Raw genomic sequence first — 72,089 nt, forward strand, 5'->3', positions numbered from 1 at the left:
AACCCTAAACCCTAATATTTGGACGTGGGACCTTTTGGAGGTAAAAGGTTTAGATGAGCTCATGAGGGTGAAATCTTTATAATGGGATTTGTGTCCTTATAAGAGACCAGAGTTCCACCTCCTCCCCTCACCATTCGAGAAGGTAGCAATATGCAAACCACAAAGAAGACTTTTACCAGACACTGAATCTATGGGTATCTTGATCATGGACTCTTGGCCTCCAGAACTGTGACAAATAAATGTTTGTTGTTTGAGCCACCCATTCTATGGCATTCTGTTATAGCAGCCTGAACTGAATAAGACAGATGTCACTCACTTAATTGATATCACACAAGCAAGAAAGCCTAAGCTAGTATAAGCAGGTGCTTGCAAGTTAAAGCTCGTCATTCCTAAGAGGAAAATGGTCAACACTCCTTGATTTGTCACGCTAGGTATAGAGTTATTCAATCCACAATAAAAGAGAAAATGAACATTTACCACTGTCCTGTGCTTGCCTGTCAGTTATAGGAAGATTACTGAAGATAATACAACTAACATGTGAACTTTTGGTCTTTTGTGCTCATTTTCTAAATTTTATTTTTGTAGCATTTTCTGTTAGCAGTAATACATTTTTTCTAAAACTCTCCTATAATTGAAAATTGTATTGAGTAGAAAAAGCACTGCTATTCACAAGTGACTTTTGTTGTTGTTGTTGTTAATCCTCACCCAAGGATATTTTTCCATTGACTTTTTAGATAGAGTAGGAGGGAAGGGGAGAGAGAGAGAAACAGCGACGTGAGAGAGACACATTGATTGGTTGTCTCCTGCAGGACCCAAACTGGGGCTAGGGATCAAACCTGCAACCCAGGTACGTGCCCTTGACTGGAATCAAACCTGAGACTCTTCGGTCCACGGGCTGACACTCTAACTGCTGAGCCAAATGGGCCAGGGCCACCAGTGATTTTTAAATCTTGACTAGAAACAGATATTTAGCAGTGATAATGCATTGAAATCATCTTTCTTTAGACAAATCTACATAAAGTATGGTTAGCCAACTGGTAACAGTATCTAAACAATTTGTTACTAGTCCATCCTGCACTAGGATGTTTCCCCCAAAATAGAACTGAACACATTTCTTTCTTTATTGAGAATGTCATGTAATAAAAAATAATGTAGCTGAATCAAACAGTATCTTCTGATGAAGTTGATTTATATTCCCATGTAGGCACTTTGCGTAGGACTGCTATTGACCACTTTCAAACTACACTTTTACAATTTTCCTACTGGACTGTCTTTGCTAAAAGTATTCATCTATTGCCTTTATTAAGTTCACTTTGTCTCTATATTTCTCAGAACCTTGATAAGAACACGGAGCAAACCTCATCAATAATTCCTAATGTCCTCAAATTTTTTATTAAATAGTTGCAAATAGACCTAATATGTCTTAATTAGAAAACACATTACTAATTGTTGGTGTTTTAGGATGAAGAACTCTGAACTAGAAGTTCTAAGACATGTTTCTTCATTTGCTGAATAGCCATCTATTTACTCACTTAATCTCCTTATGAATGGATTTCTTAAAAAAAACACACAAAGAAAATCACTTTTCATTTAAAACATAAATCAAAGTATTTTAAAAAATATTCACATAAACTACCCTTTTTAAATTCAAAGACACTTCCATATTACTATTTCACAGAAACCCCCCACCCTCATTATTAAACAGGCATATTTCAAGGGCTGTATGATAAAGCAATGCCTTGAGTTTGCCCAAACTAAATGACTAAAGCCCATGACACTGAATTTCAATCATATAATTTTATGTACGTACATCTGTTAGTTGAAAAATTGAATATACACTGTCAAAAATTTTTAAACTCAAAGCTGTTTTGTAACATATTTTAAATGGAAAAATGGAATACAGTGTTATTCTCTTAGCTTGTTTCATTCTTGTTTGTTTTTTTTTTAGCTTCAGCAAAGAATTCCTGTCACAACATGAAAGAAATATGAATAGTTTTCAGTGATGAAATTGATAATGAACAAAATTGAAAGTAAAACCATGGTTAATCATAAAAGACATAGTGAGAAGAGCAAATTAGGGTTCAGAAGTAAGGAAAATACACAGAGTTGCTTAAGTATGAGCTAAGTAGTTGGAACAGTGTTGTCCTGTCCAACCTGTCAGCTGTTTAAGCAGTGACATACACAGGGCAAGTCTTGAGGATAATAATAGTGACTATTCTTTAGAATTGCATAAAGACATTTTTAGAGAAGAAGTGTTACCTGAAAGTGGTTTATTTGTATGTCAACTTATGCTATCATAGACTTGGCTAACTGTCTTTTGCTCTTGGGATTGTAGTCTGTTTACACTAAGGTAAAGACCATTATTAAAGGAATAAAAGTGTTATAAAGAAAAAAAGTAGCCCTGGCCAGTTTGGCTCAGCAGTTAGAGTGTCAGCCTGCAGACCAGTGAGTCGTGGGTTCAATTCTGGTCAAGGGCATGTATCTTGGTTTTGGTTCATCCCCAGCCCTGGTCAGGATTGTGTGGGAGGTAACCAGCTGATGTGTCTCTTTCACATGGATGTTTCTCTCCCTCTCTCCCTCCCCCCTACTCTATCTGAAGATAAATGAAAAAATATCCTTGGGTGAACATTTAAGAAAAAAAAAGAAAAGAAAAGAAAAGAAAAGAAAAGAAAAGAAAAGAAAAGAAAAGAGGAATTCAGAGTCAGGAAGGCTAATTTAAGAGTATCCATGGGGAGAGCCTGGCTAAGCCTCTCTGAGACATTTGCAGTTAAATGTCTACAAAACAGGATGATTAATTTCTACTTCATGAAATTTATTTTTATATTTGAAGAAAAAATGCTTTAAAGACAGCATAGTTTCTAAAAGCATTAAGCGATCAATTGATGCTTAAATATGTTTTTTTTCTAGATGTAGATACATTCTTTCATGTTTTATAAATGTAATTCTGACTTTCCATAACATAACTAAAATCATTCTAGATCCGGATACAAAGGCTGCACTTATTCATTCATTCATTCATCTTGCACATTTAGTTATATGTCTATGTACATACAAGTTTGTGTATGCACACCCAAACCACTTTTGCCTCTAAATTCGATGATTTGTGGACCCTCTGAAGCCCATTTAGTTTATTTCTCTATGTTCATGAATCCCAAGATAAGAAATTTCATTCTGAGTCTTTATCTCATGAAATTTGTTGGAATGATTAAACTGATATAGCAACCACTAATAATGCTATCTGCCAAATGATTCTGCATCCCTTTGTCTATGCCCTTGTAGGCTAAAGAATCAGAGAAGAAACTTCTAAAATTTGATTTTCCTTTGTAGAAGCTGGTTGGCTATATTCCAAGGGAGCAAAGCCAGATTGTCTTTGGAAATTGAAACTAAAACCCTGCATTTGTGATCAGAGAACTTAGTGCTACCATTTATTAATACTCTTTTGATATCCAGCACTTGAAAAATGATCTGTATGAACAATTGGGGAGTCTAGCAAAATAGTTTTGACATTTGCTAACATTAGTGCTTCAACACTGAACCATCTGCTGGAGAGTGCCGAGTCTGAATGAAAGGTGTAAACCTGGATTAGCATCGATATGGTTTTCTATCAAGTTTGGCTTATTCTCATCTCACTGGATGTGTTCCAGGTCCCTTTGGAAGCCAAGTTTGCCATTGTAGAGTGTAATGCCATATGTTGAGATTCACATGACATATTACCTAAAAGTCATGAATTATTATACCAAGTCTCTTTATGGAGCCGTGATTAGAAATGTTTATGTAAATGCATCTCCAAAGAAAAATGGTACCCACTGTTAGGCAACACTATGCATGGTAGCACTAAAGAGATTCCCTGACTCATATTATCTTAAAAACCGTCTAATCCTGGAATAATGCAAAATCAATGCCTTCTTCCAAGTGTAGATCTAAGAGCAGGGAGGACAGATCAGAGGAGTCATTAGGAATAAGCCAGTAACTTCCTTTCTAAAAACAATAAAATCAGCGAGAGAAATGACTCCAAAAGCTAACCAAAATGCTACATGTTTAAGGCCACGTCAAAAATGGCAGAAGAACATATTATGTTATTAAAAAAAACACAAAGATGAATGTTTCATTCTGGTGAATATTTTAAAGTATATACTCACACATTTATCTACACATACCAACACACATGGTATTCTCTGGTTGGTAAAGATTCTGCTTGGTTATAAGTGAAGCTTGACACTTTTCTCTAATATTATTTACAAAACGAATAAGCGGAGCTGATTTGAGATCTAAAAATATTACACAATATTTTGACTTTTGAAAGGCTTTGAAACTGCTAGCTTTGTTTTTCTTTATGCACAAATAAAAGGTATGTCGAGTTACTATTCTAGTAGAAGCAATAGCTACACTCTCTTATTCTAGTCCCTTGCTATATAACTTGTTAAGGAGTATTGCATAAGGATTAGACTAACTGTGGGCAGGTTGACTATTTATATAGATACTTACAGATATACATTAATACTTCTCTTAGAGTATCTGGAATAAGATAATTTTTTAATTAATGCCAAATGTTAAAAGAAAATACTAATCATTGTGAGAAACAAAGATAAATCTTTGAGAACAAAACTTCAGTGGGCTGGTTTAATCTTCCAGATATGTGACATTTATTTGTTCTATACATGAATTAGCAGTGACAGATTAATCAAGATTGGTAATTCAATAAATTATTTGTAGAAGACAGATACATTTCTATACTGAATAAATAATTGATTTTGTTAGAAACATTTTCTATGTATATTTTAATGCCCTAATAAATATGACATTCAAATGTAAGGATGTCCTCACATTTAACCTAGTCTAAAATATAAAGCTTTCCAAATCTTAAGAAATTATATGGAAGATGTTTTTATACATACATACATCTACATATGTGTACTTAATGTAGTTATAAAATAAGTGATTTCACCCAAACTTGCTGGCCCATATTTTCTTAGCTCCAATAGGTTTAGTGGGCACATACTCAGGGCTCAGTGTCACTGTGGGTTCAGCCGCACGTGATTATGCGTGGGATCAGCATGATCGGCTGTCACTGGTTTCACTGACATCTGTCCCCACAGTGAGACAAGCTGCAACATGAATTATTGAAGACATACACATGCAGATCTGTGTCATGATTACGCCAAATAATACATGTTGCCACACTCTTGAGAGCTGCAAGGAATCATGGCTGACATGTCTTTAACCCTTTTTGACAATCTGCTACTGTGTTATAGATTTCAGAAACACTATAACACTTTGTGATTGGCTGTTGTCTCAGGTAAAAAAAAAAAAAAAATCATCTCCCCCCTCCACCAAAGAGTTTTTATCTGCTTTTGTTAGCAGATATTTGCCAAATGATTTGAACATGTTCATTTTGTTAATCTTTCTGTTTCACCAGATGATTAATATCCTATAGTTAAATGATAAAATAGAATTAATCTCCTCATTTGTAAAGTGATTTCAATTTGACAGATTAGTGAATATTACTTAACTAAAAAAGTGTTTCTAATTGGGGGAGCTTGGAGCTGCTTACAAAAAACAATGAATGCTTGCATCCATAATCTTTTCAAAGTTAGTGCAGAATTTGAACAACCTGGTTGTTATTCTTATCAAACAGGAAGTATCCTCCAGAGTAACAACTCAAGGGTCCATCATTTGAATATTTTGAAGTGCTCTGAAGCAATGCTATTAACCCTATAACCTCACAAAAATGTAGCTAACACTCCATTTTATCTGTTATGTATTTTATACTTTTATGTGTATCTATGAAGAATTGAATGATATATACATATTTATTATTCTGGGAGAAATTACATTGCTATATTGCTAATGATGTTACAATTTAATTGAATGATTCAGTGTAACCCACAAGGTTTTTATGTGAATAAGTTGCTTAACATCTTTGTGTCTCAGTTTTATTCTGCTATTAAATAGCATAATAGTCACGTACTTGCCTGTTATACAGGGTTAGTTGTATAGTTAGAATAAACCAGTAGATGTAAAAATGCTTAACAGATTCAGAACATTAGCAAATAGCTGTTATAATGACATTCCTCCCAAGATTTGCATTTTAACAAAAAGATCTGGTAAATTTTTCAGTAATTCTAACTACCCTGTCTTATTTTCCACTTAATTCATATTTCTATTCCTAAGGTGATTGTCAAACACCTAGGGATTTGAATGGTGCCCGTGGCTCTTAGAAGCATGTTGAACTGTCCAGTATAAAGATTTGGGTTTTCCAGGACCAGAGTTCCTCTCTGTAATGCAACCAACTACAGGTGCAGGTATCATCTGGCCCTTTTTGGCATGGCCTATGTGAACCCCACTCAGCACAAATGCTGGTTCTCTGGCTATTGTTGTTGCTGTAAGCACTAGATTGTCCTTTGTCTTTGACCCAGCAGTCATGCCTTTTGCCAGCATTCATGGAATTACAGTGGACTAACTTGTCAGATTGCAAGTATAGTAAAACTTCAGACACTTCACAGTTCCAGATAGGTATTTCTAAGAAACACCGCCAACTGCATTCCTGTCCCAGAGCAGTTGTGTTTTCCAAGATGAGAGATTTGGGATTGGAATGGGAAGAGTGACTTTGAATTACAAGGTAATGAAGAACGAATGGAGAGGAATCTAAACTCAGTGCCAGCTGTCAATAAAAGATGGCTTCTATGTACTACAAACCTGATGGTATTGGTAATAGCAGTTTCTTGTGGACAGGTATAGGTCATAAATTCCTGATCTGTACTGTTAAGCTGTCTTCACCCACCACACAGCAAATTCCTTCTGCCTGTGAATCAAAGCAGCTCCAATACGGTTTGTAGTCATTGCCCAGAAGGTTCTTGTCTCCCTCCTGACCTGCTCCCATCTCCCATCCAGCTCCTAGATCTTGACATTATTATTTGGTTAATGCCCTGTTTCTTTATTGTAAACCTGGTCCTGGTGTTTCTCTCACTGTGAATATCAACACACTTTGGTTAAGAAGTGTTCTTTCATTTCTTTCTTGGGTAATATGGTAGAAAATCTTTGTTTGATTGCTAGTATATTTTTCTTCTTGTTTTTTTTTATTTTTATTTTTATTTTTGGTGAAAATACCACAGACTTCCTTTGGACAGATCATTCCTTCTCCTATATTCTCAGCCACTTACTTGGATCAGATAAATTTCATTCCAAGCTCCAGGGTCATGATTGGTTAGGCTTTATTAAAGCATAATTTACCCCCTTCTCTACAATGAGTCCAAGATAGACATGTAATTTAACCAATCCTGAATCTCAGATATTTTTTTGGTTATGCTAAGGCAGATCTGCTGTATCTGAACAAGGAGGCATAGTTCTCATTGTTGCAGCAGCATAAACAGACCCAAGGAGATAGAGGAGACAAATAGAGAAATAGAGAGAAACATGTTTCTGGTCACATTAATTTTTCGTACTGAATCAGGACATATTTACTGATGCTATTGATGGACTTTTCATTCAAACAATACCATAAACTTTCTTTCTTTTGTTGGGTTTTCTGTTACAAGCAAAGGAACGTACCCTAATTAATAGAGACAATATATACTGCTGTGGATTCAGTCCTTTAGGACTCATTACTTGGTACTGGCCCAGTTGTGTTCTGGTTGAACATATACAGAGCCTTCTGAAGTGGTGTTTACAATATTTTGGACAAAGAGTTTTTAAAAATGGATATTAGAAAAGAGTACATATGTGTCTTCTTTATCAGGATCTTGGGACCCTTGTCTTCTTATATCCTGCTTAGTTGCCAGGCACCTTACACTCTTTCTTTCCAGACCCCTGTCCAATCTAGTTCTCAAAAATGTCATTCACACTGAAACATTGGTTTTTAGTATGTGTGTATGTGTGTGTGTGTGTGTGTGTGTGTGTGTGTGTGTGAACTCCCTTGAGAATATATCACAATCTATAGGTTATTTTCCTCCAAATATTTACACAAATGCATGTAAACGACAATTTTCATATAGTTTAAGAAAGTATACTATTCCCCTAAATCTTGTCAATGGTTCATGGGTCCCAGGTTAAGAGTCCATTCATCAAGTTATAAATGACAGATAATACCTTTATTCATAGTGTTAGGCCCTCCTCAAAATATTTTTATTTAAACAACATAGAGAATCATAAATAAAAGATACAATTCTGTTGTGTAACTTTGTGCATCATCCAGTGGTATAAGGTAATTTGGGTGGAGGCATCTTTCTGTCTTCCCTGGAACCTCACTCACTGGTCAAGGCCTTACCTATTCGAATCTCACTGACCTAGTATATGAAACTGAGCATTAATAGGAATCAGAAAGCTAGTTTCTAGTCATTACATGAGAATGATAGTCTTCTGTGATAACACAGTAATGCATTCATGTATTCCATTAGTAATGTAATAACACTGATTCTGCAGCAAGCAGATTGGACAGCTGTCTCTCTGGAGTAATTTTCCATTGTATTCCATTGTTCTCCAGGCCAGTGTGAGACCAGAATAAACATGGAAGAAGGTAAGTTTCAAACTTAAAGAGTTGAAGGCACATGGTTAACTAAACAAAAAAATTATGATGTACTTCTTGGTACTTGACTGGGGTATCTAATTTACCCAGATTATATAAGTATAAAGTTGTGTGAAGGATAAGAGCAAAAGATATAAGGCCTACCTTACTCCATGTCTCAGTCTAGGGTATGAGTATGTTGCTATAAAATGTCATTTAGAATCTATTATATATGTCACACTTTAAATATTTGCACATACCTACATTATATTTTGCCTCTGAATATTGAAGCAATTTGAGTTACCTTTGGATTTCTGAGAACAGGGTAGGGAAAATTGGGAGGCAGAAATTTTTATAAAGAATTCATAGTCTCATTTAAAAGGTGATTGAGAGAAAATTATTTTTTCAAAAAATCTGTAGTTCTCTGTTCTAAGTCAATTATAAAAAGGATATACGGACAATACTTGCATTGTTTGCAGTTGATATACTCCCCCCCCATCAGTGTTAACTTATTTATGAGTATGCAAATTTTATGCAAAGTTAGGAGACTCCCCGGGGGTATAGCATTCTACTGTCAACAAGATATTTCAAAAACAGATGTTTTAATATAGTCTTTAGGATTTGATGAGGAAAATTATGAAGTGTTATGTGAAGTCAGTTTTTTGTAATTTGGAAAAATTTCAAAAGCATATTGATGCAGCCTTCCTTATAATAGATATTAAAAAATCCCCTTTTGCTGGTAGTCAGAACACAGAAATATTTAGTATGGCAAAAATATAATAATAAAGATGTGTCACCAGAATTCAGGTACTTTTTTCCTTTTTCAACTATGGTTATAATCCATACTTTTGGGTGTTCTGTATCAAAAGCCTGCACTAATCTCAGCTTTGTGAGAATGTGTTATTTATTCAAATATCTCCAAATGATAGTACAGCATCTATAAGGAAAGTTAAAACTATAAATTTTTCACCATTTTCAGGGATCAAGAGCCTTTACACAATTACTGTGAGTTTATGGAATAAAATAATTTCTCCACAATGGAACAGAAAAGCCCACTGATTTGATATCCCTACTTTTAGATCTCATTTAATTCTGAAAATAAACAAAAAGCTTTTCTCATTTTATCTCTCAGAAATGTGTGAATTAGTGGCCTGACATATGGCACCTCAGGTGTGAGAGACAGTAGCCACCTCACCTACCACCCATCCATCCTCTACGTCTCCACCTAATTTCTTAAAGCCACAGAAATGTGTTTGTTACATAAGGAGAAGTGGGTCAAATATACCAAAGTTGCTAACTTTGTGAACTTCTCTAATATTAAACATTGTTTAAATGTTGCATTCATATCATCTGTTGCCATAATCTTGATTAAACTGTGACTCTTCTAAACAGCTAAAGCTCAGTAGGCCTGTGAGAAGAATCTATTTTTCCAATGATATATTCCTCTGTGTGTGTGTGTGTGTGTGTGTGTGTGTTTAAAGGTGGGTTTTTGGCTCTCTATACCTATTTGCATACTGTTTTGCATATATTTACATATGGCATTCCTGAGCCTTTAATTCAAAATATGCAAAACAAAATAAAATTAATTAAATAAAATAAATGACTACAGTTGAATTTCAACTCAATGGGAAGGGCACAGTACACACAAAATACATAACAGATTTAAAAGCCAACCGTTCTGATTGCACCCCAGATGAAGAGCCAGTAACCCTGAAGCTGAAGATAGCTATGCATCAATTTTTCTAAACAGAGGGCGTGCCAGGGACTCCTTGGGCATATCTTGCCCTTCTGGCTCTCCGAATCCCATCTATTAGAGATAACATCATCATCGTCATCATAATTATCAGTCTACATTTTTACATTTGTACATCTTACATACATGATCTCATTTGAGTTTCACATTTGACCTCTGAGAGAAGCAAGAGGAAATTATTTTCTTTAATTCAGAAATGCAGAACCTGAGGGCAAAAGAGGTTAAATGTATTCCCCCCAATTACATTTATAGCAAGCAGTAGAGTTGTAGGGTGGGGGAAGCTGAGATAATTTACTCCACATTTAATGTGATTTCTTCAACTCCAAGGTGCTTCCCATATCTCCTTCACTCTACCTTTGTAAATAAGATTATAGCCGATCAGTTTTGTGTATTTAGCACCCCTGTCCCCAAGCTCTTCCGGGGCTCCCTTATGCAGCCTCTTTTTTCTATCATTTCAGATTCTTAATGTTTTAAATTTTTCTTCATGTCATTTCTTTTACTCGTTTTAAGAAAAATATCTTATAAACACATCTGTGCTGCAATTTTTGTGATTTAATGTATTACAAAATAATCATACTTCGGCAAGCCTAATGAAGACCCATTTATGAATATATTGCGAATCTATTATATGCCAAGCACTTCTCTCAATTATGGGTACAACAGCACAGACCAGAAGAGTTAAAAAAAATTGGCCCCATGGGACTTAAATAGTAGAGTTGGGGGAAGTGGAGGTAGCTGAGAAACAAATTGTAAAGTATCTAAAATATTTATAAATGCTATGGAAAAAATGGAAAGGAGAAAGAGGACAGGGAGCACCAGAGTTTGGTTGGGAAGGATTGATTCAATTTTAAATAAGTATTCAAGGAAGGCTTTAATGAGAAAGTGACTTTTGAATCATTAGGAGGTAGGAAGTGAGCTCCACAGACATCTGGGAGGATCAGCATTTCAGCCTGATGGAAGAGCAAGCACAGTCTCTGAGACGGGATTAGAGCTCGCATATGCCAAGAGCAGCAAGGAGGCCACTGTGCCCTTCGGAGGGCTTGGGTTTTTACTCTGAGTGAGATGGAAGTGAGAGTTGAGTCAAGAACATTGTGATTTGTCTCACTGTGTGTTGTAGATGGAAAAACCTGGCACAAAGTGTTGTAGATCTTTCTGGCAAGAGGTGGAATCATTTATAAGTGAGAATCCAGTTAGGAAACAGAAACCACACTGATTCCTTGAGTGAACTGTATATAAAGAAATGTTTACACTCAGATATAAAATTGTAAACTAGGTACTGAAAGGGTGACCTAGAGAATTCTAAGTTATCAATGAAAAAGGAGCAGCTGCATCCCATAGGACTGGGGGAAGGAAAGGTTGGATACACAGCCGGCTCTCCCTTCGGTTGGACTCCACATCTGATTTGTGTTTTCATTCCTTTTCTTGCCAATGGGATACGTAGATATACGAGTAGAAGAATGAATGGATGACTAGAAGGGTGGATGCTTGAATGAACAAATATCATGCCTTTGAACTGATTCACACCCTTTCCCCATGTTTTCCACATTCCTAAGGGACTGTTTTCTGTATAACCGCTTTTCTGATGTACTAAGAAAAATTAATGGAAAGGCTCTGACACATATCATAGAATTGTGTGGGTTGGAGGGATATGCCATCTTGTTTGGCCTGATTGCCTTTCTTTCTACAGTAACTACCTCATAATCATTCTCTTCCATCTCAGAATTGTCATTGCTAATCTTAGAAATATGTTTCTTTTATTAGTTCTTTTCGGTGCGTATTTGAGTGTCCATATATAAGGTACTATTTTACTGACTTGCTAGTTCTTTCTTAGTTCTAAACAAAGTCTATCAAAATATAAGCTTACTGATATAAGCTTATCAAAATATAAGTATATATCTGCCCTGGTTACTGAGACATTAAGACTTCATTGATGCACAGGTTAGTTCAGATAAGTGCATACATTAGAGGTATACAGCTTGATGAATCTTCACAAATTCAACACTCATAAGTAAGCACAAACAAACAAACAAACAAAAAACAGAAAATTATCCACATCTAGGATTTCTCTCATATTCTCTTTGGTAATTTACTTGCTGCCACCCCAAGATATTATCCTGACTTCTAACAGCATAGATTAATTTTGTATGTATTTATATACATGTAATAATATGGAATGTACTCTTTTATGTCCAGCTTTTATTCTTTCAAAATAACGTTTGTTGAGAATCACACCTATTGCGCTCTATTGTAGTTCACTCCTTCTCATTGCTGTATAGAATTGCATTGTGTGAATGCACCATAATTTTAAAATCTATTCCACTGTTTAAAATCTATTCCACTGGACGTCTTCAGTGTTTTGGGTATTACAAATAGTGCTGCTATGCAAAAATGGGGCTATGAACATTCTATAGTCTATTTTTGTGAATATATGTGTGAATCTATTTATACTGGTTATATACCTAGGAGTGAAATAGCTAAATCTTGAGTATGCATATGTTCAGCTTTAACGGAAACAATTTTTTAAAGTTGTTATACAAATTTGTACTCACCCCGCAGTGTATAGAATTCTGATCTGCCACATCCTTGCCAACACTTGATATTAAAGCCTTTTCTTCTGAGGCATTCTGGTGTGTGTGTAGTGGTATCACACGGTGGATTTAATGTTTATTTCCCTGATGAGTAATATAATTACATTCTTTTCCACATGTTTGTTGAGCTTTTGGATATCCTTTTTGTAAAGTGTGTATGTAAGACTTTCAACCATTTTTCTATTGGATTGCCTATATTTTCTTATGTATAACCTTATATATTCTTCATGTAGGTCCATGGCTGGGGATATGTGATAAAACTCTCTTCTTCCTGTCTCTAGGTTGCCTTTTCATTCTCTTAATGATGTTTTTGGAGGAACACTAGTTCATATTTAAAAAAAAATATCTCACCTGGCCGGTGTGGCTCAGTGGCTGAGTGTCGACCCATGCGCCAAGAGGTTCAGTTCCTGGTCAGGGCACATGCCCAGGTTGTGGGCTGGATTGCCAGTGGGGGGCATGGAGGAGGTGGCCAATCGACGTTCTTTCTCATCGATGTTTCCATCTCTCTCTCTCCCTTCCTCTCTCTCTCTATAATATAAATAAAGAACACTCCCCATATCTCTTAATGGAACATTATAGGGAAAAAGAATTTAAAGAAAAAAAAGATTATAAAATATGCATCACCATTTGTGAAAATGATACTAAATTGATAATGATGAAACTTAAGGTAATATAAATGAGCAGTAAAATAGCAAGAATAACAGTGATGACATAGTAAAAGCAAAATCAAAGAATTCTTCAGGAAAATTGTGGGAATTCCATCTGTGTATGTACACATAGTAGGGGCTTTGTGATATTGCCAAATACTGTGAGCAGCCAAACTTCCTAGTAGAATACTAAATGTTCAGTAAATTCTAATAAAACACTAATTTTAATTCATGAATACTTATGTTTAAGAACACTTCTTAATTAAGTAGATTATATTGGTATTTAGTATTTAGACCCTTTTCATACTTAAAATAAGAGTCTCTAACACAGGTCTGATCAACTCTGAATAATGAATAGTAAAAGCGAATTACTTTCTGGCTTTATTTATATTCAAATTTGTCTGTTGTCAGCTATAATTTTCAGACTTTTTCCTTTTATAAAAATTATGTTCAGGGATGCAAGGCTGGTACAATATTCGCAAACCAATAAATGTGATACACCACATACATAAAGTGAAGAAAAAAAACCACATGATCATATCAATAGATGCCAAGAAAGGCTTCAACAAAATCCAGCAACCATTTCTGATAAAAACGCTCAGCAATGTGGGAATAGAGGGATCATATCTCGACATGATAAAAACCATATATGAAAGACCTACAGCCAACATAATACTCAATGGGCAAAAATTAAAAGCATTTCACTTAAGAACAGGAACAAGGTAAGGATGCCCACTTTCACCACTCTTATTTAACATAGCACTGGAAGTCTTAGCCACAGCAATCAGACAGGAAGAAAAAATAAAAGGAATTCAAATGGGAAAGGAGGAAGTAAAACTGTCATTATTCGCAGATGACATGATACTATATGTAGAAAACCCCAAAGACTCCATCAAAAATTTACTAGACTTAATAAATGAATTTGGAAAAATAGCAGGATACAAAATTAACATCAAGAAATTGATGGCATTCTTATACACCACTGATTAACTCACAGAAAGAGAAACTAAGAAAACAATCCTATTTACCATTGCGGCAAAAAAATTAAGATACCTAGGGATAAACTTAACCAAAGAAATAAAGGATCTATTTGCAGAAAACTATAGGTCATTGAAAAAAGAAATAAAGGAAGATATAAAAAAGTGGAAGCACATACCTTGTTCATGGATTGAAAGAATTAACATCATTAAAATGTCCATACTACCCAAAGCAATCTATAGATCCAATGTAATCCCCATCAAAATACCAACGACATACTTTACAGAACTACAACAAATACTTCAAAAGTTCATATGGAACCAAAAAAGACCTCAAATAGCCACAGCAACCTTGAAAAAGAAGAACAAAGTAGGAGGGATCACATTACCAGATTTCAGGTGATACTACAAAGTCACAGTAATCAAAACAGCCTGGTACTGGCACAAGAACAGGCATATAGACCAGTGGAACAGAACAGAGAACCCAGAAATGGATCCAAGGCAATATGCTCAATTAATATTTGACAAAGGTGGCAAGAGCATACAGTGGAGTAAAGACAGCCTCTTCAATAAATGGCGTTGGGAAAATTGGACAGCTACATGCAAAAAAAATGAAACTAGACCATCAACTTACGCCCTACACAAGAATAAACTCAAAATGGATAAAAGACTTAAATATGACTCATGAATCCATAAAAATCCTAGAAGAAACTGTAGGCAACAAAATTTCAGACATCATATGCAGCAGAATTTTCACTGATACATCACCTAAGGCAATAGAAACAAAGGAGAAAATGAACACATGGGACTACATCAAACTCAAAAGCTTCTGCACAGCAAAAGATACAATCATCAAAATGGAAAGGCAACCCACTGTATGGGAGAGCATAATTGTCAATGATATATCAGATAAGGGGTTAATTTCCAATATATATATAGAGTGCTCATACAACTCAACAAAAGGAAGACAAAAAGAACCCAATTAAAAAATGGGCAGAGAAGCTGAATAGACACCTCTCCAAACAGGACATACAAATGGCTAAGAGACATATGAAGAAATGCTCAACATCAGTAATCATCAGAGAGATGCAAATTAAAACATCCATGAGGTATCACCTCACACCTGTCAGAATGGCACCATCAACAAATCATCAAACGACAAGTGTTGGCGAGGGTGTGGAGAAAAGGGGACTCTAGTACATTGCTGGTAGGAATGCAGACTGGTACAGCCACTATGGAAAACACTATCGTGTTACCTCAATGAATTAAAAATTGAACTTCCATTTGACCCAGTGATCCCACTTCTAGGAATATACCCTAAGAAACCTGAAACACCAATCAGAAAGAATATACCCCCATGTTCATAGCAGCACTATTTACAATAGCTAATATCTGGAAACAGCCCAAGTGTCCATCAGTAGATGAATAGATAAAAAAGCAGTGGTACATATACACAATGGAGTACTATGCAGCTGTAAGAAAGAAAGATCTCTTATCCTTTGAGACAACATAGAGGGACCTGGAAAGTGTCATCCTAAGCAAAACAAGCCAGAGAAAGACAAGTATTATATGATCTCACTTATTTGTGGAATATAATGAACATAACAGTCTGAGGAATGGGGTAGTCTCAGAGACATGGAAGTGGGGTACAGCCTGACAATCCCCATAAGACGGGGTGGTCGGGGAGAAATAAACCACAGAACTTATATGCATGTGTGCATGAACAACGGACATGGACAACAAAGTTGGGGACAGGGCGGGGATGGAGAGGGAGGGGCAATCAGTGGGAGGAAAAGGAGAAACGTCTGTAACAAAAATAAAATAATTAATTAAATAAAAATAAAATTATATTAACAAGGCCTTCCAAAATATATTTGTATTATTGCTCTTTGACCTCTAACATAACACAAAATCCCTTGTGGTATATCTTTCATAGTCATTTATATTTTGACATCAGTATATAATTTTGTTTGCTGCCTGTTTATATTCATGCATTTATTCATATATACACTCAGTAAATATTAATTGTGCATTTGTTAGACTCTAGGAAAACAGCACCAAACAGACAAAAATTCCTGCCTACATGAAGCTTACATTCCAGTGGAGAAGACAAATAATAAACAAGATATTTTAAAAAAATACATAAAATATCAGATGATGAAAAACTCCATGGAGAAAATTAATGCGGGGAATGTGGCTGGCTCGTAGGTGTCATTCGCAGTTTTAATCATTGTGGTCAGGAAGAGCCTCATTGCGAAGGTAGTATCTGAGCAGAGACGGAAGAGATGAGGAAAGGGCCCTGGTTCTGTGGCAGAGGACTCCAGGCAGGGGAACCAGAGAGCACAGAGCTGGGAGCAGGAGAGTGTTTGGATTGAGCTGACTTCAGTGTTGTTGTTTTTAATGACTGTAATTTGACACTTACTGAAATATAGTAACCTTGTAATCAAAGTCACAATTTGGCAATTAGCAGGCTTGACCCAGAAACTTTAGCTGGAAATAGATCTGAAGCAAAATTATTTACCTGAAAGATATATTGTGCAGCTCTGATAATTAGAAATTAGAAACACTACATTCATCAGACTTTGAGAAAGTTGTATGGTGATTTTGAGGCAATTTGAGATCACAGGCAAAGTTGTGACCTATAATTTTTATGATCAGGAAAGAGAGATAAATTGTTTCTAGTTTTTCACAGAAATAAAGTAAATAGAATTGGGGGATTACTTTATTTCTTGGGCAGTGAATTATTCATAGTTTAAAATTAAGACAGGGTAATTTTATCAGAGTATGTTAGGAACTCAATTAGTATTTCAAAGGTCACAAAGAATGAGGCAAAAAGTCACACACTGGTTATGGTGACCTAACCCCAGACTGATGGGGGATTGCCAGGCTCATTAGATCTCAGGATTATTCGCACTTTAGTGTTCTTTTCCACATCTTTGTTATTTGGGTAGAAGAATAAACTGTTAATAAAATTACTTATTTTTTTCAATTGATACAATTGTGTTAATAAATGTGCTCTTCATAAAGAAAGAAGTAGTGAGACTGTAGATCAGAGCTCTATAAACCACTTTTATCACCTTGACTATGACGTTGATTGTAATATAGCTCAGAGCAACTTTTCACTATCATTCTAAAAGAGTAATAATTTACTGTGAATTTCAATAAAAATATTTTCATAAACATTTGCAAGGAGTGGTTATGAAAAATATTGAAAGAACTGCAGTGATTAGTTAAAATATAGCATGATTAAAATCATTTAGCAAAAATTACTAGAATAGTTTTAAAAAATAACCCATATACCTAACCAGAAAGACAGTGCATCGGATTCATTGAAATCATAATAGTTTTCGTTGGATTCATTAAATATTGAGTTCTTAGTTAAGTAGTTCTCGACAAATTCTAAATGACATCATTTACCTGTGAATGTATTTTTCTTAGTGTGTCAATACATTTCCAGAGCCTGCCTCCCTCCCTCCCCCCTTCCTCCTCCCTCCCTCCCTCCCTCCCTCCCTCCCTCCTTCCCTCCCTCCCTCCTTCCTTCCCTCCCTCCCTCCCTCCCTCCCTCCCTTCCTTCCTCTCTCTCTCTCCTTTCTTCCTCTTTTTCGTTCTTTAATGTGTTTATATTTTTATCTGTGCAGCATACCTGATTTGTCTAACTTTCAGGAGGGCAGCTATATGAACAAAAATTTTATCACTGACATACACTCAGCATTGTGTACGTAGCGATATTACATGATGTTCCTAGGGCCACATCTAGTAGGCGGTGGCTAGGCAATCAGTACCCTTTAGCCAGCAGATAATTATATAAGCAATACGTTTTATTTTTTCATCCTAAGCAATAAGTTTACTTTTCTATTTGGTCAAATAAGACAGATTCTTTCCCCCCACTGTAAACTGCTCTAAACCTCCTCAGTGTTAAAATAGGTCTCTGTTTTGATGGTAAACTATCTTGTTAGTAGAACATGACAAAATATCTTGCCAACCAGAATAATACAGTATAGTGTATAATGGTAACATTTTCCAAAGTGATTTCCCTGTTAATGTTCATTATTTACATGAAATTTAATTATTTGAAGTTACTTTTAAAAATAAGATTACCTTTCCATTATGTTTATTTGGTAAAATTAGATTTGTTGTGCTATCTCTAACACGTTAGGTGGAAAGGAAAACAAGGATTTGGATCCATGTATATTAATGAAAAAGAGTAAATTTAATTAATTTGTGCAACAGTTTTTATTATGCCCCTATAGACAGGGTTCTTGTCCTCTTTGAGCTAATAGCATATGGAGAGACAGATTATTGTAGTATGAGCAAAGACACAAATATATAATCTCAAATTGTGACGTGTGGCATGAATGGAAAGAAATAGGTGCTGTGAGTGAGAATGAGCTGGGGAGAAGTTACGTTAAATCAGATGGCTTACAAAAATCTCTGCAGAGCTACCATTTAATCTGAGACCCGACACCAGTCATTCTGAAGAATATTCCAGGCAAAGGACCAGGATGTGGAAAAGCCCCAAGGCAAGGAGGTCTTAGAGCTTTCTGCTTCATTTCCAAGGAAGCTCACGTTTCCCTTTCTGTTTCACCCATGATATCTTGAGTAGCTAAAGGACTCATTTGCCTTTATTAATCCTTTTGTTCATGGCTTATCCCATTTAAAATGTCATCCTGGTCTTCAGTGTCAGTGATATGTGGTTTAGATATCTTCCATTATTGATATGAGGTTAAACTAAATTAAATCACTATATATATATATGTATATGTATTGATATGAGGTTAAACTAAATTAAATCACTATATATATGTATGTGTATATATATATATGTGTATATATGTATGTATGTATTTCTTTTTTTTGGAAAAAAAATAATTGCTGACAATCTCACTTGGTTCTGTCTGCATATTGCCATTTTTTCCCCTGTGGTTCCTGGAAGATCTCTAATACTAACTAGATCACTGAGATGTTTTTGGAGAACTGGGGAGCATAGACTTATTTTGAATGCTATTCACCATCTCATTTTCTGAAAGTATTGATATTGCAGAGAAAATCTGGCTCCATGAAAATACTTTAACCTAATTATAGATCATCAAATTGTGTAAGGGCATTATGCATATTTTTTATATTTCTGTTACACTATTACATCACAATTCCAATATTAAAACAGATTTTTTTTTTATCCTCCCCGAAGGACATTTTTGCATTTATCTTCAGATAGAGTGGGAGGAAGAGAAGGGGAAAGAGAGAGAGAAACATTGACATAAGAGAGACATCCAGTGGCTTCCACCCACACGACCCCAACCTGGGCGGGGAAAATCTGCAACTGAGGTATGTGCCCCTAGTGGGAACCGAACCCAGGACTCTCTGGTCCACAGGCCAACACTCTAACCGCTGAGCCAAACCGGCCAGGGCTAAAACAGATTTTAAAAGCATAAAATGTTTTGACATATTTTTAATACCTCAGGATGTTATATTTTTGGTATATAATGTAAAATATTTTTGATGTTCTATGGCATTGATTGGTTCGAAGTTATTATTTTTTCTCTATTTCTACCACTATTATTTTTATTATTACTCCTTTATTTATATCCTAGAAATTACATTTTTATGATTCTTCCATAATCATGTAGGGAGCTATTAAAATGTAGGTGACTGGGTTTCAGTGTATATCTGTTAATACCAACTAAACCAGAATCTTTGGGAATCTGCATTTTTAATAATCATCATAGGTAATTCTTATGTACCTTGAAGTTTGAGAAAAACTTCTCCAACCAAATAAATCATAGATAAATGTATTTTGGCCTTTTTTTGTTGTTGTTGTTCATTTTAAGTACTTCTGCTATGCAGGTAAGGATTAAATACAATAGCAGTTGTAGAGGACAGCAAAAAAGCTTGCTTTACCACGTCAAAGTGCAAAGATCTGTGTGTGTATGTTTGCACTTATAAAAATAAAAATCTGATGTAAATATTTCTAAAAAGTGCCTGAAAAGTTAAATTCTTAAAGACAGGAATAATTCATTGTTCCTTAACTTGGAGAAAGTCTCTGTGGTCAATTTTACTGTTATATAACAACAATAAAAAACCTGCAATACAATTCAGCAGTAACGAGTAGTTTGTAGTGCGTGCACTTTGCAAAGTGCTTTCACTTACATTATAGGGTTTCTTTCATTATTTGCATTCACTATAACTCCTTACTTGTATTTAGTTTAATTTTTGTAAAATCATTCTTGATTTTATTTTATTTGTGTATCTATCAAATCCCTTTGGGTAATTTAGTTAGGCCTTGGTCATCTATGACCAAATCATCACTGATACTATAAGCTTTGGACTAAAGTGGGTAAGGTTACCTTAATTTCTGCTTTTCACTATTTTGGAAACTTGACCTTTATTTGTGGTATCTGTTTGTCTGGAGAAAGCCATAAGGCCAATAAAAATATGCAGAAGTTGCCTAAAACGAATCCATAGAGAGCTGGTAAAGTGTACCTTAGGGCTGTGATGGCCACATGCTGCATTTCGTCAGCCAAGAACACACAATAGCCAAGCTCTCTGTAATGATTTTCAAAAATATAAACCCATGATTATATCTTCTTTTAGGAAGTCCTGGTGGCAATACATTAATCCTGGGTGATCCTCATTGATCCTCTAAAAACATACTAACAGGGGATTCACCTTCATCAACTTTTTCTTAAGACAGTATCTTTCCTTTCAGTCGGAGGTCTTTTCTAGTGATAGTTGAATCAGACCTGTAAGTCAGTGCTATGATTTAGTTGATTCTGCAGCACTGAGATTTTGTTGGAAAGATCCTCAGGTCTTTCATTGTCTTCTTCTTCTTTGACTTTCTCCCCTTGTGGGCTATCTTAATGAGAATATCTTTTCTTTGTAGTAGTTATTCACTTAAAAAGCCTTCAAAATTTCACTAGTCAGTGAAGGTTCTTTGAAGAAAAATATGACTGCTCGTGTAAACAATTAATGGTTGTTAAGCATGGCAGTGTATATTATGACAAACAACACATGCTACATTATGCCAGCTGGTGTAATGATGTGATAATGGCTGACTCATTAACTCTGGCACACAGTTTAGATGCCCTTCTATGACAGGATTAATTGATTCGCACATACATTAAAACAAAAATAACTACACTGAAATTCAGCTGGAAGCCTGTTTCCTCATTTGTCATAAACCCTGCTGTTGGTGATAACTGACAAAGACCCTAATACTGAATGGGCTTGAGGTTCCCTTACTAACCTCACCTTTGTTTGTGTCTGAGAACAAGAACCTTGGAAAACATACCAGAATGCTTTATGGTAAAGACTTCCCCTGGAGAAGAATTTATACAGAAACAAAATATATTCACACATACAATTTTAACAGTGACATGGTTCAATATATATATTTAAAAACACATCCAATAACAGAACAATGATTATTAAAAGGTATCTTATCCACTAGAAATTTAATTTAGACGCTTTTTCCAAAATAATTAGCTATTTAAAGAATTTTAGATAACTTATCAAGTACTTCTCAGAGAGCTTTTGGAACTGTAACTAATTCTGACTTCTGTTAAGCACAGTAATAAACAGCACTCACCAGGGTGCTAGCTTTTCTCTTTTGCTTCAGCTGCAATTTTATCTCTTCATTGAAGAGGGAGAATTGGGAAAGCTTAAAATTTAAACCTAGGCAATTCTTCTTCACTTAAAACCTGGAAATGTAATAATAGACTTATTATATCAGAAAACTCACTCATTTTAATATAAAATTTACATTTATTGTATTCTAGGGCCCTTTCAACTAAGAACTAAATGATTTCTTTATTAAATGTCATTAAGGCCATATATATTGTTTTTAAGACTCTCTAGTTTTGTAAAATAACTGAATCATATAATATTATTTTTACTTCAAAAGTGCTTTAGACATACAGTTTACTATTATTTTGGTATTATGATTATTACTAGAAATTATAGCACATAATTGGAGGATATAGAAACCCTAAGAGTTTATGTGAGTATATTTTATTTAACATACTGAAGGATAAATTGTACAAGAGGAAAAAAGTGCTAACTTTAAAAAAATAATTTATTTGATTTTCTAAAATACATTTTATTCATTTTCCCATTTTTGTTTTCAGACTCTAAAGAGTTAATGTCACATCTCTTCTTTGCATTGAGACTGTACATTCTTCTAGGTGGTCAAGTAACCAAGTGATCAGTTAAGGTTAATGCGAGTTAAAGCCTAATGAGAGGCTCAGCAGTCATCTTGGAAGAGAGAAGTGAAAAGATTGATTTACCTTTCTTTTACCTTGCCAATTTCTATTATGGCATAAAAGTAGTAATTCTAAACCTTTTCATTATCAAGGGTTATTTTTAGATTTTTCTTCTATAGATCAGTTTTCATAAAATTTAATTTGTTGTTATTATAAAAATCCATGTCTAGTGGAGAAAATTTAGAAGATTCAATGAAAACATAAAAAAGAAAATTGGAAATTACCTATTTTATAACCCAGAGATAATTATAATTAACAGACAAACATATTTTTGTCAAAGTTACTTTATTTATATATTATATATTTTTTCTAAAATTGAGATAATGTAAATATGATTTTATATCCATTTTTATTTCATCTCGTGATTGATTATATCCTGAACTTTTTTGTTTTATTAAATGTTTCAAAAACATTATTTTAAATAACTAATATTTTCTTTTTTTTAATTGATTAATTTATTTTTGTTACAGATGTTTCTCCTTTTCCCCCCACTGATTGTCCCTCCCTCTCCATCCCCGCCCTGTCCCCAGCTTTGCTGTCCATGTCCGTTGTTCATGCATACATGCATATAAGTTCTGTGGTTTATCTCTCTCCCGCCATCCCCTCTTCTGGGGATTGTCAGTCTGTACCCCACTTTATGTCTCTGGGACTACCCCATTCCTCAGACTGTTATGTTCATTATATTCCACAAATAAGTGAGATCATATGATACTTGTCTTTCTCTGTTTGGCTTGTTTTGCTTAGGATGACACTTTCCAGGTCCCTCTATGTTGTCTCAAAGGATAAGAGATCTTTCTTTCTTACAGCTGCATAGTACTTCATTGTATATATGTACCACTGCTTTTATATCTATTCGTCTACTGATGGACACTTGGTCTGTTTCCAGATCTTAGCTATTGTAAATAGTGCTGCTATGAACATGGGGATACATATATTCTTTCTGATTGGTGTTTCAGGCTTTGTAGGGTATATTCCTAGAAGTGGGATCACTGGGTCAAATGGAAGTTTAATTTTTAATTTTTTGAGGTAACACCATATTGTTTTCCATAGTGGCTGCACCAGTCTGTGTTCCCACCAGCAGTGTACTAGAGTCCCCTTTTCTCCACACCCTCACCAACACTTGTTGTTTGATGATTTGTTGATGGCAGCCATTCTGACAGGTGTGAGGTGATACCTCATTGTTGTTTTAATTTGCATCTCTCTGATGATTAGTGATGTTGAGCATTTCTTCATATATCTCTTGGCCATTTGTATGTCCTGTTTGGAGAGGTGGCTATTCAGCTTCTCTGCCCATTTTTTAATTGGATTCTTTGTCTTTCATACTTCAATATTGCAGGACATCTACATTGATTTTAAACTATCATTTATTATAATAAGATATGGTGTAAAGAATATGGGTCCCTGTTTTGAAAAATGTGGTTCATAAAATAAATGGCATTTGTCAACAAATAATCCAGATGCCACACCATTTAAAAGTTTCTCAGAATCATAGTAACTGCCATCTAGGTTTCCAGATCAACATGAGAAATCAGTGTTGTCACCCTGAATTGGTAACAGTTCGTCCAAAGTGGAAAGGAAAGGTTGTGTTTATTTTTTTCTAGGCAATTTGCCAAGAAAACTCACAATCTACCTTAGATCTGTTGACATATGAAAACATCCCTGAGACCTCCAAATTGGCAGCGACTGCTCTAGCAGATAACACTTGGTCACACTTCATAAGGAGAAGCAGGATTGATGGATGATGTCACTTATTCTCCTACCTTAGTAAAAGGAAATAAATCTTTCCAAAGAAGTGAGTGGCTATGTAAACCACAGCAATAGAAAGAGAAAACATTGAAACATTTTTAAAAAACACATTGAGCCCTGGCTGGTGTGGCTGTTAGTTAGAGCATCATCCTGTGCACTTAAGGGCCACGGGTTCAATTCCAGGTCAGGGCACATGCCCAGGTTCCAGGTTAGATTCCTGGTCAGGGTGCCAATAATGAGGCAATCAATTGATGTTTCTCTCTCACATCAATGTTTTCCCCTCTCTCTCCATATACAGTGTGTGTGCGTGTGTGTGTGTGTGTGTGTGTGTGTGTGTGTGTGTGTGTATGTATGTATAAAGATATAGATAGCTATCTAAAACTATGATCTGAATATTTGGACTCCCCCCAAAATTCATGTTTTAATTCTAATGCCCAATGTGATGATCTTAGAAGGCAGGGCCTTTGGGAGGTGTTTAGGTCATAAGGATGAAGTCCTTCTGAATAGGATTAGTGCCCTTATAAAGGCAACCCTAGAGAACCTCTTGGTCCTTCCTTTTCTGCCATGTGAGGATATAGAGAATTTGACAGTCTACAACCTAAAAGAGGGCCCTCACCTAAACATGTTGGCACCCTGACCTAGGACTTACGGCCCCTGGAACTGTGAGAATTTATGTTTATGTTTAATTTATGTTTATGTTTAATGAGCAACCCAGTCTGTGGTAATTTTTTTAAAAAATATATTTGTTTATTTATTTATTTATTTTTAGAGAGAGAGGGAGAGAGAAATAGAAACATCTATGTGAGAGAGAAACACCAATTAGCTGCCTCCTGCATGCTCCCTGGTGGAGATTGTGCCCACACCTGGGCATGTGCCCTGACCAGGAATTGAACCCGGACCTCTGAGTCAATGGGATGGGATGATACTCAATCCACAGAGCACACTGGCCAAGCTTTAGTAATTATATATATTATATATATATACACACACACACACACCCCTACACAGAGAAAGAGAGCTAAAAAAGGGGAAACAATGATACAAAGGAGATTATAAAGAAACAAAGAGAGTTTAAAACTTATGAGGCAAGCTTAAAATAGAAATCCAAGACAAAAATAAACACAAGTAGAGACATGATGCTATGTTGGAAACAGCAAAACCAGAATAAAAGTAAATTAAAGAAAGGAACACAAAGTGTGAGTAAGCTTGAAAAAATTATTCAAAACAAAATTAAGACATGAAAGCTATATTATACATGAACTATATTAAAACCATCCCAAACTAGAATACGCACAAATAAAATAAAGTCAGGGACACAAATTACAAATAGGTTTGAAGAAGTCATTCAAAACAGAATGGAAAAGAACAAAAACATGAAAATGACTTTAGAGTTGATAACAGAAATATAAATCTATCATTAGGGATCCCACAAACATATAGATGGTACACCAAAGGAAGAGAATAAAGAGATTAAATAAAAATAAATAAATTTCTTTTTAATAAAATAATTTAATTTGAAGATCAAAATAGCATTCCGTACCCCCAGGGTAAACTGGTATCTTTTGGAATAATTTGGGTAAATTTACTAACCTAAGGGAGTAAAATAAGAAATTGTAAGTCCATCCTGAAAGGTGGGAAATTACAAAGCAAGTTACAGACTAGAGGAGTAAATGTGATGGGTCTGAAGCTTCACTCAATGCCCCGTTCAATGCCAGAAGACAAGCAGTATCTACAAAGCTGTGAGAAAAAAAAAAGTATGACTCAAGAACTGTATACCCAGCTAAATTTTCCTTCAAATTTAAATGAAAAGAGAGGTATTATCAGTGATGCAATAACTTAGAACAGAGTCTATTATTAAAATAACAAAATGCTTTTATGCCAAAATTCAGTGAGCCAAAATATAGCTGAAAAGAAATATATGAGGAATAGAGGCCCTGTGATGAATGGACTGATGAATAATTATGGGAGTTATGTACAAGTTATAAAATACATCTAACAAACAGTTGAGATGAGAGTCTAAGTGAAAAGCACCTATAGGTATGCTCAATCCCATCTCTCCTAGCATTAAATCAATAGACACTGTTTAAGTTTGAATCCTGTAGTTAAACAGAACAAAACAAAACATAAACTTTGACCTTTACATAATAGTCTTTAGAGAACTCTTTTGGAAATTGTTGTGTTTTATTCTAGAGAAACATTTGAATTTCATTAATCTCTTCAGTTTCACTTAATTACTTTTCCATTATTTCATTAGAAATTAAAATAAAATTAATTTCATACTGGCCAAGTATTCCTAATTGCCCATTTTTGCCCCTGTGCTTTGTCTTGATTAAACGTTAGCCAGGCTTCTCTCCTTCCTGTGAATTCTGCATATTTCCAAGCCTGAGCACTAAAAAGTAGGATAAGCCCCCTTATCAGCCTATTCCGAGATCCAGCTGACTCCAACAAGGTACTTTTCCTATTAGGCCCTAGGGGTCATTTCCCCTTGTGGGGGCATCTGGATAAAAGAAGGTGAAGAAATTAGCCAAAGAACATATATGCATAGCCCATGGACACTAACAATAGTGTGGTGAAGGCCATGGGAGGGGGGATTGGGGGGTTGGTTGGAGGTGGGCAAATGGCAGGGGGGGGGGGTGCTGGGGATATCTGTAATAGCGGCAACAACCAAAACATTTCTGCTAATCTTTAATTACTTTTTGTATTAATTTCTAGGCCTGTGGTAACAAATTATCATAAACTGGGTGGCTTAAAACAACAGGAATGTATTCTCTTATAGTTGTGGAGGTTAGAAATCCGAAAGGTCTTCAACATGTCATTAGGGCCATGTTCCCTCTGAGACTCTGGGTACAATCCTCTCTTGCTTCTTCCTAGCTTCTGGTGGTTGCTGTTAATCATTGGTGTTACTTGGTTTATAGTTACATCACCCAGTATCTGGCTGCATCTTCACATACCATTCTATAAACAAATTGGATTAAAGATCCATCCAACTCCAGTATGACCTCATCTTAACTATCTGCAATGACCCTATTTCCAAATAAGGTCACATTCTGAGATACTGGGGATTAGGACTTCAACATGTCATTTTAGGCGACACAGTTCAACCCATAATACCTCTCCTTACCTTACAAAAGAAAATAGTATTTTCTATTTGTTTTTGAGATGCTTACAGATTTCTGAGATTGGAAGTTTCTCTCTATTGCAATAGTCTTTCTTCTGAACAAAGTCTCTCCTTTTCTGAGTCTGGGTTTGTTTTTGTTTGACAATAACTTATAGCAATATAGTATGATTCCATGTTTAAATAAAATATTTTTAATTTATATTACCTTAATGTTAATCTACATAGAATTAATGCTCAAAAAAGTTGATTTGGAAGATTATTTGTTTTCAATGATGACATGTATCATTTTTATAAAAACATAAAAGTTATGTTTTGGACTAAAACTTTCACATAACTTTTTCTTTCTTGAATAAAAGACAAAAAGAAAGACAGCTGGTGGTGAAATGCTTACTGGCAATATAAAACTGGAATCTACATCTTAATTGGTTAATTTAAAACATGGTTTTGTTTAAACTAGAGACTAAGAAAATTAAAAATCCAGCCAATCATTTCTATGGTTGATATTAGTTTAATAATATTAAACCATAATCTGTGAGTCTAATAATCTATACCATATAGAAAACATCAGAATGTGTTACTCTTTGTCCAAATATTTCTTGTTATAACCTTTATAATTTATAGTATATTGTAGAAGTGAAGTTAGAAAACCGGAAATTTGGTGGATAACTCAAAAACAAGCCTTTAACATACAGCCTTTGTAAGGAGGTTATATTAAATATATTTAAAAGATAGGTTACCAAAGATGTACCAGAGTAGTTTTACAGCAGATATTTTTGATAAAAACAATTCTTTAATGTTAACATTTTCTATTTAGGTAGCTGACAATAAATTTCAAAAGAGAAAAAAGTTTAAGTCAGTGATTGCTCTTCGTTGAATCATCTCAGAGAGTGGTAGAAATGAAGATAACGATTCCCTCTAGGTAGCCCTGAAGTAAACTGCAACACGAGTTAGGAGTAACTTGGGGTAACAAGAGCCCAGTAATTTTGAAATCTTACTGGAAACTAATCTCAGACAATCAGAAGGGTCTATGGTTGTTATTGAGAAGGAGAAACAATAAGAAGGGGAGCTCTATATTTAATCAGAAGAAGCAAAGAGGTGCCCTTAGGGTCACGCAAACACTATGGCAGGTCCTAAATATTTGTGCCACCTCCAAGGCACTCTTCCTTCCTTCCTTCCTTCCTTCCTTCCTTCCTTCCTTCCTTCCTTCCTTCCTTCCTTCCTTCCTTCCTTCCTTCCTTCCTTCCTTCCTTCCTTCCTATTTTTTTTTTTTATCCTCACCTGAGGACATTTTTGCATTATCTTCAGATAGAGCGGGAGGGAGAGAGGGAGGAAGAGAGAGAGAGAGAAACATCGATGTGAGAGAGTCACATTGACTGGTTTCCACCCAACCCAAACCCAGGTCGGGGACAAACTGCAACCGACGTACGTGCCCTTAGCGAGAACCGAACCCAGTCTCTCTGGTCCACGGGCTGATGCTCTAACCGCTGAGACAAACCGGCCAGGGCTCTTCCTTTTTTTTTTTTTTTAAGTATTATTATTAATTTTTTTTATTGCTTTTAGAGAGAGAGAGGAAGGAAAAGAGGGAAACAACGATTTTTGTTGTTTCACTTATCATTGATTCTTGGATGTGCCCTGACGGTATCGAATCCACAAGCTTGGTACATCAGGACAATTCTTTAACCAACTGAGCTACCTAGTCAGGGTCCCAGGCACTGTTTCTTAACAGTAAACTGGAAATATAATAATCACCCTTTATTCATGGTTTGTTTCTGCAGTTTCAGTTACCTGTGGTCAACCATGGTTTGAAAATATGAAGTGGAAAATTCCAGAAATAGACAACTCATAAGTTTTAAATTGCATACTGTTCTGAGTGTTGAGATGCTATCTCTTGCCATCTCGCTCTATTCTGCCCAGCATGTGAATCACCCCTACTTTGTCCAGTGTCTCCACACTGTAGATGCTCTCTGCCTATTAGTCACTTAGTATCCCTCTTGGTTTTCAGACCCACTGTTGTGGTATCTCAGTGCTTGTGTTCAAGAAACTCTTATTGTATTTAATAATGGCTACAAAGTGCAAGAGTAGTGATGCTGGAATTCATATATGTCAAGAGAAGTGGTAAAATGCTTCCTTTTAGTGCAAAGGAATATATGTATAGGACAAAACCTAGTCTATATAGTGTTTAGTACTACTATCCATGGTTTCAGGCATCCACAGGGGGATTTTTCTTGGCATCTCTGAGGATAAGGGAGGAATACTGTAACGGCAGAGAACCCTCCAGGCTGTTGTAAGGATTAAGAGATGTTGAATCCTTATTACATTATGTAGTTCATAGTAGGTATTAATCCACCCCAAATTTCCCCTCTTTCACATAACTGAGTTTTTACCCACTGCATCATAGGATAGATTAACCAGATTAAATTGTGACTTCCAGTTCAGATCGATTCAGCAATCCCATTCAGAAAACAGCCTAAAACACATTTATTTTGAAACTGTATTCTTTCAAAGAAATTGCCATTGACATTATTTTTAATCTCAAATGCATCTGTGCTTTTCTCAGTCAAAATATGACTTTTTCTGTATGTATGAATTTATTATATAACATCTTCGAGATATTTTCTATGGACGAAAATTATGAATTATATTTTGATTAATGCATATGATAAACAAAATAGCTGCTATATTCCTAATAATAGTACAGATGACTGTCTCTTGAAAGGAAATCAAAGAACTGTGGCTTTGAGTTATAATTGAGTTCTTTAAATATTATACAATGGTGCTGACTACTGGCTTATTTATGAAGAAAACAAGTTAAAATATATATTTTACATGACAGCAAGAGTTCTAGTACTACGTATCCACCTAGTATGACATTATTCTGCAACATTATATTTCATTCTTCCATGCATCATTCATTTATCCTGCATATTCACCAAGATATTTATTGCCTACTACTCTGTGCTGTGTCCCATGCTGTGCTAGACATGGGTTAAAACATAAAATTAAACACTATAGACAGATGCCATGTTCCAGATTAAAGGAAGGTGGTGCATCTACAACACAGGGAAATGAGAGGGTGGTAGGTGAGAGATGAGACAGGACCAAACCATATCTAGCACTAAAGGCTGTGTTGAAGGCTTTGGTATTTATCCTAAGAATAGTGAAAACGAGTACAAGAGACATGACTAAGTTTGCATTTTAAACTGCGAATCACTTTGGTTTTATTTTTATTTATTTATTTTTTTTATCCTCACCCGAGGATATTTTTCCATTTTTTGTACAGATAGAATGGGAGGGAGAGAGAGGAAGGGAGAGAGAGTGAGAAACATCGACGTGAAGGGACACATCAAGTGGCTGCCACCCGCACAACCAACCAGGGCCGGGACAAACTGCAACTGAAGTACGTGCCCTTAGCGGGAACCGAACCCGGATCTCTCCGGACTGCAGGCCGACGCTCTAACCGCTGAGCCAAACTGGCCAGGGCCGAATCACCCTGGTTTTAAAGTGGAGAATAGTCTGGAAAAAACGTGGAAGGATGAGAGGACCAGCTAGGATGCTATTAAAATAAAGTTTCTGGTGAGAAACAGTGGTAATTCAAGCTAAGTTATTGGTAGCAGAGCTGAAAGAATGTGAATGGATTTTAACAAATGTTTATGATCTAAGATTTGTAGGATTTTGTGAAAATATGGATGTGGTCTGGACAGCAATGAGGGATGTGGAAAGAGGGAGGGAGATGTCGAACAGGGTTGTCAGACTTCTGAATTCCAAGACTGGCTAGTGACACCATTGACTGAGATAGCTAGAGAGCACTGCAAAGGGCCGTGTTCAGGAATAAATCTACTGGGATGGGTCTAATCTCTTTGTCTTCCTCCCATACCATAATTTGTAATACTTCATTGCTTCTAACGTTTTTTGAGCTAGATTATTGCCTAATTATAAAAGTAATCCAGTGCAGTGCCGAAAAAAAGAAAAAGAAAATTACAGAAAAAGACTAAAATATCATCTGCTTTTCTATCAATTTTAATAAAACAATCCTAACAAAAATATTGGCTAGTGGGTATATTAGTATTTCACTTGGGATTAAAGTCATTGCAAGAGTACATTTGTTTTCAGTCTAACTTTTTGAAGAGTCTAAAGTGTTAGTCTAGAAAAGAATTTTAATTCCTAAAAGTTAAAAAAAAAAGTTCTAGTTAACCTTAAAACTGGCTAATAGTAGCCCTGGCCGGTTTGGCTCAGCGGTTAGAGCGTCCACCTGCGGTCCGGAGAGACTCGGGTTCGGTTCCCGCTAAGGGCATGTACCTCGGTTGCAGTTTATCAATTGTTCTAGTCAGCTGGAGCAAACTTGAGCTCCCCTGTTTGTTCAAATTCATTGTTCACATGATATATTAGTGCAGCTGGCATTCTGGGAGCCCGTCATAGTTGTCCTGGGAAAGTGATGCCATATTCGGACACGTGAAGATTTTTTGCAGTTTATATAACGAGAGAATTTACACTTTGGGATTTTAAATTGCAGAAAGGCTCCTGCTAATGTCCCACTGTTCAGTGGCTTCATTTCTATTAGGCAATATTGATTTTTCCAAATATGATACTTTATACATGGTAGTTCTTTAGTATAATCACAAAGTGTGTCATTAAGGAAATGTGCGACATCTTGCATGAAAGAAATTAAGACAAAAATAAATAAAACAAATAAAACAAAAATAAACAAATAAAAAATTATATTATGAACTTTCTTCTGTTCTACAGCTGGCCATAGTTTGAGCAATGTATTGATTCTTTAGCTTTAAATCAAGAAAGACAAATAGAAAACTTATTCAGTGATATGACACTTTTACAAATGCAATATTTACAGTGGATAAAATTCAATGTCTTCAGAACTGTAGGCTTAGATTTTTTTAAACTATGTTTCATACCTGACTTTAAATATTGCCAACTTTTTGACAGATATTCAATTCTAGAATGTGGTAAGGGCCATAGGGAGATGAGACAGTTAGGTGGTATTTAAGATCCACTGTTGATGTCCTGAGTAATATTAATATTATTTAAAAATTTTAATTAAAACAATTTTTTGGAGCCATTTTAGAGTTCTGGATATTATTTCTGTTGAAGAAAGAATATGAAAACTTTATATATAAGGAAAATACTCATTTTTGTATTTATTCATTTATTGTAATATATATATTTTTGACTGAACGCCTGTTCCCTGCCAAACTCTACTACAAAGGAACAAAAAGGAAATAATGAGGTAGAGAGTTCCTACCTTAAAAAACTCATAGTCTAGTAGACAAAAGAGACAAACACATAATTAAGATTTAACTTATTAATTACTTCTAGAGGAGCATAAAACATTTCATGAAAATTCTGAACAGGTAGCCCAAATTTCAACCTGGACAGGAGGTTATATTGTTGAGGAGTCTTTTCAATTGCATGTGATAGAATTCAAATTCAGATTTAGCCAAACCTGGATTAATTTTCTCATATAACTGAACAATTGCCCTTATACCTACTTGGGATGGGCTGTTCCTATCGAGTCCTAAAAATTGTGACAAGATAGGAATAATGTTCTTCATTTTAGTAGACTCAAAGGATGGTCAAGACTCTTGCCCCAGTCTGTTTCCTGACCTGCTGAGAAGTAATTTCAGTACCAAGAAGCTAGGAATGAAAAGGCCAGGACCCAGAAGTCCTTTCAATGATTTGAGGCTCAAAGTGCTGTGATGTTTGTACTCTTGTTTGGTTGGTTGAGTTGAGGAATTTATTATAGTGGGGAGTCACTTAGGATTGCAATTCTCAAACCTAGCTGCAGGTTAGCATCACTCCATAATTTTAAAAAAAGGAGGGGGGAAGGTGCAAAGAATTAAATCAGAATTTTTGGTGATAAGGCTCTGGTATGGATACTTTAAAATGTTTTTGAATGTGGAAATAAAAAGAAACCTAGTGACTGTTCTGGTTCCAGATGTTGCAGAGACTGCTTGCCTGCAGAGGAAAGGAGACAGGCAAGATTGTTGCAATGAGCAAAGCAAACAGCATTCTTTTGAGAACACTCCTTATGGTTTTGCTAGAACACTCCTCATGGTTTTGCTCTAAGGCCATGACCTCAACATGGAGGCTGAGCGACCCTGAGTGGCCAGAGACCAAGCTTGGGAGATGGCATTTTTCAAGACACCTTCAAGAAAACACATTTATTATTATCTTACCTTTGGTTTTATCCCAGTGCTATGTAGCCAGGGGGTGCAGGGGATAGCTATTATATTTTTATATATGTTTGCTTATGCCACAAAACAGTATATTCTTCAAAGGTAAAGTATCTTATCTATTCTTGTATTCCCACTGCCAAGCTGTCACATACTTGGTACCAAATGAGCACTCTGTAAACGACAACTGAATGAATGAATCTAGTAAGGTTGTAGCACTATTTCAAATTTTCTATCCTGTAGTTATTTGGATTTATTGGAAAAAGCTGTAGAATATTTGGGAAAATAGAAGTACCTATCAAAAATGTAATTCTAGAATATTTCTGCTTTAATAGGTAACAACTCAGAAACAAGTTATAATTAAAGATAAAACAGAAAAGTCTCTGGGAATAAAAATAATAAAATTCATGTCTATGCTTATTCATTTAAAACAAACAAAGCAAAAAACATTCAGCTCTTGCATGGTTTTTAATTGGCCCTGTGATTACACCCTAGAGGAGAATAAACAGGAACTATGCCTTTTCATATAGTTTATATGTTCTATTAAAAACATGCATAAAAAATAACAACCTCTAAAATACCAGCCCATTAGGAAAAGAAGTTGAAAATGCCACATTTGTTGAACATTTGAAATGTTTTGTTTTCTGTTGTCTAGTATTCATCTTTAAAATTAATTTTGATAGCAGGTCTAATACCAAATCCATTTTTTCCTGCTGAGTATCCCACGTTCTCTCTAGTAATAAAGGTTCTGAATCCAGCAGAGGGCAGTTCTTTTCAGGACACATAAGGCAATGGTTTGTGATGCACTTGACTTGTCCAGAGAGTTCTCGGCTCTGTGGTGCTGACAGTAACAGAAATGTGTTTGGAAATCCCATACCCAGTCAGATTTGACTAGAAAGACAATAAAAGGAACAGATGGATATCTTTACAAAGCAACAGTTTCAGAACCACACTTGGGGGTCATGCCCATTTTTTCAGGATATGTGAGAAAGGGAACAGACAAGGGTCGACGAGAAGAATTTAACACTCTCTGTGGGGAAAAAATCTCTCTTCAGAGTCTCAAATGTTCTGGAAACTTAAATGCATATTATTTCAAGTTTATTATGCAAAGAATACCTAAATTTGAAACTATTGCCTTATGGATAATATACCACATTTAAAGGCAAACAAACTAGTGTTAGAGAATATATTTTAGCACATAAAATGTAATTTCTTCATTATTAGGATATGTCTTCCTAGAAAAGATGATAAGAATGCTTGAATTAGTAAGATAAAACCTATGTTCTAAGACTTCTTTTGGGACGTTCTAATAAGAGTCTTATCATAAATCATACAATTTCTCTCCTTCGTTATTCTCTGATTGTTCATACTCAACCATACTGTCATATCAATGCAATTAAACTGGTATGCCAATATAATATAGGACTGGTAAGAGAATTTTATTTGGACTATTTTTTTGGACTAAACTTTTTTATTGTGGTAAATATACATACTATAAAATTCACATTTTAGCCATTTTGAAGTTTATGGTTCTGTGGCAGTAAGTGTATTCAGATTGTTGTACAATTGCCGCTACTGTTCATCTCCAGAACTTTTTCATCATCTCAGACCGAAACTCTCTATCCATTAAACAATAACTCTTTTTTATTTATTTATTTATTTTTTATCCTCACCCGAGGATATTTTTCCATTTTTTTGTACAGATAGAGTGGGAGGGAGAGAGAGGAAGAGAGAGAGAGAGAGAGAAACATCGACGTGAAGGAACACATCGAGTGGCTGCCACCCACACGACCAACCAGGGCCGGGGACAAACTGCAACCGAAGTATGTGCCCTTAGCGGGAACCGAACCCGGGTCTCTCTGTACCGCAGGCCGACGCTCTAACTGCTGAGCCAAACTGGCCAGGGCCAATAACTCTTCATTACTCTCTTTCCCCTGCCACTGGTAACCACTATTCAACTTTTTGTCTCTATAAATTAGACTATTCCAAGCACCTCATAACAATAGAGTCATACAATATTTTTACTTTTGTGTCTTTAATTTACTTATCATAATGTTTTTAAGGTTTATCCATGCTGTTGCATGTTTCTGAATTTCATACCTTTTTAGGAATTAATAATATTCCATTGGATATACATACTTCATTTGTTTATCCATTCATCTGTCAATGGATATTTAGGTTGTTTCCACCTTCTAGCTATTGTGAATAATGCAGGTTTCAACACTGGTGAATACATATCTGTCTGAGTCTCTGCTTTCAGTCCTTTTGGATATATACCTAGACGTGGTGTTATTGAATCATATGGTAATTGTATGATTAATTTTTTGAGGAACCATCATATTGTCTTCCACAGTGCCTGCACCATTTTATGTTCTCACCAGCACTACATGAGTCCCAATTTTTCCATATCCTTGTTAACATTTACTTTCTTTTTTGTTTTGTTTTTGACAATAGCCATCCTAATGGGTATGAAATGGTATGTTTTTGTGGTTTTGATTTTCATTTTCCTAATGACTAGTGATGTTGAACATCTTTTCATGGGCCTTTCACCAATTTGTATATTTTCTTTGGAGAAATGTGTATTAAACCCAGTGTTTCATTGGGTTGGGTTTTTTTTTATTTGTTTGTTTTTTTATTATTGAGTGGCAAGATTTCAAAATATATCCTGGAAATTAAATATATTATTCACAAATATTTTCTCCCATTCTGTGCATTGCCTTTCCACTCTCTTAATAGTGTCGTTTGATGCACAAATGTTTTTAATGTTGATAAAGCCCAATTAATCTATTTTTTTCTTTTGTTGCTTGTGCTTTTGGTGTTATATGCAAGAAATCAGTGCCAAATTCAAAGTAAAAAATTTAAAAAATGTATGTTTCCACAGCCTTAAAATAAGTTGGTTATATCTTTTTCTACTCTTTTCAGTTATACTCTTTACATCTTCTTAATCACACAGAGGACAAGTAGAACGATCATCGAGGTTGCCAAACAATGCCTTAGTTTATAAGCCTATAGTTATAATACACATAATTAAACATGTGCTGGTCTGTGACTACTCTTACTTTTTTTAAGGAATACTTCTGATATTCAATTAAAAAAGATAGAAACCAAAGAATTGCCTGGCTGGTGTGGCTCAGTGATTGAGCGCTGACCCATGCACCAAAAGGTCACCAGTTTGATTCCTAGTCAGGGCACATGCCCAGGTTGTAGGCCCGATCCCCAGTGTGGGTCATGCAGGAGGCGGCCAATTGATGTTCTCTCTCACTGATGTTTCTATCTCTCTCTCCCTCTCACTTCCTTTCTCTCTAAAGATCAATAAAAAAAAAATTTGTTTAACAAACAAAAAAACAAAAGCAAAGAATCACCCAGCTCTTCTTCTGTGTTTATGATCATGACAGTAATAATAGCAGACTCTTAGACTTACAGGAATTGATCTAAGCACTTGACCTACATTATCTCATTCACTCCTCAAACAATCCAGTTATTTCTTACAACTGTCATTATCAGTATCATCACTATCCTTATCCTCATCTTCATTTTAGGGTTGAAGAAATGCAAGTACAGAAGTTGGGTTAGTTAGCAAAGGTCACATAATAAGTGGTGGTGCCCAGGTTGAAGCCGGTAGTCCATGCTGTTGCTGATATTTTATGCTCTCTCTCTCAGTAATGAAAGAAAACAGTCAAGGAGGCACAGGCATAGGTTTTTATTATGTTATTCAGCTCAACATAAACTTTTCATGAAGCTCTAGTCCTTCCAGGAAAATAATTAGACTCATGTTCTTAGCTTGACATTAAAGAGTCTTCGAAATTTGGCTCCAACATTTATTATTCACTTCTTTCCAACATTATCTGCCCTGCTTAAACTGAGAAGCAACTGAGAAGCTTAAACTCTAGAACTTGTCTTGGATGCTATTGCTCATAGCATTTCCCAAAACTAAGTTTATTTTCATCTCTCTATTTTTATCGATATCCTCTTTATACTGGAAATCTGGTTCACATCTTAGAAGTCCACTTCTGCTATTATAATAGTTCTCTTCTAAGTCCTGTCCTTCCCCTTGTGTATCACTCACTGCATATCAGTCCACTCATTTACACATTTCGTTCACTCATTCATTTATTATTCCTCTCATTAGTACTTTTCAAATACTGCCTTACTTCATGGTCATTTGTATATATGACTATCGCCACTATTATTAAATTTGGAAAGGCAGGCATCATATAGTTTTTAAAATTTTTTATTTTAACAGCTTTTAATGAAAGTTGTATATAAGATTCCATTATTCCTGCATCTTCTCAATTTCTTTCTTGTATTTGCCCTTTCCTTTTTTCTACTTGATGAGAGATGGCTTTATGTTCAAGGATCTTTTTGCGGTCTTTGTCCAGCTGTAGTCTAGTGATGACCACCTTGCTGGGGTGAATGCCCACATGAACAGCTGCACCATTAGCTTGCTCCACTGCACATGTTCAGTGTAGATGACATGTTTTTTCCTTTAAACCTGGACTGCTTTGCCCTTTGAGGTGTCTTTGCACAACCTGAACATCAGCATTCTTTTGGATGGGCATGGATCGAATGCTACTTCTGTCTCAGCTCTTTGGAAAGAGGAGAAGACTTAATCTTTTTTCTTTTTTGTGAATGTGGGAAGGTACATTAAAATGCCTTATGTGGTTCTTGCTCCGGTCAGAAGTCACAAAGGGATTGAACTCCATTTTGGCCACTGGAGATTCAGCAATGGTTGCAAAAGGAAAGAGGCACCATAGACTTTCCACTTTTATATTTGCTATTGTGCCTAGGAAAGAGGGAACCTAGTGAATTATTGATTGGTAAGCTGAATTATATGACCAAACTAAGGCTGGAAATTTGTTTTTTCATGAGAGATTATTACCATGAGGATAAACTCTCTTTCTTCAGAAACTTTTGTCACGAAGAACTAGAAAAGGAAACTCACATAGGAATTGACTGCTTTGTACTAAAATAGGGATCAAACTAATCAGAAGAGAAAAAGATAGTGAAATATTGACTTTGGAATTAAGAATGGATCTGTGGACTAGATATAAGAACTATTTATTTTTAATAAAGAAATTTGATTAATCTAATGTGGTTAGAATAATGCAGTAGGGCTAACTGAAAATAATTAATAAAAAGCAGCACTGAATGAGTAATATTAAAAACTGAAGTAAGTTGGTATTGAAAAGGTTTTTGAAAAACTACAATGCAATAACTGGTTTCTAAGACAGGTTAGTGATCCAACTTCTCAGACCTTTAAATCTCACCAAGAATCCTACTTCTTTGCCCCGAAGTAATGACGATAACATCTACTTTTTAAGAGTAAAGAATGAGGTTCATCCTGAGAAGGGAAAAGCATCATGAACAAACTCTTACTTTATGTCTTTAATTTTGATTGCCCAGAAAATGTGCAGAGACTGTCTTTAATTTGACAGCTTCCCGGAAGACCTAGTTGCTTTCTAAGTGAAGTAGTCACAAGACTCATTCATGGGACCCACATTCCAATGGGAGATGACCTGGCATTCGGTTGTTTCCTTAGAGGAGCAGGGCACCTGGGAGATGCAGTGGAGACCAGGTGGGTGGTGGTGATAATGAACCTGGAAGAGTAAGTTGGAAGCAGACTATATTATTCAGATCTTAAATATTAGGCTAATTAGCTTTTCTGGGAACTGGTGAAATTAACTCAAGCTTTATAATGGCAAGGTAAAATGACCAGATTTCTGTTTCTAAAAGATAGGTGTGGCTATGTAGGGTGTGAGCTGTCAGGTTCATGCCCGAGGGACCCTGTTGGTAGTGGAGGTCGCCACCTGAGCCCTGTGTCCTCAGAGCCACCGGCTGCACTGAGCAGAGGGCTATGAGCTTCAATCTGACTTAGGCACCTCCCCAGAGCCAGGGCTGTCTTTCTGTCCACATGCCCAGCTAGGAGGATGACTCTCTTCTTTCCACACCACTCAAAGACCACCAGAACATCTCTGGAACAAGAGGATTGTAAGTCAGGCATTAGCAGTTGATGAACAAAGTGACAGCAGACCCTGAGGACACTAGCTCCCAGGAGGCTCAAATTGTTGCCTTGACCATCCATAACTGAAATTATTAAGAACCTACATGCCAACATCAAAAGGTCAGAGTTCATAAACACTCTCTGATGATGAACAACTTCTAGAAGAAAAAGATACTCAAGAAATGTCCATATAAACAACCAGGAGAGTTTTGAGAGAATGAGGAGCTGGAGATCGGCAGCTGCTTTCCTCTGTGCTTCTGAACAGTTCCTGTAGCTGAGGGACCTAGGGGCTCCTACTGGGGGCTCGGAGGTGGGGGTTCCAAGCCAGATCTAGGTCACTGGAAAAACACACAACACATTTTGTTAAAATCAGAGAGACAGAGACAAAGATGGAAATGGGAGGGAATGGAAAGGGAGGGAGAACCACAGTGGAAGCCTGGATGATAAATTAAAGAGGTGAAGCAAGAAAAGGTAGTTTACTGTGGTATGTCAAGCAGCGTTATCAGGAGATAATGGTGATGCCTGAATTATAGGAGCGTGAGTTTAGCAAAAGAAACAAAGAGAGGAGACCTATTAGATTCAATTCCCCTAAGTTAATTCCCTAGTACTTAAAACTATTTTGAATGTTTAGTGGAAAACCCTATGCAATTACTGTATTTCTAAATATCTATAAATCTGATTTTAGAGAAAATCAGCAGCTTTTATCTGTTTTTTTAAAATTAATTAATTTATTTTTGTTACAGATGTTTTTCCTTTTCCTCCCACTCATTCCCCCTCCCCCTCCCTCCCTGCCCTGTCCCCAGCTTTGTTGTCCATGTCCATTGTTCATGCATACATGCATATAAGTTCTGTGGTTTATCTCCCCCCTCACCCTCTTCTGGGGATTGTCAGTCTGTACCCCACTTCCATGTCTCTGGGACTACCCCATTCCTCAAACTGTTATGTTCATTATATTCCACCAATAAATGAGATCATATAATACTTGTTTTTCTCTGTTTGGCTAGTTCGTTTAAGATAATACTTTCCAGGTCCCTCCATGTCGTCTCAAATGATAAGAGATCTTTCTTTCTTACAGCTGCATAGTGTTTCATTGTGTATATGTACCACAGCTTTTTAATCTATTCGTCTACTAATGGACACTTGGGCTGTTTCCAGATCTTAGCTATTGTAAATAATGCTGCTATGAACATGGGGGTACATATATTCTTTCTGATTCGTGTATCAGGCTTCTTAGGGTATATTCCTAGCAGTGGGATCACTGGGTCAAATGGAAGTTCAATTTTTAATTTTTTGAGGTAACACCATATTGTTTTCCATAGTGGCTGCACCAGTCTGCATTCCCACCAGCAGTGCACTAGAGTCCCCTTTTCTCCACACGCTCGCCAACACTTATTGATTGATGATATGTTGATGGCGGCCATTCTGACAGGTGTGAGGTGCTACCTCATTGTTGTTTTAATTTGCATCTCTCTGATGATTAGTGATGATGAACATTTCTTCATATGTCTCTTAGCCATTTGTATGTCCTATTTGGAGAGGTGTCTATTTAGTTCCTCTGCCCATTTTTTAATTGGGTTTTTTGTCTTCCTTTTGTTGAGCTGTATGAGCACTCTGTATATTTTGGAAATTAACCCCTTATCTGATATATCAGTGGCAATTATGCTCTCCCATACAGTGGGTTGCCTTTCCATTTTGATGATTGTATCTTTTGCTGTGCAGAAGCTTTTGAGTTTGATGTAGTCCCATGTGTTCATTTTCTCCTTTGTTTCTGTTGCCTTAGGTGATGTATCAGTGAAAATTCTGCTGCGTATGATGTCTGAAATTTTGTTGCCTAGAGTTTCTTCTAGGATTTTTATGGATTCATGAGTCACATTTAAGTCTTTTATCCATTTTGAGTTTCTTCTTGTGTATGGTGTAAGTTGATGGTCTAGTTTCATTTTTTTGCATGTAGCTGTCCAATTTTCCTAACACCATTTATTAAAAAAGCTCTATTTACTCCACTGTATGTTCTTGCCACCTTTGTCAAATATTAATTGAAAATATTGTCTTGGGTCCATTTCTGGGTTCTCTATTCTGTTCTATGCAGTTTTTATTCTTAAAACTGAAATATTCAAAGAAAATTTGGTATATGGAATAGAAGCAAGTTCCTCTAGTTCCTAATCCCAGGTATTTTCAGGCACTGGCTGGCCCTGAGACCTTGGGCCATCGTCATTAAATATAAATTTCTAAATTTTTAAAGTAAGGAGCCTGACATGTAAAATGTCTAATTTTTAGCTAAAATTTACTAGGGATCTGTTTCAAATCTGAAGTTTTATCTTTCTAAATCTTAGGTTATCTTCTTATAGCAATCTCTAACATCTGGAAAACGAAAAGTAAATGTCTCTGTTCTCATCAAATGGGAGAGTACCATACAGATAAACAGGCAAGGTACTGACGCTAGAGCTAAAGGGTGGAGCCTGAGAGGGGATGAACGAAAGACAGATAAGTGATTTCTCAAGTTCTTACCGAGGCAAGCATTTGGCACCTAATTCGTTTTTGATACAGTTGTAATGAGTGCCATTCTCCCCTTCGGAACAGCACGCCAGATCTTTAGCACATCCCTGCTTCTTCCCCAGTGGGCAGCAAATCCCAAATGCCAGTGCCATGTTCTAGCGCATCTTCATCTGCAGGATATCAGACAGATTGCCATTCTTTTGATGTTTGTGAATATTAGTAGTAAATACCATATGATATGACTCAATGGATTCGTTTCAAGAAAAAGAAAATGACAAAGAGAAGGATGAGGAAGGGAAGGAGGAGGAGGAAGAAACCCTCATCTCTCCCTGATATGAAGGGATGAAGGAGATACGTCTCAAAGGATATCAATGTTATGGAAGTGAGTGGCAAGCTTTGTGTCCAGAAAAGAATAGTATATCTACCAGTTCACCCCCAAATTTCTGACATGTTTCATGGCTAATAAAATGGCTCCCCAGAGAGTCTATAAACTTTTTTTTTTTTTCAGAAATAAAGAAATCACTGGAGAATAGAGAATGATTTTATTATAGCTCAGAATCTTCCAGAATGTATCTGGCTTAAGTGGCCATAAATATTGCATGTGTGTATGAATATGTGAGTGTGCACCAAATATGTGTTGGCCAAGACATAACTCCAACTTTCATAAGAAATTCCTAAGTTACTGTCACCTTTGCTTTCATCTTACAGAAAGTCCTAACAGCTGGTTGAGATAGACAAAGCCCAGGAAGAGCCTTGTCAGTTGTGTGAAGCTAAAGAAACAATAGAATATAAAAACTGAGACTTTCATCTTGCTCCCAACATATCTTTATGACATCTAGTAACCGATTTAAATTTTTCACTTCTTGGTATTTGAAAATGTTGGTCTAGATGCTCTCTTAAGCCCTATTCAACTCCAGGCTCCCCCGACACTGCGAGAGTAGTCTTGGAGTTTTCTTTCAGAACATTGTTTTCTGACAATACTAAATTCTGTGCAAGTAATAATGGTCCTGAGATGAATCATCTCTAAAATTCTAAAGCTATACCCTTTTTAGATAGTAAGGTGATTTTCTTGTTCTTTTTGTCAATGTTCTCAACTGTGAAACTGAGTTAATGGTAGATATCCATGGCCTATTTGAAATAGAAAGAAAGAGGAGAGACAGAGAGAGAGAGAGAGAGAGAGAGAGAGAGAGAGAGAGAGAGAGAGAGAGAGACACTAATTATAGCTTTTGTGCTTCAGGGTGTATACTCATCCCCTGCTCTGGTCACTTTTTAAGGCTATGCAAAGGTGGGAAAGGGGGGTGCAATTGAGCAGGTTACCTGCTTTTTTTAGTTCAAAGAAAAAGCTAGGAAAATCAGGGTTATCCTTGTTCGAAATTGTTAGAAAAAAAATTTTAAACTTTTATTGAATATATTGGGTTGACATTGGTTAATAAAATTATATAGGTTTCAAGTGTACAATTCTACAATATATCATCTGTATATTGTATTGTGTGTTCACCACTCCAAGTCAAGTCTCCTTCTGTCACCATTAATCTCCCTTTACCCTCTTCTACCTCACCCACTCCCCTTCCCTCTGGTAATCATGATGCTGTTGTCTGTGTCTATGAGTTTTTGTTTTTGTTTAATCCCTTCACCCTTTTCACCCAGATCCCTTATCCCCTTCCCCTCTGACAACTGTCAGTCTGTTTTCTGTGTCTATGAGTCTGCTTACATTTTTTTTGTTAGTTTATTTTTTTCATTATGCTAAGTGAAATAAGCCAGTCAGAGAAAGACAAGTACCATATGATCTCACTATATGTGGAATCTAATGAACACTAGAACATATTTGTCCTGGTTTTTGCCGAGCTCTCTTTCAAAGCTACTAGTATAGACATTTACAAAATAAATGTCTCCTTACTATTTTTGGCTTTGTAAATATTTTCCAAACTTGGATTTCCCATGACACTAGAATGACATACTTTAATAACTGAATATAAGATTTGTGAATTGTTTACAATGAACTGAATTTCATAGATAGTTTGATATAAGATTATTAACACAGTTTTGTCACCCTCTACTTTGTTCCCACCAAAGGTCAAGGCCTTCTTTTTTCGTTTTGCCGAATAACTCAGTTTGTTGAAGGCTGATATGATAATGAACTGAAATGTATGCTGAACACAGAGAAGACAGGGCTCACATGCAATTTCTCCAAGCTCAAATAAATAGGGCTGTAAAGGTTGTTGATGGAAACTATGGGGGAATATTTAAATATGAAGTGTATTCATTTTGTTTTGATTGAAACAATCAGAATAGACTATAGAGCTGCCATTTCAATGGAAGGTTAAAGTAGGTAACAGAGATGATTTTGTATTTACTTTAGACTTTGCCGGAAGATTACCCTAGGGGATCTTATTGGTTCACATGATTTAAAAAAAGGCATGGAAACAAATTTTCCATATCTAACTGTCATAGAATTGGTGCATAATGTTCCACCCAAATGGGGATTGTTTACTGTTACATTTATACTTACGCATTGAGAACAAGGGCTTACTAAGTGAAACAATAGCTGCCCTGTGAGAATATGAGTATTAATATCAAAATGATAATATAAGCAGCAGAAGTCAGGCACAAACAGATAATCATTTAGAATTCTTTGTGGGGTGAAGAGGGGAAGAAGCTGATCCCTCGAAGTCTGAGGTATATCGCTGCCATTCCTAGAGCTAAGCTAGAAGTGATTTAGCTGTTTAGTGCTGCTTCTACACGGATGCCACACAGCGTGCCTTTAATTAGATTTAATAGTACAGTTTGTTTCTCACTGGATACCTTTAATATTCCTTTTCTTCCATGGCCTTCTTTGTTTATTCTCTCTCTCTCTCTCCTTACTCACACTCTCTCCTCCCAGACATTACTTACTTGTTTTAATTCACAAGCAGCATCTATGAAAAACAGTATCAGAATTAGATGCTTTTCGTTCTCCTGGTTAGTGTTGGAGCTCATGTTGTCTCACTCACACATATGCCTGACATTAAATGATGACTGGCTGTTTTATAATATGCATGTGATGAAACCCCATCATCATAATTTAAGCATGTAGTTCTGCTTATTGGCAATATAGAGAAATTATTAATTAGCTAATTTTATAATAGAATACACAGAAGCTCGTTATATCCTTGGGGCAAAAAACTATAATTTACCAATATCATATAATTTAAATTATGAAAATGAAACATACAGGCAAAGATATGAAAAAAGGAAAGCTGATAATCACAGGAGTATAATATTGAGGGAGTGAGAATGAGATCTGAATCTGAGGATTTCAGCCTGATTTTCTTATGATATCTTTGCTTGTGACTCTTCCTAAGGTCCTTTGCAGCAGCTCCCAGACTGAGAATTCTGACCAAATAAATGAAATGGGAAATTAATTTGCTTTAAATGATATAAGACATTATCATGTATTTCTCCAGCCTCATCATACAAGGGACTTCCAATAGAGCTCATAGACCTAGAGACAGGAATCAACAACACCCCACGTAGAATCGGTGAGGAAACATCACTGTGCATAAAAGAGAAAATAAAAGGTTAACCTACTTGCGCCAACTTTGGTTATATTCCTTCAGAGTTTGAAGACACTTTTTTTCTTTTGTAAAAAACAGTTTTATTGAGGCATAATTGATCCTAAAATAAACTGCACATATTTAAAGTATTCAATATGATTAATTTTGACATGCATATTCACCTTTGAAAGCATCACCATAATTAATATAATGAACATATTCATCACCCCCTAAATTCTCTTTGTGCCCTGTATAATCATGCCTCCTACCCCTTCCTGCCTCCTACTCATCCCGCACCTCCCCCACTATTCCCAGGCAACCATTGATCTGCTTTCTGTCATACAATAGTTTGCATTTTCTAGAATTTTATATGAATGGAATCAAACACTATGCATATAATCTGGCTCATTTCACTTGGCTTACTTATTTGGAAATTATTCTATATTATAGTGTATATTAATAGTTACTAAGTAGTCTGTCATTGTATATACCATGAATATACCATGATTTGTTTATCCATTCACCTGTTGGTGGACATTTGAAATGTGTCCAGTTTTGGGCTATAACAGAGTAAAGTGTTAAGAACAAATCTTTATAAGGCATGTTTTTATTGCTCTTGGGTAAATACCTAGAATAATATGATAGATGTTTATTTTTTAAGGCAGTGTTAAACTGTTTTCTAAAATGTTTGCATCATTTTATATTTCCAGCAGAATCATATGAGAGATTTAGTTCTTCATCTTTAACATGATTGATTATCTTTTTAAGTTTAGGCATTCTAGTAAGTGTGTAGTTGTATCTAATGTGAGTTTTCTTTCTCAGTCTGTTAATATGGTGAAATACATTGATTGAGTTTTCTAATTATACTGATTCATTATCCTAGCTTTACATTCCCCCACTTGGTCATGATATCTAATCATTTTGTTAAAAAAATTTTTTTTTTTCTTTATTGATTTTAGAGAGAGAGGAAGGGAGAGGGAGAGAGATAGAAACATGGATGACAGAGAACATCGATTGGCTGCCTTCTGTACACCCCCCACTGGGGATTGAGCCCACAACCTGGATATGTGCTCTGACCAGGAATCGAACTGGCAACCTCTTGGTGCATGGGTCGACGCTCAACCACTGAGCCATACCAGCCAGGCTCTAATCGTTTTTATATATTGTTAGATTAATTTTGCTAAAATTTTGTTCAGATTTTTTTCATCTAGATTTATAAAGAATACTGATCTGCGGTTGTTTTTTTCTTGTAATGTCTTTTTTCTGGTGTTGGAATCAGAGTAATGTTGCAATACTGGCCTCATAGAATAAGTTTGAAACTGTTCCCTCCTTTTAAGTTTTCTGGAAGAGTTTTTATAGAAATTTCTTCATTGTTGAAGCCATTAGAGCTTGGAGTTTACTTTGTGGGGAGATGTTAAAGTAAAAATTCAATTTATTGAATAGATATAGACTCATTCAAATGATCTATTTGTTTAAGTTTTGGTAGTTTATGTTTTCCTTTTTATCTAAGTTGTCAAATTTACTGACATAAAGGTTTCTATCTTCCTGTATTATCATTTTAATATCCATAGAATCTATAAGGATATCATTCTCATTCCTGAGATTGATTATTTTAGCCATTTCTTTATTTTCTAATCAGTCTGGTTAAAAGTTTATCAATTTACTGATATTTCAAAAGAATCAACTTTTGGTTATATTGATTTTTGCTATTGCTTTTCTGTGTTCCATACCATTGATTATTGCTCTCGTCTTTATTTTTTTTCCACCTACTTTATATTTGTTATTTTATTTCTAGTATCTTAATTTGAAATATGTTTTCTCTTCTAATATAGGACTTTTGTCCTATAAATTTCTCCCTAAGTGTTGCTTAAGTAAATATCTCATAAATTTTCATATGTTGTGTTTTCATTTTCATTGTATTCCAAACACTTTCTATTTTCCCTTTTTATCTCTTTAACTCATGTAGTATTTAAAAATTTATCTGTTTTCCAAATGTTTGGAGAGTTTCCAGAAACCTTTATTGACTTATAATTCCAATGTACTCAGGCAGTATATTTTGTATGAAATCTTTTAAATTTATTGAGGCTTGGTTAATGGCCTAAATGAGGCCATTATCATAAATATTTGGTAAATATTTCATGTGCATTTGAAAAATAATATGTATTCTCCTATTGTTGGGTGGTATGTTCTATAAATGTTATTTAAGTTGTTTAATAGTATTGTTCAGATCTTCTGTATCTTATTAAATTAGTCTACTTGTTCCATCAGATGTTAAGGAAGAAATGTTGAGACCTTACTATAATTCCAGATGTATCTACTTTTCCTTTAAGTTCTATCAGATTTTGCTTTATGAATTTTGAAGCTCTGTTTTAGGTACATAAATATTTTGGATTGTTATATCATCTAGATGAATCAACTCCTTTATTAGTGCAAAATGAGCTTGCTTATCACTGGTATAGTCTTTGCTCTGAAATTTACTTTCTGACATTAACATAGCCACTCCAACTTTCTATTAATATTAGCATATTATATCTTTTATCTTTCTTTTTAACTATTTTTTCTCTATATTTGAAATGTGTTTCTTGGAGGCAGTATGTATTTCTTATTTTTTATCTGATTAGACAATCTTGCTTTTTTTTAATCCTCACCTGAGAACATTTTTTTTGATATTTTGTTCCGATAGAGTGGGAGGGAGGGAGAGAGAGAGAGAAAGAGAGAGAGAGAAACATCGATGTGAAAGGGACACATCAAGTGGTCACCACCCACACGACCCAATCAGGGCTGGGGACAAACTGCAACCGAGGTACATGCCCTTAGAGGGAACCGAACAGGGGTCTTTCTAGGGCGACAATCTTGCTTTTTAATTGAGGTAATTAGACCACTAATTTAATGTGCTTATTCATATAGTTAGGTTTAAATATATTTTCCTGCTGTTTCTTTCTTTTTAATCCTTACCTGAGGATATGTTTTTTGTTTTTGTTTTTTAATCCTTGCCTGAGGACATTTTTCCATTTTTTGTTCAGATAGAGTGGGAGAGAGAGAAACATTGACATGAAAGGGACACATCAAGTGGCTGCCACCCCCATGACCCAACCAGAGCTGGGGACAAACGCAACCGAGGTACATGCCCTTAGCGGGAACTGAACCTGGGTCTCTCTGGACCACAGGCCAATGCTGTAACTGCTGAGCCAAACCGGCCAGGGCATGTTTTTATTGACATTAGAGAGAGAGAGAAAGGAGGGAAAGAGAATCATTGATTGATTGCCTCCTGTATGCACCCTCACCAGGGATTGAATCCATACCTACGTACGTGCCCTGACTGGGTATTGATCCTGTAACCTTTTAGTGTAAATCGTCACCTGAGGACATTTTTCCATTTATCTTCAGACACAGTGGGAGGGAGAGAGAGACACAGAGAGAGGAAAGAGAAACATTGATGTGAGAGAAACACATCGACTGGTTGCCTCCAGCATGACCCAACCAGGGCTGGGGATGAACTGCAACCGAGGTATGTGCCCTTGACCACTGAGCCAAACTGGCCAGGGCATAATATTCCACAATTTCCTTTCAGCATACACCCACCTAAGTCAGTTAAATAAAAAGATAAAATGTAAGTAATTTAGTTGAAATCATAATACACTTTTTAAAAATAACAACATAAAACTTAATTTTTAAATACTGCCTCTTTAAGAAAAAGTTTGTCCTGGTAAGTAATATACATACACATTGCCCCAAAATACACATAAATGTTTACACTAAAAGATTTATGTATCTAGTGGTTCACTTAAGACTACCCTCTATGTGTGCTTATGTTATAAATAGGCTACTCTATATATATATGATGTATATAAGCATATATGTTATACATACTAAGTAAAGTACATAAAATGGAAAGATGAAAAGAGAAAAACTAGGAAAAAATATTTTTCTTTCTGTAGGATCTATACAGCAAATCAGTGCAATTAGTGAGACCTTGTAAAATGTCTGAAGAATTTTAATTTGGCAGATATTTTTCCAGGAAAATATCTAACCTATAAGAATACTAAATTTCTCTTGTAAGAATTTATGTTTCCATTAAACATTCAGTAAAGATATTGTGATGTCCCTAATACACACAAAATAGGACTTTGGTGCCTATTAAAAACAATGACAAGTCCCTCAGTTTGGGCAAGTTAGTTGCATCTCTTAATCAAGTGTGTATAGTACAAAGAATCAAATCCTGGTCCATAGTGTTAGAAAATGTTTGGTGAAAGATTCCACATATTCAGAAAGAATATTCAGAAAGGATCCGAATATTCTTTATTCTGGAGGGCATGGAACAGAATTTTATGACAATGGACGGAGTTAGCCCCCATTGCGTCTGGTTCCATCTTGACTGTCAACATTGAAAAAACACACCAAATGTTTCTATAGTGATTTTTGCAGTAATTTATTTACTTCAAGCCACAGGTCTACTTGTAGGGTTCTCAAAAGTCATGCAGCAAGTACTTTATAAATAAATGCAGAGTCTATGATGGTGTCATCACATTAAGAGAATTGCTGGCTTCTTTAATTATGTAAAAGCTCATGCTTGGTATTATTATGGTATACCTGAGATGTACCTTGCTCCAATTAGTATTATCATGCTACTCACTATGAAAAAACCCAAGGGCAGACTAGAGAAGGCAGGAGAATCACCATTTTCAGTAGACTGAGTTGTAACCCAACCCATTGACTTCTGCATAGCTTTCTTCCATGTAGAATAACGACTTTCACTTTCCATGGCATTTATCTGTGGCTCAATCCGTTCCATTACAATGTCTGACAGATCCTCAGGTTCAAGACTCCAAATGTCCACCCCTTTTGCAGCTCCTGCTGCCATGGCGGCTCCCAGAGCAGTTATTTCAGGCATAATGGGTTTTATTACTGGAATGTGCAGAATGTCTGCTTGTAGTTGCATAAGAATTTTGTTGTTGGTCATTTTTCCATCTACCTGCAAATGCCTGAGTGGAATTCCACAGTCGCGGTTCATGGCATCCAAAATCTCTCGAGTTTGGAAACAAACAGCTTCTAATGCAGCAAAAGCAATATGACTTTTATTGGTGAACTGAGTGAGACCACAGATGATCCCTCTTGCACTGGGATCCCAATAAGGTGCATATAACCCCGAAAAGGCTGGGATGAAGTAGCAGCCAAAAGAAGAACCTGCTTCTATAGCAAGTTTTTCAATTTCTTCTGAGGTCTCTATAATTCCGAGATTGTCTTTGAGCCAGCGAATAACAGCACCAGCTATAGCAACAGAACCTTCCAGCGCATAGCATACTGGCTTGTCTTTACCTAATTTGTAAGCCACTGTGGTCAGAAGACCATGATCAGAAAATACACACTTACGACCTGTATTACACAGTAAGAAACAACCTGTTCCATACGTGTTTTTGGCTTGTCCTTCCTGGAAGCACATTTGTCCCACTAGTGCAGCAGACTGGTCCCCCAAACACCCAGATATTGGTACATCTTCTAAGGACCCAGCTTTCATTTTGCCATAGATCTCAGAAGAACTGCAGACATTTGGAAGAATGCTCATCGGAATTTCAAAAAAGTCGCAGAGCTCTTTATCCCATTCCAAAGAATGAATGTTGAACAGCATCGTCCTGCTTGCATTTGTCACATCGGTGCAGTGGACACCTCCATTGACTCCTCCTGTCATATTCCAGATGAGCCACGAATCAATGGTCCCGAAAAGAGCTCTCCCTTCCTCAACAGCCTTTTGAACTGTTGTCACATTGTCAAGAAGCCAGCGAACTTTCACGGCACTGAAGTAAGTGCTAAGGGGAAGGCCTGTCTTGGACTTGACGAAGTTGTTATTTCCCGGGATTTTCTTACTGAGCGTCTCCACGGTGGACTGGGTGCGGAGGTCGAGCCACGCCACCGCATTGTAGAGCGGCTCTCCGGTGAACTTGTCCCAAATCAGAGTGGTTTCCCTCTGGTTGCTGACACCGATGGCTTTTATGTCGGCTACATCAACACTCAGTTCGCTAAGCTGCGCACACGTTCTCTCTATGCACTCGTAGACGGACTGGATGATTTCCTTCGGGTTTTGTTCCACCCATCCTTCTTTTGGATACTCTTGTGTAAATTCTACTTGTTGGTGACTAAGGAGCTCCGCTGTTTTTGGATTGAAAACCAGAAAGCGGGAGGAGTTAGTCCCCTCGACCACTGCCCCCACCAACGGCCCCACAACTGCCTTCTTTGGGGCGGCCATGAAACCAGTCGCTAGGCTCAGCCGCTCCGCCGTCGTTTCCAGGTGCTGGGGGCGTGTGCGGGGGGAGGGGCACGCAGCGCCCCAGGAGGCTAAGGCGCAGGCGCAGTGGCTACCTGGGCTGTACCTGCAGCCGCTGGAGGCAACCGTTGTCCTTTAGCAGGTGCTGTATCTTCTCACCCCACTCCCTACCCCCACCCCCAACTACTCAGTTATCTTTCAAGGAAGTTTTAGTTGTTTTTAAAAGTCACATATTTACGCACGTAATTACTATTACCAGTGTTCTTCATTTTACCACGTGGATCCACATTTTTTTCTATTTGTAAGATTTCCCTCAACTTTTCCTGTAGTGCAAGTTTGCTGGAAATGAATTTCTCCTACTTTTGAGTGTGTGAGAAGTATTTCTTCTTAATATTTAGAGGTGTTTTCTCTGGATGTAGAATTATTATTCATATTTTTAATTTCAGGGCCTTGGAAACTGTTGCTCCATCATCTCTCTTGTGTGGTTCCAGGTGTGAATTATCACTGTCATCCGTATTTTTAAACATGTCTATTTTCTTTCACTGTTTTTACGTTTTTTTTCTCTTTATCAATGGTTTTGGTTAGTTTTATAATGACATTACTAGGTGTCATTTCTTATTTTCTGTGCTCGGGGCTCATGAAACTACTTGCATTTATAGATTTCATCAACTTTGGACAACTTTGGTCCATTATTTTTACAAATATATTTTATTTTCTCTCTCTTCTCTGCCTTAGGGAATCTAATCATACATATTGGAGTTGTCCTACAGATCACTGATGCCCTACTGATTATTATAATTCTCCTTTTTTCCTATGGTTCATTTTAGATAGTTTCTAGTGCAATGTTTTCAAGTTTAATAATCTTTTCTTCTCTAATGTCTAATCTCTAATTCATCCAGTGTATTTTTCACCTTACACATGATAGTTTCTTCCCAACAAGTTCAATAGGAGTTTTAAAAATATTTACTTAATTTTTTGAACACATGGACTACAGTTAGAATACTTTTAATTTTATTTTCTGGTAATTGTAACATTTGTGTCAGTTCTGATTCAATTTTGACTGATTAATTTATCTCTTTATATGACTTGTATTTCTCTGCTTCTTTGAATGATAATTTTTTATTAGATGCCAAACAGTGAATTTTACCTGGCTGTGTTGTTGGATATTTTTGTATTTCTATAAATCTTGAGCTTTATTTTGGGATGCAGTTAAATTACTTGGGGAAAAAATGGATTCTTTTGGATCTTGCACTTAAGATTTCATTGGAACAGGACACTACTCAGCCTGGGGCTAATTATTCCTCTTTACTATTATGAGATGCTGCAGTGTATTCTACCTAAGGCCCATGAAAACTGAGCTTTTCGTGGCTGGTGGGAATGGTTCCTATTCCCAATCCTGAGTTTCCACTGGGTACTGTTATCTTTAATCCTTTTAAGTACATCTTTCCCTAGTCTCAAGTAGTTTCCTCTCACACATGCACTGATCAATACTCAACTGAATATTTGAGGGGTGCCCTCCAAAGATCCCCAGAGTCCCCTTCCTATACAACTCTTTTCTTTCTAGCACCAGGTCCTGCCCACTGCAGCTGTCTAATCTCCCTAGATACTCTGCTCTTTCTCCTTACCACAGCGTTTCCACTAGGCTTCCCCTCCCAGTGCTGTGGCCTCAAAAGTCTCTCAAAGTAATAAGCTGGAAAATGGTAGTACTCACACCATTTGTTTCTTGCCTCTTCACTACCCTTCATTGACTGATAGTCAGTATCCTGTAAACTATTGCTATATATTTTTTACTTATGTAAACTGTTTTTTATATTTTGTCCATTTGTTATTGTTTCAGATGATAAATGTGGATGAATCTAATCTCTATTACTTAATATCGGCCAGAGTAAAAGTCCACTTAAAATGTCAATAAATGGCAGTTTTCTGTATTAGGCCATAAACTAAACTTTTGAGTTAGCTCAAGGATTGTATCATTTATCCTTAGTGAAACCAACAGAACAAGATAGAATATAGCATGAAAATCATTAATATTGTTTCTTTACTATTTTAACCTAATCATATTCTCCATTTAAATAAAAACCTTCCAAAGAATTTGAAGTCAGAAAAGATAAATTAGCAACCAGACTTAATTTGAATAGTGATTAAAATCAGTGGTAGATGATATAGATTATCCTGATGATATCTTTGTTTTGTTTTAAAAATTCTATCAGAAAATTTCTAAGCAAAAATTTAGAGACAATACTTACCAGTTTGGCAGTAGTAAATTATATATATATATATATGTATATGTATATATATGTATATGCATGCACACACAATAAAAGGATGTGACTCAAAATTTCATCTTTACATTTTTTCGCCTGCGATACCTTTTATACACAAATGTTTCCAATCCCATTAGTTTTTGAATTTAGGAATACTTTAAAGAATTTTGCATTTAACACCAGTAACTTATTAATAAAATTATCAGTTCTAAGTACTGGTTTATTTTTAGTTTCACTGTTAATAAATTGTAGCCACTAAACCAGGTAATAAGTAAGTGTCTCAGTTTAGTTTAAAAAGGAAAGTTGACCAGATTGATTTAACTTTCTTAGAGTAATTGAAAGTTAAATGATGACTTTAACAAAAGCTGAGTAACAATGCTTTCTTTTTTAACTAAGCTGCATAAAATAACTCCACAATTTTCTCATTTCAAAACAATTAAAAACACAATAACTTTTGCTTGTTAGTCTATAATAGCTTTCCTATATTCTGATTTAAGCACCTCTGCAGTAATCATTGGTGCTACCATATTTGTTAAGACATTCAACTTTACAAGGAAATTGTTATTTCATTTACATATATTCCATGCAAATGCAGATGCTTTAATGGTGGACGTGCTATTCAGAATAGTCTCCCCAAAATCTGATGTTTCTTCAAAAAGTCTTTTAATATAGGATTGTTAAAATTAGAGTTGTTAAACCAATTAATTTGCTTTAGGTTACTCTTCTAGAGTACGGTACCTTTTCAATATACAATTGTTTAAATGATTTTCACACTGTAAAGTTTAAAATGCATTCAGTAATTTGACAAATGTGTTTTTAGAGGTTGCTACACATGGGCTTTATTATAGGCAATAGTGCTGCATAAACCTTCCTTTCTGCCTATATTACTACAACTAAATATAATATTGACATATCTTTCTTTATGCATCATGTTTTAGAAAGCCATTCATTTAATTAGTATTTCTCCCTGTCAAGCCTACTGATTATGAATTCAATGAGGACAGGTATCTTGGCTGTTTTATTCAATCTTGTGTTTTTAGCACTTAGAAAAGAGTCTGTCCCAAAGCAGAAATTCAAGAAATATTTGTTGAATGAGTTAATGAATACCACTATACATATTCCTCACTTTATTAAGTAATTATCATAAAGTCAAGATAATTTTAATTTTGATTGCCGAATGAGCTACTGGTTATTCATTTTACAATCTACTATAATAAGGTAGATTAATGAATAGGTAAAGAGATGGAGAAATGAAAAGATATATGATAAAATTAGTATGGTAAAATATTAATTGTAAAATCGATGTACATACAATGTTGATGGTGGTAAAGTTCTTTCAACTTTTCTTATATGCTTTCAAATTTTTATAACAAAATATGGGGAAAATATAATGCAAATAAAAAGCTGGTCAAGTTGCAAAATTCAATTAATAGAGATCAATTTCATATAGGTTCTTTTGTTTGTTTGGCGGGATAGTTGATGGCAGTAAAAGAGTCATTAACAAGTTTACATTAATTTGAGAGAGTCTGTGGTGGAATAGTGTAGTTATAGTTGTTCATCTAAAAAAAAAATTAATTGTGACTACTTTTTATTAAGGTATTTGCACTTTTATTGTAGGAATGTAAACCTTGTAAATCCTAGGAAGCCAGCTGCATCTTTAACTCCTTGGCTTTTAAAAAGAAATATCAGGCATTCAAAAATGCTGCCACTCTTTGCAATCTCTAAAGAGTGAGAATCAGTTTTGAAAGTTTCAATTTTATGAAATTGGACTTACCTTGGCCTTTAATTTGAGAGTGTGTACCTTGATGGTAAAGGCGTTGAATTATATAGTTTGTGGCTAGGAAATGTAACTTTTTTTAGATTGTGTCATAACCAATGCATCATCACAGTTGGTAATCTTCAAAACACTGACGCATTTTTCTACATGCTGTTCCCAAATGTGCTGGACCAGCTGTTGAGAGCCAGGCCATCCAATCGCCTGGAAGACCTCTTCTTGGACCACAAATCACCTCTTGTATTATCCCTCTTTGTTCTAATAAAGAATGGAAAAATTAAAGCAAGTTACCATGGTTTATCACTCATGTTTTCTCTGTAAAGCATGGGATGTGGGAGTCACTGCACCCACACTAGGAGGCCTCGGCATTCTAGGTAAGCACTCGTAACAGACAAGCCAATGAGTTTAATATTCACAGTTATGAAAGTGATTTTATGAATGTTTGAATCTTGACAGTTTTTATTGTGTGTGTGTGTGCGTGTGTGTGTTTGTGTGTGTGCATGTGTGTGTTCTTTGTCATTTTCCCAGAGAAAATTGCCCTGACACTGATCTCAATGTTAATGTATTCCTGCTTACATTTGACTTTGGAATATGTTACGGCTAATTATCATTACACAGGATGAAAGATCAGAGCCCTGAGTGAGGTGCTTGGGTTTGGGAACAAAGGGAGGCCAATTCGGCATCTTGGCTCTAGGCCCAACTATTGTAATCGAACATCTTGAATCTGGTGGGGTCTTTGCATCTATTTTTTACTTTTTTCTACCGCCCTTTTTGAAATGGGGTAGAGGGAAGGGGTTAAGGGTTTGAAGGGGCTAAAATTTCCCCTTGAACATGATGTCAATATGTTGGCACGTCTTCTTTTATTAAGATGCCATCCAACTGATAACAAGTCCTGCTGTGTTTTACCAACATAAAAAATTAGACTGGAGACCGAGGAGCGGCAGGTGGCTTTTGGCACCAAGAAATAATCACACTTGATGTGGAAAGTAAAGTAAAAGGAGCCATCTGTTCACTGCAGGAGGACGTGAAAAATCACATTAACATATTGTCACTAACATCATGAAATACACAGTTAATAATAAATTTAGTTATCATGGCAAGTCGCATTGGATACTTACTCTGAAAATGCAGAATGTGAAAGATGTTCTTTCTTGCCCACCCCATCTTTTTTTTTTTTTGAAAAAAATAAATGCAGACTTTAAATCTTTCCTTGGTATGTATGTGTGTGTGTGGCGTGGTTAGGGGAGGAAAGTGTTTCATTTTAAAGCCTCACTGTGGTTCATTGTTGCTAAGTGGGCAAGAGAGCCTTTCATGCGGATGGAATGAATGGCTTTTTTGATCCTGTCCACTTATTGTCCACCGTGTTATTCTGTAGCTTCTTACCTGGATGGAGAAAAAGAGATGTAGGAGAGAAAAGGTTATTCTTCTGATCATGTCAGGACTACATGGTGACATTAGGGGGATCCAGAGCGTGCAAGCGCTTCTAGGAAAGGTGTGGTGTGGCGTGGCAGAATGCAGTCACAGAGCAGAACCGAGGACCCTGGCTCTCCTTGGGTGTCTCATGGGCATCTGAGTCAGCCTTCAGTCAGTAGTGTTCCTAGTGCATGTTTTCTAGTGGATTCTGTGTGAGATGCCTGCACATACTTTACAAGAGAACAAGCGTGTTAAAACAATGTGATGAGGTTTTCCTCATGTGCATGTGCTGTGCTGTTTACACATGTCAACAAAACAAAGAAGCTACAGAGGCTGGAGGTCAAACTGATCTTGGAGGATTTGGAATTGTTATTTCTGAGTCATTAGTAGAGCCATGTTTATACACTATTTAATTTAATTTTTTTCAATTATAGTTGACATAAAATATATTAGTTTAAGGTATACAACATAGTGATTAGACATTTATATAACTTACGAAGCAATCACCCTGATAAATCTAGAACCCATCTGACACCACACACTTTTGTTGTAAGTTTCTTATAGTTATTGCTCACTGTCACTACAAATTTGTGACTCAAATCCTTATTATTGGCAGTATTATTAATATCAAGGTCTCAGTGTCACTATTTACAAAATCACAGTTGTCATGTAATAGAATCTTTATAAATAACTTGACCAATAGTTATTCCCTGTTTATGATTGTTGGTCTATATCCAGCCATAACATTTGCTACACAGCAGCAATGTATAAAGAGCTTTTAAAATATCTACATGCAATCATGTAAAGAACATTAGAATAAGAATCAGAATTTTAGTTCCAACTCTAATCTTAATGAGCTTTATGATCTTTAGCAAGTTAAATGATCTCTCAGGCCCTTTTTTCTCAGGGGTAAAGTTTAGGTAACTTCTAAAGAAACTTTTCTCTAAAATTTAAAGATTAAAAAAAAATGTTGTTCAGTAAAAGTTTGTTTTTATTTTAAGTCAATGGGAGAAAAATGGCATGTAAGGGGCAGTCATTTCAGTAGTATTTACTCATAAAACCTGAATGATCCTGAGAAGTAATGTGTGCATTAGGATTGCCAACTTTCATTCAGGCAATGACTAGCTAGGTTGTGGTGGCATTTGGAGAGAGATCTGTTTTGTTGGGAGCAAGGTGGTGGTGAATTTTTCTTTTACCTATATCACTTCTGTCACTAACGATGGATGTTACCATGCAGTCTTCACTTAGATGTAGACTCTGACATCTCAGTCCAGTTATCACAGTGTCTCATTAACAGAGACTTACATTTTTTATTTTTTGGATTAAAAAAAAAAAAAGAATTTTTCTTTTCTCAGTTTGACGATCTGGACACAGAATCCAGATAAACTGATAAACACCTGCAGACCTGATCATTTTCTTCAGTTGTCCTGGTTCATATGTGGATTCACTTTGTTTGAACATCCTTCCTTCTCTCCTATGCCGTCTCTCTTCCTAGCTTACTTAGATCATTTTCTTTCTTCAAGGAAACATTTCCTGACCCCCTTAACCTTAGTTCTGCTTTCCCATTGTACCTTGTACTTCCTTTTTACTAACAGTCATTGCACATGAATTGTTTAGTGTGTGCCGTCTCTGCTGAATTATAAGCCTTGTGACGGCAGCCCCCTGTTTGTCTGTCATGGTCACCATGATGCCAGGCAGATAGAACCATTTAATAAAGATCATTTTATTGATTGACAGTTGATTACACCAATCAGCATTAGGTTTTACCAGGTTTCAGGGGAAACAGAACGTGTTTTTTGTCTTGGCATCATCCTACAGTCATCCTAACAGTCTCAGATGAACTTTAGGGGACTGTTCCAGAGGTTCTCATTCCCAAGGGAGGCACAGTTAGACCTAGACTCTGAATTAAGATTTCTCTGGAGCAATTAGAATGTTTAACGGGTAATCCTAGCATAGGCATCAAAACAGTTCATGGCTCTTCTAAGGTTTGGGAATTCATTTTTATAATAACCTGAAAGTATATTGTTGAAAAGGTGAATAATATACTTAAGAAATTCTTAGCTGGTCCTGGGACTGATTCAACATTTTGAGTCTACCAAAGCCTTCAAGTCATACTAGATAAACCATTCTTCAGTACACTACAGTCATCATTTTACCAAATTTTGTTCATCTTGGGGGAAACTTATAAGTTTAATTTTGCAAAGAAAAAAACTGGCAGAGAAATATGTTTTATAAAATCAAGTAGGAACTATATATCTCTTAATATGTTACGTTGTTATAATGTTGAGAATAAAATGAATTGGTCAAGTACGAGTAAGTATGATTTGAAATGATAAAATGAGTTACTAGTGTCTTCTCAAAAGTTATTGCTACATAGCCAGAGTCACATATTTATACAGAAATATATATGCTTAACTCATTGTATATTTAATATTTTAATATATATTTACTTCAAAAGTTTATTAATAATAAATACATGCCAGGTAACATACTTATTGCCCTATTGTTTTATCAACTGATAATCTAATTAAAAAACGGCCACCCCAGGACTGAAAACGTCTGTAATAATCATCTAAAAAAGGTAGCTAGCTAAAAGTAGGGAAGCATCATAATGAATGATACTCACCTATACTCTCTAGGAACTCGCCAAATATTTAGGTTGGGACTATTTTGCCACCATACATAAAAATGACCTCAGATCCTTAGAGGAAGCTGTGCAAACTGACAAGCGTTTTCAGAATCGACAGTGTCCCTCACCCAGTAGATACTGCATCCCACACATGCTGGGCTTCTTTGCAGTTGTTGTAAACCAAAGCAGATGGGCACTCCAGTCAGCCTGAGGGGACAGGAGTAGCATACTTCACAGCTCTGGGTGCCAGGAGAGTCTTTTCATCAGACAGGCGAACAGACCCAGGGAGGCAGGGGTTCAGTGATATCCTAGAGGGTCTTGTAGGTGGTCAGCATTGAAGAGCGTGGTAGACTTCCTGCTGGCCCTTGGTTTCACAGAAAGTGTTGAAAGTGTAACTCTCCCACTGTGACAGTCCAGGCGTTGACATGAAACAACATATTAGAGAAACTCTTGATGGTTTGCAGCATGGAAAACATTCAGAAGTTGATGCTGATGAAGAGTTGTAGTGTTTTGATTTCCCCTTCCTTTAAAAAAAATTGTGGTAAGAACACAACGTGAGATCTACCTTCATCACAGATTTTTAAGAGTGTAATACAGCATTGTTATCTGTAGGCACAACGTTGTACAGAAGACCTTTAGAACTCATTCCTCTGGTGTAACTGAAATTCTGTACTCATTAGATTAGCAGCTCCACATTTCCCTCTCCTCCCAGTGCCTAGCAACAATTATGTTTATTCTTTGCTTCTCTGAGTTTGACTCTATTTGTTAGCTCATATAAGTGGAATCATGCAGTTTGTTCTTCTGTGACTGGCTTCTCTTCTCTTTTTGACGGCTAGTTGTACATACCCTCTGTGATCCCATCTATCACTATGTACCCTTTGCTCTTCTTCCTCTGAACTCTGAAGCATGCAGTGGCTTTTCATTCAGCACTGTCAACCCCTCGTTCACATCCAGTATCCTCTCTCCTCTGATTGCAGTGTAAGATCCCTGACGGGAGGAGATTGCTTTAGCTGTTTTCTAGTCTTAATAGTGCCTTGCACATAGGAATAATAGTCTATACTTTTGCTTTTCTCCTTCTCCCTTTCTTCATTCATTCAAGAAATATTTACCCAGTATCAACTCATTAATAGTTGCTGAGATGGCCTCGAGGAGAGAATTGCGACCTAGACAGACATAGTCCATGTCCTTAGGAGGGCCTAGTGCATAAATCAGACAAAAACTGATAAATGTAAACTCACTGAAAATTAAAATATGTGTTGAAGGGGAATAAATGGCGAAGACTTAGGATAACTGGGAGTGGGAGAATGACTTTGCTCTGTTTTTCTTGGTACTTTTCTCATATTTGTCTTAGCTATTTCTTCTTCCAAGTTATATATTCCGATCTCTTCTTTCAGTGGTGTGTATGTCCACAGAGTAAGAACTCTTCAGGGCTAACCAATGTTATATTCTCTCTCCACGACACCTCTCCTGGGTATACAGTAGATTCTCTCTCCACGACACCTCTCCTGGGTATAAGTAGATTGCCCCAAAGTAAGGAGAGGCCATGGCTTTTCAGGGTCCAGATGCAGCATTCCTTACAGAGTACTACACACTCAACAGATTATGTATAAAATAATACTGATTAAATTAAAATGCAGAAAATATACTTTGTGAACACTGAAAAGTTAGACATGTTTTGACATACAGTTTTTATAAGCCAAGAGCCATGCTTATAAGCCCATATAAGGTTCGTGAGGAGTATGCTCAGAAGGTCAGAATGATAGATCTGGGTCAAAATTTTTATTATTCCTTAACTGATTATCCTGGTTCAAGACCAGTTGTATATGTCATTGGACACCTCCTAGGTTTATAGTAATAGTCCCTATATATCTTCAAATGTAGTTTTAGAGTAGGCATAAATAGATACACAGGCTTACTATGTAAATTAAGTTGAACACTATAAATACGTTACAATTGATAAGATATAAAATATGGAGTATGGGCTTATGACTAAGTAAGAGAATGTGATTCTTGGTTGCACATAAATACCAGTAGATCCACCAAAACACCTGATTTTACATTCTGCAAAAGGTAGACTCTCAAGGAGCATATTTTACAGATTAAACCTCAAAAATTGAGAGGGACGAAGAACTTATAAAGAAATCCTAGCTGCCCTGGCTGCTTTGGCTCAGCGGTTGGAGCATCGGCTTGCAGACCAGAGAGTCCGGTATTTGGTTCCCACTAGGGGCACATAGAAAGAAAGGAAGGAAGGAAGGAAGGAAGAAAGGAAGGAAGGAAGGAAGTAAGGAAGGAAGGAAGGAAGAAAAGAAAGAAAGAAAGAAAAGAAAGAAAGAAAGAAAGAAATCATAGCTATAGATTTAGAAAATAGAATATCAGCAGAGATACTGTATTAGTTTGCTGGAGCTGCCATAACAAAGTACTGAGTGGCTTAAAAAACAGAAATTTATTTTCTCACAGTGCTGGAGGTGAGAAGTCTGAGATCAAGGTGTCCCTAGGGTTGTTTCCTCTGAGGTCTTCCTCTTTGGCTTATGACTGGCCTGCGCCCTCCTCATGGGCTTCACATGGGCTTCTCTCTCTGTGTGTCTTAATCTTCTCAGAAGTACAATCGCCAGATTGGATTAGTCCCCACCCTCATGACTTTTTCTACCTTAATCACCTCTTAAAAGACCCTGTCTCCAAATATAGTCACATTTTAATATATTGCAGGTTAGGACTTCATCATACAAATTGGGGTGATGGTGGATTAAAGACATGATAAATACTAAAATAAGAATTACTGAATAAATCAGAGTCAGAGTCTAACCATGGGAATAGAACCCGCTTCAATTATTTGCAACAGAGGGAATTTAACACAAACCAAAAACTGATTTCACAGGTGATAGAAGAGTTGCAAATCCCAGTGCGAGAGTGAGAGAATCCAAGGATTAAAACGTAGGGAGCTCCTTATACACCTAGAGCAGAGAGACAAAGCACTAGCAGAGATGGGGAGGGGATGACCTGGTCAAAGCTGGGGCACGGAGGCCCGCGAAAGGGGCCTGGAAACACGGACGCCAGAAAAGGAAGCACAGCCGCTGTCAGAGCTTTTGTCAAGGCAGCAGCAGAGGGGAAGGTACCCTGGTGTCCCCCTTCTTCCTACTCTTCATTTTACTGCCAGCGCCCTTAATGGCCAAACCTGGACAGAAGTCAGCTGACACAGGAGCCTGAGAATTACAGCCCCTGGGTCTGTCCCCCTGTGTTGCACACAAAACAGGAGGAGGGCGAGGTGTGAATTGAAGGACAAACAAGCCCCAGGCTGCACAAGTACTAAACAAAAGAGAACATAATCAAGGGGTTCGAAAGGGCCCTTCACATAAATGAGGGGAGAGCTACATATTTGTACTGGGACACACATTTACTCGCAACTGGCCCAACAAGGCTTACTTTATTTTATTCTTGTAATTTCTTTAAAAGTGTTTCTCCTCCTCTTTGCCTAGAAGATCCATTCTTTCTCCCACTCCACAATCTGGGCATTTCTAAATTGTAAATGTTGTTTATAGCCTTGCTTAAATTCTCCTGAGGTTTCTCAAATACTTCCTTCCTCCTGTTCTTCTTAATCCCCTTTAGGCTCTGTGTGTATTGGTCTCAAGGCACTGAGAACGTTCCTATTAGCAAGTATTCATATACACAATTATGTGATTTTCAAGGCCAGAACCAGGGTCTTTATATTTCACAGTTTTTAAACTGCAGTTTGTACATTACTGACAATCTATAAGTATATCTAGTAAATAATTATACTTAAGAAAACTCTTATAGTATTGACATTAATCCCATTGAATATTTAAAGTAATTTTTGGTTAATCCTAACCCAAGGATATGCTTTCAATTGATCTTAGAGAGGAAGGGAAAGAGAGAGATCAATGTGAGAGAAACAGCCATTGGTTGCCTATTGCACACGCAACCTAGGTATCGAACCCGCAGACTTTTGGTGTACAAGATGATGCTCCAACTAACTGAGCCACCTAGTCAGGGCAATCCCATTTAATATTTTTAATTTTATTACGTTTTTTTTACAATTTTCCATCATCTTTACAATTTTGGATAACAAACTAATAAAACACAAGGATTTAAAACACTTTTTGATTTCTTTTTAAATGAATATGTATTTCATTTTGTGGTTATGTAGCTGCAACTCCTTAGTTTGGGATTCAAGGAAATGCCCTTTTGTCTCATCTAAATATCAAAAAGCACATGAAATTTTGAATGAGTATTTTAAACAAACAGAGCTTTTCTATTATTTCTTCCCATTTTATGGCCACTTTTGTAGATTTTGAAATACATCTATTTCTTCCACTAACATTTATTGAGTACTATGGGCCAGGCATACTCTAGGCGTTTGCAATATATCACAAAACAACAACAAAACAAACAGACCCCTTTTTGCCTTGTATTCTAGCACTGATAACAATACATATAAAAATAAATTTTAAGTTCACTTGAGGTAAAGTATAATATGAGAAAAAAGTAGAATGAATGAGGTTAATTAAACTAGAATTGCAGGATAGAGGTAGGGGCTGGTTGCCATTTAAATAGGCTAGTCAGAGTCAGCCTCATCAGGAAGGTGACCTTTGAGCAGAGACCTAAATAAGTGATGGAGTTAGCAATACAGATGTCTGGAGGAGGAGCTCTCCAGGCAGAGAGAACAGAATGTAAAGGCCCTAAGATGGTAGAATGCCTAGAACAGATGTCCCAAACTTTTTAGTTTATGGGACTCAGTATGGAATTAGGCGTGAAATATGAGGAAATGAGAGGAGTCAAGGATGACTCAGGTTTTTTGGGCTGAGGAGCTGGAAGGAAGGAGCTGTCCTTAAGAGAGGTACGGTTAGACTTCAGGTAAACAGGTGTGGGAGTTCCATGCTACACAGGTTCAGTTTCAGATGTCAGTTAGACATGAAAGTAGGAATTTCATCAAGGCGGCTGGGCATAGGAGTGTGGTGTTCAGGAGGGAGACATGAGATGGAGGTATGCTTTAAGTGGTGAGTGGGACGTAGATGGTATGTAAAGCCATTAAGCTAAATGAGATCCCCTAGAGAATGGATGTCAGTAGGAGAGAGAAAAGGTCCAAAGACTGAATGAACCTTGGGACACTTTAATATGAATTAGTTTGGGGAACGATATAGATTTAGAAAGTAGATTTAAAAAGTAAGAGCCCTGGCCAGTTTTTCTCAGTGGTTAGAGCGTTGGCCCACAGAACAATGAGTGGTAGGTTCAATTTTAGTCAAGGGCACATACTTACATTGCAGTTTGTTCCTGCCCTGGTCGGGCTTGTGCAGGAGGCATCCAGTTGATGTGTTCCTCTCACTTTGATGTTTCTCTCTCTCTCTCTCCCTCCCACTCTATCTGAAGATAAATAGTAAAATATATCCAGGTGAGGATTAAAAAAAAAGAAGAAGGAAGAAAAACCAAGAGTGTGCTATCCTAGAAGCTCAGTGAAAAGCCAGGCATCTACTTTGTTTAATACTGTGGAGAAGTCAGTAAAGACACATTTTAAAAATGCAGTTAGTCATATACTTTAGTAAACTCAGAAATGGAATTCTTTTAACAAAACAGTGTTACTGTGTCACCTGTCAATCAGTGCAAAATTGTTATATGTCTTTCTTGTTAAAGAATGAGAAAATCAGATCTGTAGTTCTGATTTTATAGTTTATTAGCAATATCTAGTGATACTCTACAGTGAGTTTAAAAACAAAATGGGTAATTGTTAAACCTTAAGAAAGTTAATTAAAAATAATCACAGTAATCTTGAGACACAGTTTGTTTTCAATTTTGAATAATTGGCAAGAGAAATATGTTTGAGTTCTAGTGCTGCGTTTGCACAGGGACTTAATACATATCACGTGATGCTGGTATTTGGAGAACATCTGGTAAGAGCGGGTAGCAGTTTTCTTTTCAGTATGTTTTAAATGGCAATTTGATAAAGCTGGAAAATAACAATTTTAATCTTCATTTAAAATTGATTTTGCAAAGAGGCAATTTTATTCCTATTTGCTCTAACTGCTTCAGTTGGTTTCCTCACTTCAAAATAAAATTTCCTGAAGTATGTTTAAAAGAAAATATGTTAAATTACATTTATAATTCTAAAAGAAAACCTTCACTATCTCACTTTCACATTAAAACCTTCTGTTGTTAACATCTTACTTAATTTTTATTCTCAAGGTGCCATTTTTTTTTGACCCCATGAAGATTGTTATTATTGTGATCTCTGTATGTTCTCATAGTCAAACAAACAGACCTCTTTTTGTCTCTCTCTTTCCTACCCAGCCTGATCGATCATCTGAACTATACTTTCCACTGGCCAAATCAGTCTGGATTCAGTTAAAATAAACCTGATTCTCCTTCATTATTTGTTAACATAATTCTTCCCTATAATCACTCAACCAGAGCTACGAGTCATTCTTCACTCTTCCCTTTGCCATATACTCCAAATTCAGTGACTCTCCAAGTCCAGCCAATTTTTATTCTTTTTTTTTTATCCTCACCCAAGGATATTTTTTCATTTTTTGTACAGATAGAGTGGGAGGGAGAGAGAGGAAGGTAGAGAGAGAGAGAAACATCGACGTGAAGGGACACATCGAGTGGCTGCCACCCGCACGACCAACCAGGGCCGGGGAAAAACTGCAACCGAAGTACGTGCCCTTAGCGGGAATCGAACCCGGGTCTCTCCGGACTGCAGGCCGATGCTCTAACCGCTGAGCCAAACTGGCCAGGGCAAAACAATCTACCTTTCAAAGGCAGATGGTCACCTAGGAGCAACATGACAGAGAGTCAACTAGTCTGCAGGTAGAGCAAGGTAGAAAGTACTAAGTGCAGAACAGAAATGAATGTCAAGCACTGGAAGAGTTAATGTGAGAGAGAGATTATGTCTGTATGGCAGATTTCACCAGATAGAGCACTAACTCAAATATGTTGACATTATATCAGTTCAATTCAAGAGATATGATTTTTAGTCATATTGCAACTAAAACTTCAGTAAATATGGCTCATGTTGCACAACCCCAGACCCGTTGTTGGAGCAGCTGTATTTCTGCCTGACTTACTCTCACCAGGTCTCTTCCTGACCCATGACCTCCTTGCCCAGTACCCACCTACAAATCCTTAAAAAACATTATTTCTTTATCTTTATATTTTTCTCCAAGAATTCGAGAAAAACAACAACAAAAAATAAATGCCATTTTCAACAAGGAGGTAGGTAAGTGACAGAATGAGAAAAGTGAGGACAACTGGCAGTAGATAAGGAGCCCAAAGGAACCAATAGCAGTAACAATCAGCTCCCTGGACTGTGTAATGTAGACACGATTACCTCCGCTTCATGAAATCAAGGCTCAGAGCTGTGAAACAACTTATCTTAGTTCACACATCTATCATCTTCAGGGACAAATGCAGGTCCAAAAAACAGAAAAAGAAAAAGAGGAAAAAAAAAATATATATATATATAGCAAAAGATTTGTCACTGTCTGTAGTCTTGATAAATACTTAAGCAAAATGTTGAGAAAGTTTATAGTGGTGTTTAAATAATTAACTTTATGTTTGATATGTGTGTGGTTACCTATAAAATCAGAATCTAATGAACAAAATAGGTCCAGAGGCATGGATGCATGGAACAGACTGACAGACCTCCGAGGGGAGGGGAAGGTGGAGGGGGGTTGGCAGAGATTAACCATAGATCTTATGTGCATACAGTGGAACCTCAGTTCTTGAACTTAATTCTTTCTGGAAGGCTATTCAAGAAGCAATTTGTTCGAAAACCGAATCATGTTTTCGCATTAGACATAATGTAAATTGAATTAATTCTTTCCAGACCCTGAAATGATTCCCTTTTTAACCTTTCTTATATATAGTACATGTCTAATGTACTGTTTAATTGATAAACAAACACTTCTTAACTGTATCAAACCACCTACTAGCCTTAAAGAAATTACAGCCAGCACTCCGTCCAGGGGTTCTTTCAGGGGTCACAGGCTAACTGCTTTACCTTTATCCAAATCAACAGTAGTTTTTCTACCTCTTCAATTACTGAGATCATTATTTCTTTCACACTGTTAGTAACATCAGCACTCTTGATGGCCTCTTTATGTTTTAAAATTGTGCTAATCATCCATTTAGCCAGCAGCAAAAACAAACAACACCAAACACAAAAATACTCACAGCATAATTTCCAGAGGTGTTAACAAGGCAAGGTTGAGCTGTAAACTGACTCCCAGTGGTGCATTCTCTCCTTTGTCTGTGGCCTGAGAGATGCTTTATATCCTGCTGATATACCAGCACCAAAGGGTTATCAAAGTCAAGAACCAAAGTTAAAGGAGACATTTTTCCATGAGCAACTTGTTGGAGAACTGAATTGTTTGAGAAGGGAAACATCCCAGAACCAAGGTTTGACTGTGTTGGCAACAAGAAAGATAAAACAATCGGAAACTGAAAATATAAGGACTGTAATAATGTAGTTAGAGCTTGGTCATATTTCTAAGATTGATGTTCAAACCCTCTCCCTCTGCATGCCCAGTCCCCCAGAGTTTAATTTTCCCCATGCCTCCATGCTCCCAGAGAGAAATATGAGGAGTCTGAGAATCTAAATTTGATTCTGGCCTTTCAGGTTATTCTAATGTTATTTTGTCAAGGTGAAACAGGGTAGGTCATGTTTTATTTAATAATTTTTAAAAAATATGTTTTTATTGATTTTTAGAGAGAGGGGTAGGGGGAGAGAGAGAGAGAGAGAGAGAGAGAAACATTGATCCACTGCCTCTTGCACGCCCCCTACTGGGGATCGAGCCCACAACCTAGGCATGTGCCCTGACCAGGAATCAAACCTGTGATCTCTTGGTGCATGTGTTAATACTCAACCACTGAGCCACACTGACCAGGCTTATTTAATAATTTTTAAACTTTATTTATAATTTTAAATATTTAGACATATGATATAGGCCTCCATGTGTTCTTCTGCCCCTGGTTCCATAATGCTAATGACAGACCTGTGCCTCAGGTCACCAGTTCAGCCAAAAACAGAACCAAGACTCTATCCAGGTGTTTGACGTTTCACCATTATGTTTCCACTCACTTGACTGAATGTAAGTCATTAGGGGGCTTGGAATGTGGCTCAAGGGTAGATTCTTTGTTCTTTCTTCAGAGATTCCAATTCAGTAGTTTGAGTGAGTTCCCAAAAACTCTACCAAGACTTCAGGAGAATTTTATTCGCAGGCAAGTCTGGGTAACACCACGCTGCTCAGTCAATAATCAGCCATTGATTACTATATCATTTAGATGCTACAATAAGCGACATTGTATAATGATCAGAAATTGTACCATTTACATGGCACTCATAGTAAACCTTCTATTGAAAACATTTGAGTGCATGTACTATTTCTCCCTAATAGGTCTTCATCTCCCTGACCGAGGAACAATTTCATGGACAGATTTTGATCTTGCATAGCATTCCCCATAGTACTTTTTTACATTAGAGGGGGTAGTAAACATTTATTAGATAAAAGATGATACTTGGAATTTTTTGTATAGTATTTATTAATAGTGTATACAAAAGTGGTATAATTTTATGTCTTCTCATCCTATAGAGGCTAAGAAATTAAAAAGTTTGTTTTTATTTGTATTATATATTCATTTACATATTTCTATTGAAGTTTCATATGGAATATTGAATGGCTAATTCCATTGGCTATGAATCATTTGAGGTCAAATGTTTCATTTTTATTTTTCCATGACCTCGTGTAGTGGGATGGCAATACACTACCAAGACCTGCTTTTAATTATAGACTGTTTCCCCATTTATCTACTGGTCACAGCTGAGACATAAAGGTCTGACCCTTTCAGCTCACGGTGAAACCATTTTCATGGGCTGCGTGTACTTCCAAGGCCCTGTGACTCTGGCGAGGCTTTGCTGGGCCTGCACTGAAGCCCAGTGCCTCTGCTCACTGTGTTTCCTCCTCCCCCTTCCCAGCTATGTGGAGTCCTAGTAAATATCTGACACACCAAATACTGCCTCAGCATCTGCCTCCAGAGAATCTGCCTGTGACATCTAGCCTGTTGGAGACTCAATAAATGTTTGTTGAATATTTGGTAGGAACATAACAACAATAATAGCCAACATATAAAGTGATTATTATGTTCCTGGCATAAGTACCTTTTGCATATTATACACACAATAACAACATATATTATATTATTGTAGCATAAATCATCATATATTTCATATATAATAATTTTATGTATAACTATATTGTTATAGCAATAACAATGTAATAGCATTATTACCATAAGTACTGTTATTATCCCTAGTTTAGAGATGAAGAAACTGAGGCACAGAGAGATTATATAACTTGTTCAGGATCACACAGTCAGCAAGTGGAGTTTATATCAGAACCCAGACTATCTGGTTCCAAAGCCTGTGTTCTTAGACATCAGACTAAAACAACTCTCCAAACATATTAATATTCACTGGGTGAATGAATAAAAAATACATTACTGTGTTATAAGTAGTCAGTTAACATGCTATTGATTAATTTATGCTCTGAGGTATCTGAAAATATCAATGCCATTACTAGATTCTAGTAAACTTGTATTTATTCTTCAGAACAATGTTTAGAAAAACTAATGGCAGAAATTTTAAAAGTTACTTAGAAGATATTTATTCTTGATTTTTTTCTTCCATATTTGAGAGAAAACATGATTATTTTTCTGTTCTGCCCTCATCATTCTATCATGATAGTAGCCAGCCTTTCTGCAAGCTCTCTTTTTTTGAAATCATTTGGAAAAGACCTAATCATAGCTTGTGGCCTAATATTCTCTGCACAGGAGCTCAGTACAGCTCCTCTGAGGCCCTTGTCTCTTGGAGCCTAGGCCTACCCTGGCCTGCACGATCCCACTTCTAGGAATATACCCTAAGAAACCTGAAACACCAATCAGAAAGAATATATGTACCCCTATGTTCACAGCAGTACTATTTATAATAGCTAAGATCTGGACACAACCCAGGTGTCCATCAGTAGACGAATGGATTAAAAAGCTGTGGTACATGTACACAATGGAACACTATGCAGCTGTAAGAAAGAAAGATCTCTTATCCTTTGAGATGGCATGGGAGGACCTGGAGAGTATTATGCTAAGCAAAACAAGCCAAGCAGAGAAAGACAAATATCGCATGATCTCACTTATTTGTGGAATATAATGAACTAAACAAACTGCTGAACAAAATTAACCCCGAGACATAGAGGTGGGGTACAGACTGAAAAGCCTCAGAGGAAAGGGTTGGGGGGAGAAATAAACCACAGAACTTACATGCATGTATGCATGACCAATGAACATAGACAACAAAGCTGGGGATGGGGCAGGGTGGAAGGGGAGGAGGGTGTCAATGGGGGGAAAATGAGAAACATCTGTCACAAAAACAAATTAATAAATAAATGTTTAAAAAAAGGATATAATAAGGTGGTCTCGGCAGTGGCACATCGGCCAAACTTGACTCAGTTCAGCGGTGAGTTTTGTCCCCCTTTCCTAGTGTGGCTTGTACCGTGGGCTCACCAGGGGCCACGCTGCCACTGCTTCTGTCACTGGCTCCTGCTTTGTCCCCAGTTTGTGTAGGGGTTGTATTTCCTGGCCCGGACATCTGGTTATGACTTTCCATTTTTATTCTACTTCTGCTCTCTGCTTGGGTGATCACAGCTAGCAGAGCCTATAACTAAATCACCACCTGCTGCCTACCCTACTTGGCAGATTTTCCATTTAGTTTTTACTGTATTCTGAAATTTTTGCTAAAGCTACTCAACCAATTGTCTTTGCTCCTCTGTATGAACTTATCTCTTAGATCTCCTTTCTATTTTCATCTTTTTGGCACTAGAATGATTTATCCCAGTCTTCCTTCTTTGTTCATACTCTTTTGTATGTTTACTGATTCTATAGTCCATTGT

The 72,089-nt window shown here is 36.4% G+C and overlaps 1 protein-coding gene and 1 pseudogene across 1 annotated transcript; both read right to left on the bottom strand.

The window, feature by feature from the left end:
- Positions 1 to 38,048: 38,048 nt before the first annotated feature.
- On the bottom strand, positions 38,049 to 38,478 carry LOC118619601 (annotated as a pseudogene).
- An 11,903-nt stretch (positions 38,479 to 50,381) lies between these two features.
- GK2 (glycerol kinase 2) lies at positions 50,382 to 52,109 on the bottom strand. The gene has a single exon (XM_036281673.1). It carries the CDS (start codon positions 52,041 to 52,043, stop codon positions 50,382 to 50,384), a length of 1,662 nt encoding a protein of 553 aa, XP_036137566.1. The 5' UTR covers positions 52,044 to 52,109.
- Positions 52,110 to 72,089: the final 19,980 nt, after the last annotated feature.

This window comes from Molossus molossus, unplaced genomic scaffold (genome assembly GCF_014108415.1).
Source record: "Molossus molossus isolate mMolMol1 unplaced genomic scaffold, mMolMol1.p scaffold_m16_p_1, whole genome shotgun sequence".
NCBI classification, from domain to species: Eukaryota; Metazoa; Chordata; class Mammalia; order Chiroptera; family Molossidae; genus Molossus; species Molossus molossus.

Excerpts from the sequence above, each read along its gene's own strand:
- GK2 (XM_036281673.1), bottom strand. The coding sequence starts at position 52,043 with ATGGCCGCCCCAAAGAAGGCAGTTGTGGGGCCGTTGGTGGGGGCAGTG.